The sequence below is a fragment of the Momordica charantia genome (genome assembly GCF_013281855.1).
Source record: "Momordica charantia cultivar OHB3-1 chromosome 7 unlocalized genomic scaffold, Mcharantia_2.0 BLBB01000007.1, whole genome shotgun sequence".
Classification (NCBI taxonomy): Eukaryota; Viridiplantae; Streptophyta; class Magnoliopsida; order Cucurbitales; family Cucurbitaceae; genus Momordica; species Momordica charantia.
In genome coordinates this window covers 7,378,849-7,437,660 of record NW_028275165.1, presented here as the reverse complement: position 1 = coordinate 7,437,660, position 58,812 = coordinate 7,378,849, and the positions used below count along the sequence as shown (strand labels likewise).

The window sequence follows — 58,812 nt, the reverse complement described above, 5'->3', positions numbered from 1 at the left end:
TATATCAAATATATACCCAGTATATATACTGTCCTGATTACATTAAAATAACCTTGGATGTTTAATTCATTGGATTTGGACAATGCAATGCTATGTTTCAACAACAAATTTATTGAATAAAACTTTATTGAATATACATTTGTGTTTACATAATACAAACTACGAGTTTAGGGCAACACACCCAACAAACTCCCACTTGAACTAAACTCGAGTGGGGTGTACATTATCATAAAGCAAAGGGAAAATACAATAAACTAGGGCATACACTATACCCATTACATTTCTCCCACTTGCCCTAGACTAATCGTACAAAGCTCGTAGACCTAGACTTTCTAGATGGCCCTCAAACACTTTAGCCGTGAGTGCCTTCGTAAAAGGATCAACAATGTTGTGCTCTGAAGCGATCTTTGTGACAATCACATCTCCTCGTTGCACTATCTCCCGTATAAGGTGGTACTTCCTTTCGATGTGTTTGCCTTGAAGGGATGAGAATCCCGGAGCGGAAGCGGATCGTTGTTCGTAATATTTGGGAAACAAAATCAATTTGCAAAGAAGGAAAAACACAGGGGAAAAATTACCTTTGAAGAACGTTTCCTCAACTTTTTCCTTACGAACACCACCATTGAATCTTCCTTACTATCCTCTTGGGTTTCGAGATCACGCTTGTGGGAGCGTTTCCTTGGAACGAGAGGTAGAGTTTGAGATGGATCGATTGAGAGAGAAGAATGGGAGTTCTGTTCTCAACCTGTTCTTTAACGATTGCAGAACTTCTGCAGAAAACCAGTGACGTGGAGAATTACCCCACGTCATATAACTCCCTACTATGCAGGGGAGTTAAATATTAATATTAATATTAATAATTACTATATAATTAATTAATTAATTAATCATATTAATTAATAAAAGTTAATTAATTATTAATCTAAATAATAATTAATATATATATATATATATATATATATATCAAATATATAATTAACCCTTAATTATTTATCACATGAATAGAATCATATTATAAAAAATTTCTCTCGTATAACCTATAGTTCTAATGTACATCTTATGCACATTATTTTTAACCTATAGTTTTAATATGAATCTTATTCATATTAATTTTATTTGAATCTCATTTAAATAATTTCTCTCATAATATATAGTTTTAATTTATAATTAACTATATATTATAATGTATCAATATACATATAATCCCTTAAGTAATTTGAACAATTCAAATTCTTCCAAAACTTGATCCTCGTTTTACCCGTTATGAGCTAGCAAGGGGACCTAATAGACCTACAGATCCGAAGCTCCAACGATACGAGATTAATCAGTCAAACTCATTTACCGAGTTAATCAACATTCGTTAACTACGGGTCATTCCACTAAACACCCGCAGTTGCACTCTTCTCACTGCAGAATGTTTTCGTGTCCACGGATATACGACCATTAAGGACAAGTCAATCCTTCACGAGTGCTCGTAACTCAAGTTTGATCAAATTACCGTTTTATCCCTGAGTTACATCTTTCTCCTTAAATACCATTGCTCCTCTAATGAACAACCCGGTTATGGACTGACCAATAACCGGAAGTCCAGCTCAAGTCCATATACTATCCACTCTGATCTGATCCAAGTGTTTTAATGGTTTTACCTATTTGATTTTCAACTTCAGTCTTGTACTCCTTGAACTTTTCAAGGGCTTCAGACTTATGTTGCATTAGGTATAAATAACCATACCTTGAATAACCATCTATAAAAGAGATGAAGTATTCATACCCTCCTCGAGCTTTAACATTCATCGAACCACAAAGGTCTGAATGTATAAGTTCTAAGGGCTCTTTGGCTCGATAACCTTTTCCAGTAAAAGGTCTTTTAGTCATCTTGCCTTCAAGACAAGACTCACATGGTGGTAAAGAATCGTCTTCTAACTCACTTAGAATGTCATTCTTAACCAACCTCCAAATTCTATTGAGATCAATGTGACCTAATCTTAAGTGCCAAAGATAGGTATTTTCTTTTTGAGAAGTTTTTTGCCTTTTATTTTGAGTTCTAGCATTTTTAAACAACTCGGTATTTAAAACTGCTTTAGTTATAGTTGGTCTTAGCACATACAAGTTGTTTTCAAGCAAAGCAGAACAAATATTAACACCATTTCTCGAAATGAATGCTTCATTCAAATTAAATGAAATGGAATACAAATGTTCTAACAAACAAGAAATTGAAATTATGTTCCTTTTAATTTTAGGAACCACGTACACATTATCTAATAATATATACATATTCTTATTTGTAAACAACTTGAGCTCCCCACCGCCACAGCTGAGACGACCTCTCCCGTTCCGACCTTGAGAGTCATCTCTCCAGCGTCAAGCTGCCTCCAGGAACTAATTCCCTGAAATGAAGAACAAACGTGATTAGTGGCTCCTGAATCCAATATCCAGGCGGAGTCATCGTTCTCCACTAAACATGTTTCCAAAACAAGTAAATCATATTTACCTTCGTTGGCTTTCTTCTTTTCGGCCAAGTACTTTGGGCAGTTGCACTTCCAATGCTCGTCCATATTGCAGTGGAAACACTTTCCTTTCTCTGCAACCTTGGCCTTGTCTTTCTTGGCAGCGGCAGTAACGGATTCAGGTTTAGACCCCTTACCAGCAGCCTTCTTCTTCTTAAAAGTCTTACTTTTAGAAGAAGAGGGCGCAGACTTGGTTCCAGAGGACGAACCTCGGTTGAACCTTTTTGAGGTGGCAACATTTGCCTCCCGTTCTTGTCCCTTACTCTTCATAAGAGACTGGTAGGTCTGCAACTCGTTTAAGATCGTGGTAAGAGTGTACTCCAGCTTATTCATAACCGCATTGCTGCGGAATGGAAGGAAACTCTTCGGAAGAGATTCCAGAATAAAGCTGACCTGACTCTGCTCGTCTATGAGAGCCCCCTTCGACTCAGCCACGTTGAAGTGGACCATCAGGTTGAGAACGTGTTTAGCACTGAGGAGTCCTCCTTCATGCGGGAGTTGTAAACCAACTTAAGGGCTTCATGTCGAGCCTGTGAGGACGGTTGTCCAAACATGCTTTGCAGCGAGTCCATGATCTCCTTCGCGGTGACTGCATCCTCGTGCTTCTTGGCAAGCACATCAGATATGCTCACCAGGCTGTAGACCTTGGCCTTGTCATTGGCCTTGATCAGCCTGTCATAGGCGTTGCGCACCGCCACAGTGGCGTTAGGCGCAGGAGCTTGAGGACAATCCTTTTGCAAGATGAACCTAAGATCATCTATCACGAGAATAGTGTTTAGATTCGATTTCCATTGTTTGTAATTCTCGCTATTAAGTTTTTGAGCGGCTAGGAATGCAATAATGGAAGCAGACATGTTGAAAGTAAAAACAACCTATATCAGTTTCATGCATTAGCCTTTAAACCCAATCAAATTTTAGCAAAAGTAATTAAGCACCCTAATTAATTTGTTTTGGAACGACGCTTCAGTGATTTAGAAAAACAGCTACCGTAGGGCAGACAGGTACTCCTTCACTGAATTGAGACTTTCTCAACTAAATTTTACACTATAATAACTCTTATTCCAATAAACTTTAGTCATCGTTCATTTGGTCAGGAAATTGCTAACTAACTTCACAACTCCCCGTAAGTGTGACCCGTCATTTTCGGACGTCAGAGATCCACCCCAATAATCCCGCCGTAGGGAAGAAAAATATTGGAACAAAACCTAAGAGGCCCTTATCCATTTCTGGAGTTTGCCTTGGTTTTGATTCCATACAATGAACCCTCCGTAGGGATGGTCGCTCCAAGACGACACGCATGTCATGTATGAAACCTCACGGTGCAAACCAATGGCGGAAACCGTAGGATGTGTTGTCACACGTCCTTCTCCCACTTACTATGAATACTATCTCCATTCACCTCGATATTGAAACATGCAAACACCTTCCGTAGGGAGGCCGCGCCCAGGGCGACACGAGGCCGAGCATGGAACTCACACTGTGAATATAAAGGAGAACGTGGTAGAGAGAGAAAAGTATGTTATATATACTATGTATATCAAATATATACGTTGTATATTACATATCCTCTTTAGCTCCCACTTAGTATTCTAAGACTAGGGTATATTACTTAGATAAATCCCGGCTAAGTGAAAATAACTAAGTGATTTTTTAGACGGCCCAATATAACTATTATATTGGTAGTTGTACAATAATGTTTTAGTTCATTAAACAATTTAATAAACCAACGACATTATTGCATGTATATAAAATATTGACTAATTCAACCCCCAGGTCGGTTCCCAGGTAGAGGTGTTCCCTTACGCAGCTTAAATACCTCAACCTAGACAGAACCTTCCTTAGACAGGGTACCCTTATAAGCAATATTTTATATTTAGTCTTTTATCAGTTCATTTTAAACCTAGTTAAAATAAAATAAAAGACTATCCCCTAATCATATTAGAAGATATAACCTAAGGTCTAATTAATTTTAAACCGCTTTAAAATTAATTCACTTAGACTCTACGTTTGCATGCAATTATTTATTATAGATTTTAATTTCTTTCTACCACATTTTATAACTCTTATAAAATTTAAGAAATTAAAACTATAATTATGCATTGTTAGCATACATTAATATAACAATTATATTAACCAAAGTAATGTCATGCTCAATGCAACTTTATTTTCATCTAATTAATACAACACTTATATTAATTATGAAAATAAAACATGCATTCGTACATTATAACATTTATTACTGTAAAATAATTAAAGAGCAAAGTTGGAACGGTTTTTGGCACCCTAAGAAATTAAAATAATACAAAAATGAGAAAACGACTGCAATCGCCCTCGAACAGCGAATCAGAACCAAGGAAACGCGCCGAAAAACACCCGGGACAGAGCCTTGGCGCCTAAGGGCAGTGACGCGGCGCCCAGGCATGGCGCCATGGTGCTACAGAGCGCCACAACGCTACATTAAGTGCTGTGTGCTTTCCCCACAGTGCCATGGCGCTGCTACATAGCGCCACGGTGCTGTCGTCGCAGTCTGCTTCGTCTTCTTCGCTGTTTTCAGCAATTTTCGCCAAATCTGATGCCACGAACGACTTTCGAGTGACCCGGACTTACAAAAACATTACAAAAACACAATGCCCAAAACATCGGACCCTTACATGATCAAATCAAGACTTAAATCGTAATCTACATGCCAAAAACCAAAAATTTTCCAACCCGCAAACCCATTTTTCGAAAATATGAAAACACCCATCAAAAACACCGATTTTGCTCCCAAAAAATCAGAACAACAACCTGTCTCTGATACCAATTCAATTTATGAGAATCCCGGAGCGGAAGCGGACCGTTGTTCGTGATATTTGGGAAACAAAATCAATTTGCAAAGAAGGAAAAACACAGGGGAAAAATTACCTTTGAACAACGTTTCTTCAACTTTTTCCTAACGAACACAACCACTGAATCTTCCTAACTATCCTCTTGGGTTTCGAGATCACGCTTGTGGGACCATTTCCTTGGAACGAGAGGGAGAGTTTGAGAGGGATCGATTGAGAGAGAAGAATGAGAGTTCTCTTCTCATCTTGTTCTGTAACCATTGCAGAACTTCTGCAGAAAACCAGTGACGTGGGGAGTTACCCCACGTCACATAACTCCCCACTCCCCTGCAATAATGCAGGGGAGTTAAATATTAATATTAATAATTAATATATATAATATATATATAATAATTAATATATAATTAATTAATTAATTAATTTAATCATATTAATTATTAATCTAATTAATAATTAATATATATATATATATATCAAATAAATAATTAACCCCTAATTATTTATCACATGAATAGAATCATATTCTAAAACATTTCTCTCGTATAACCTATAGTTCTAATGTACATCTTATGCACATTATTTTTAACCTAGAGTTTTAATATGAATCTTACTCATATTAATTTTATTTGAATCTCATTCAAATAATTTCTCTCATAGTATATAGTTTTAATTTAGAATCAAATATATATTATAATGTATCAATATACATTTATTCCGTTGAGCAATTTGAACAGTTCAAATTCTTCCAAAACCTAGATCCTCGTTTTACCCGTTATGAGCTAGCAAGGGGACCTAATGGACCTACAAATCCGAAGCTCCAACGATACGAGATTAATCGGTCAAACTCATTTACCGAGTTAATAAACATTCGTTAACTACAGGTCATTCCACTAAAGACCCGCAGTTGCACTCTTCTCACTGTAGAATGTTTTCGTGCCCACGGATATACGACCATTAATGACAAGTCAATCCTTCACGAGTGCTCGTAACTCAAGTTGGGTCAAATTACCGTTTTACCCCTGAGTTACATCTTACTCCTTAAATACCACAGCTCCTCTAATGAACAACCCAGTTATGGTCCGACCAATAACCGGAAGTCCCTCTCAGGCCAATGAGAGGGTGGGGCCCCTTGTTCAAGTCCCGGAGTCAGCATTTAAAAGAACACTCATCTACTCCCCTAAAGTCGGGGAGGAGTGAATTCCATCTTGTGAAGTTATGTTTCCACCTCCCCACACGGTCTCGTCCCCAAAATGTTAGGAATATTAAGTCGGCAACTCGGGCCACTCTCACCCATACAGATCAAAGGTCGAGCCCTCACGGGCAGGAGTCCATAATTCACTTAAGATTGAGAATGAGTTGTATGGTCATCCTAAGAAACAACAATTTATTAGTTAACGGTGTTACATATAAAGATTGACTATTTCATGGTCCGGTCTTATACAAACTCATTGTATAGGATACCCCCACTCGCATGTCTCCACATGAACGACCTGGATCGAGTCGTCTATAACCTTTACATAGTGGACCGTATCCATAGTGTTGCCAGGATAAGGTACCCAGCCTTATCCATATACTATAGACCCTTTAGGTTATTCACGGGACATTATCCACTTGTATATCAGGGTATATCAAATATATACCTCGTATATAAGAGGTATATCAAATATATATCTAGTATATCAAATATATACCCAGTACATATACTCTCCCGCTTACACTAAAATAACCTCGGATATTTAGTTTATTGGATTCTGGACAATGCAATGCTATGAATTCAATAACAAATTTATTGAATATACATTTGTTTTTACAAAATACAAACTACGAGTTTAGGGCAACACACCCAACATGCCTCTCTTGTGGCTTCGAGGTTATTTAGAATTTGCCTCAGCACCACTGTTATCACAATAAAGTGTGATGGGCAAGTTCATGTTTGGAACGACTTCCAAATCTGTCAAGAACTTTCTAAGTCAAACCGCCTATTTTGCTGCTTCACAAGCTGCAACATACTCAGCCTCCATGGTGGAGTTTGCGATGCATCCTTGTTTGATGCTTCTCCAAACTACCGCTCCTCCGTTAAGAGTGAATACTGACCCCGACGTGGATTTCCTTGAATCCTTGTCTGTTTAGAAGTCAGAGTTAGTGTATCCTGTAAGGATACTTGGATTTCCTTGAATCCTTAGCGCCATACATGAGCTTGTAGTCCCTCGTTCTCCTAAGATACATGAGGGTTCCCTTAACAACAGTCAAGTGATCATATCCTAGGTTGGATTGGTACCTACTGAACATCCCTACTGCATAGCAAATGTCAGGCCTAGTGCATAGCATAGCGTACATTAGGCTGCCTACTGCTGAAGCATAGGGTATACGTCTCATATCCTCAACCTCTTGAGGTGTCTCAGGACATTGTTCCTTAGACAGATGAATTTCATGCCTGAAAGGTAATAAGCCTTTCTTGGAATTCTGCATCAAATATCGAACAAGCATCTTGTTTATATAAGTTGCTTGAGATAGGGCTAACGTTTTGTTCTTGCGATCCCTTATAATTTGGATGTCAAGAACATACTGAGCTTCTCCCAAATCCTTCATTTGGAACTCAGTCGCTAGCCAATTCTTTATGTCAGTGAGGTATCCTACATCATTCCCAATGAGTAGGATATCATCCATGTACAACACTAAAAAGACTACAGTGTTGTTGACGACCTTCTTGTATACACAAGGCTCATCAACGTTTTGGTCAAAACCATAACATTTGATCGCAGTAATGTTCCAAGATCGAGATGCTTGTTTCAGTCCATATATGGACAATTTAAGCTTGCAAACATTTTGCTCTTGACCTTGAGTTATGAACCCTTCGGGTTGAGACATATAAATACTTTCTTTAAGATTGCCATTCAGAAAAGAAGTCTTGACGTCCATTTGTCATATCTCATAGTCATAATATGTGGCAATGGACAAAAGTATTCTAATGGACTTAAGCGTAGCTACAAGGGAAAAGGTTTCTTCATAGTCCACCCCTTCCTTTTGTGTGTAGCCTTTTGCCACAAGTCTCGCCTTATAGGTCTGTACCTTTTCTTCGGCGTCTCGTTTTCGCTTATAGATCCATTTGCACCCTATGGGTTTTATCCCGTCAGGTTGATCTATAAGTTCCCAAACGGAATTGAAGTACATCGACTCGATTTCTAGGTCCATTACTTTGACCTATTTGTCCTTCTCAGTATCTTCCATTGCCTTTTCGTAGGTCAATGGATCCTCGACGCCGTCATCAGGTATGACAACTTAGGTTTCAGTTAAACCCACGTAGCGGTCAGGTTGTGACACAATCCTCCCACTACGTCGAGGCACCCTCAATACTTGAGGTGGATATGACTGACGTAATGTAATGGCTTCATCAACAACTCTTGTTGTAGTGCCAGTTTGATCAACAACTCTAGTTTCGTGTTTGTAGCCTCTTTGAAAATCTCGTTAATCACTATCTTACTTCATGGTTTATGATCTCGAACGTGGTTTTCTTCCAAGAAAGTGGCATTTGTCAAAACAAACACTCTGTTTTCTTGAGGATCGAAGAAGATACCACCTCTCGTCTCTTTAGGGTAACCTACGAATAGACATATTTTTGAACGAGGTTCCAGTTTCTTTGGGTTAGTCATGAGCACGTGTGCCGGGCATCCCCAAATGCGGAAGTGACGTAAAGTAGCTTTACTACCCTTCCATAGCTCAAAGGGTGTTTCCGAAACACTCTTTGATGGAACTACGTTCAAAATATAAACCGCAGTCTCCACTGCATAACCCCAGAACGAGTTAGGCAACTGAGCATAACTCATCATTGATCGAACCATGTCCAACATGGTTCTGTTTCTCCTTTCTTATACACCGTTTTATTGATGTGTACCAGGGGCTGAGATTTGGGACGGGATTCCATAATCTATCATATAGTCCTGGAATCTCAAGTTCATATACTCTCCACCCTAATATGATCGAAGTGTTTTAATGGTTTTACCTAATTGATTTTCAACTTCAGTCTTGTACTCTTTGAACTTTTCAAGGGCTTTAGACTTATGTTGCATTAGGTATAAATAAGCATACCTTGAATAATCATCTATAAAAGAGATGAAGTATTCAAACCCTCATCGAGCTTTAATATTCAATGGACCACAAAGGTCTGAATGTATAAGTTCTAAGGGTTCTTTGGCTCGATAACCTTTTCCAGTAAAAGGTCTTTTAGTCATCTTGGCTTCAAGACAAGACTCACATGGTGGTAAAGAATCGTCTTCTAACTCACTTATAATGTCATTCTTAACCAACCTCCCAATCCTATTGAGATTAATGTGACCTAATCTTAAGTGCCAAAGATAGGTAGTTTCTTTTTTAAAAACTTTTTGCCTTTTATTTTGAGTTCTAGCATTTTTAAACAACTCGGTATTTAAAACTGCTTTAGTTATTGTTGGTCTTAGCACATACAAGTTGTTTTCAAGCAAAGCAGAACAAATATTAACACCATTTCTTGAAATGAACGCTTCATTCAAATTAAATGAAACGGAATACAACTGTTCTAACAAACAAGAAACTGAAATTAAGTTCCTTTTAATTTTAGGAACCACGTACACATTATCTAATAATATATACATATTCTTGTTTGTAAACAACTAGAGTTCCGCTACCACCACAGTTGAGACGACCTCTCCCGTTCCGACCTTGAGAGTCATCTCTCTGGCGTCAAGCTGCCTCCAGGAACTAATTCCCTGAAATGAAGAACAAACGTGATTAGTGGCTCCTGAATCCAGTATCCAGACGACGTCATCATTCTCCACTAAACATGTTTCCAAAACAAGTAAATCATATTTACCTTCGTTTGCTTTCTTCTTTTCGGCCAAGTAATTTGGCCAGTTGCGCTTCCAATGCCCGTAAATATTGCAGTGGAAACACTTTCATTTCTCTACAACCTTGGCCTTGCCTTTCTTGGCAGCGGCAGCAGCGGAGTGAAGTTTAGACCCTTTACTAGAAACCATCTTCTTAAAAGTCTTACTTTTAGAAGAAGAGGGCGCAGACTTGGTTCCAGAGGACAAACCTTGATTGAACCTCTTTGAGGTGGCAACATTTGCCTCCACTTATTGTCCCTTACTCTTCATAAGAGACTGAAAAGTCTGCATCTCGTTTAAGAGCGTGGTAAGAGTGTACTCCAGCTTATTCATAACCGCATTGCTACGGAATGGAAGGAAACTCTTCGGAAGAGATTCCAGAATGAAGCTGACCTGACTCTGCTCGTCTATGACAGCCCCGTCGACTCTGCCACGTTGAAGTGGACCATCAGGTTGAGAACGTGTTCTCGCACTGAGGAGCCCTCCTTCATGCAAGAGTTGTAGATGAACTTAAGGGCTTCATGTCGAGCCTGTGAGGACAGTTGACCAAACATGCTCTGCAGTGAGTCCATAATCTCCTTAGCGGTGACCGTGTCCTCGTGCTTCTTAGCAAGCACATCAGATATGCATGCCAAGATGTAGACCTTGGCCTTGTCATTGACCTTGATCCACCAGTCATAGACGTTGCGCACCGCCACAGTGGCGTTAGGCGCAGGAGCTTGAGGACAATCCTCTAGCAAGACGAACTTAAGATGATCTATCACGAGAATAGTGTTTAGATTCGATTTCCATTGTTTGTCATTCTTGCCGTTAAGTTTTTAAGCGGCTAGGAGTGCAATAATGGAAGTAGACATGCGGAAAGTAAAAACAAACCTATATTAGTTTCATGCATTAGCCTTTAAACCCAATCAAATTTTAACAAAAGTAATCAAGCACCCTAACAAAATTGTTTTGCAACGACGCTTCAGTGATTTAGAGCAACAGCCACCGTAAGGCAGACAGGTACTCCTTCACTAAATTGAGACGTTCTCAACTAAATTATATACCAGAATAACTCTTATTCCTATAAACTTTAGTCATCGTTTATTTGGTTAGGAAATTGCTAAGTAACTTAACAACTCCCCGTAAGTGTGACCCATCATTTTCGGACCTCAGAGGTCCACCCCAATAATCCTGCCGTAGGGAAGGAAAATATTGGAGCAAAACCTAAGAGACCCCTATCCATTTCTGGAGTTTGCCTTGGTTTTGATTCCATACAATGAACCCTCTTTAGGGATGGTCGCTCCAGGACGACACGCAGGTCATGTATGAAACCTCACGGTGCAAACCAATGTCGTAGATCGCAGGATGTGTTGTCACACATCCTTCTCCCACTTACTATAAATATTATCTCCATTCACCACGATATTGAACCATGCAAACACCTTCCGTAGGGAGGCCGCGCCCAGGGCGACACGAGGCCGAGCATGGAACTCACAGTTTGAATATAAAGGAGAATGTGAGAGAGAGAGAAAAGTATGTTATATATATTTTGTATATCAAATATATACGTTGTATATTACATATTCTTTTTTGCTCCCACTTAGTATTCTAAGACTAGGATATATTACTTAGATAAATCCCGGCTAAGTGAAATTAACTAAGTGAATTTTTAGTCGGCCCAATATAACTATTATATTGGTATTTGTACATTAATGTTTTAGTTTATTAAAAATTTTAATAAACCAATGACATTATTGCATGTATATAAAATATTGACTAATTCCACCCCCAGGTCGGTTCCCAGGTAGAGGTGTTCACTTACGGTCAGCTTAAATACCTCAACCTAGATAGAACCTTCCTTAGAAATGGTTCCCTTATAGGCAATATTTTATATTTAGTCTTTTATCATTTCAATTTAAACCTGGTTAAAATAAAATAGAAGACAACACCCTAATCATATTAGAAGATATAACCTAAGGTCTAATTAATTTTAACTCCTTTAAAATTAATTAACTTAGACCCTATGTTTGCATGCAATTCTTTATTATAGATTTTAATTTCATACATACATTATAAAACATGAAAATAAAAATGCATACATACATTATAACATTTATAACTATATGATGCATGACCATACATACATACTATATATCAAACATACATATTATGCATGTAACCTATGGTGGGATTTTAAAACTATATGGCATACAATATGCATTATGATTTTAATTAAAATATACATTCATAATGCATAGAATAATTAAATAGCAAAGTTGGAACGGTTTTTGGCACCCTAAGAAAATGAAATAATACAAAGTAAGAAAACCGACAGCATCCGCCCTCGAACCGCGAACCGGAGCCTCGGAACCGCTTCGAAAGACACTAGGGACAGTGCTTCAGCGCCTAAGGGCAGCGCGGAGGCGTCCTGGCGCTACAGTGCATTGCCGTGGAGCTATGTGCTGTCCCCGCAGCGCCATGGCGCTGTCTGCGCAGTTTGCTTCGTCTTTTTCGCTGTTTTCTGCAACTTTTGTCCAATCCGAGTTACTCAAAAGCTCCAATGATACGAGATTAATCGGTCAAACTCATTTACCGAGTTAATCAACATCTGTTAACTACGGGTTACTCCACTAAAGACTCGCAGTTGCACTCTTCTCACTGCATAATGTTTTCGTGTCCATGGATATACGACCATTGATGACAAGTCAATCATTCACGAGTGCTCGTAACTCGAGTTGGGTCAAATTACCGTTTTACCCCTGAGTTATATCTTTCTCCTTAAATAGCACTGCTCCTCTAATGAACAACCCGGTTATGGTCCGACCAATAACCAGAAGTTCCTCTCGAGCCAATGAGAGGGTGGGGCCCCTTGTTCAAGTCCCGGAGTCAGCATTTAAGAGAACACTCATCTACTCCCCTATAGTCGGGAAGCAGTGAATTCCATCTTGTAAAGTTATGTTCCCAGCTCCCCACTCGGTCTCGTCTCAAAATGGTAGGAATATTGAGTCGGCAACTTGGGCCACTCTCACCCATACAGATCAAAGGACGAGCGCTCACGGGCACGAGTCCATAGCTCACTCAGGATTGGGAATGAGTTGTTTGGTCATCCTATGAAATAACAATCTGTTAGTTAACAGTGTTACATCTAAAGATTGTCTATTTCGCAGTCTGGTCTTATACAAACTCATTGTACAGGATACCCCCACTCGCATGTCTCCACACGAACGACCTGGATCGAGTAGTCTATAACATTTACAAAGTGGGCCGTATCCATAGTGTTGCCAGGATAAGGTACCTAGCCTTATCCATATACTATAGACCATTTTGGTTATTCACGAGAAATTATCCAATTGTTTATCAGGGGTATATCAAATATATACCCAATATATCAAATATATACCCAGTACACATACTGTCCCGATTACATGAAACAACCTTTGATGTTTAGTTTATTGGATTTTGGACAATGCAATGCTATGAATTCAACAACAAATTTATTGAATAAAACTTTATTGAATCTACATTTGTTTTTACACAAAATACAAACTTCGAGTTTAGGGCAACACACCCAACAGTTTTGGCGTGAGATAGTACGTAACTAGTCTCATAAAATTAGTTTTGATTCGATTAAGGTGTTTCTGAGTTAGTTTCTAACCCAAGTTTGTTTATTTTTTGATTTAGGAACCCTTCGACGAACTTCGTAGCGCGTTAGGATTTTGTTGGTAAGTAGTGTTTTACTTGAGGGGATTGGTTGTTGTGTGTTGATATGAAATGGTTGTTTGGTTGTGTGTCTATGTGTGATATTTACATGATTGCTTGTGGTTGTTATCATTTAGTAAACGTCATTGCTGATATAATTGTTAATATATCTTATAAATACACTTGGTTGTGTGAATAAATTGTAAACTCATAATCTTTGATGGCTATGTTGGATTTGTTGTTACTTTCTTATTGGGTTTTGTGATGAAAATTGTGTTAGTTGTTCTCGTACTATAATTTGTTATTTCGAAAGCATATTGAATATTTGTGTGAAACCTGTTGTGTTGAAGTATGCTGCAGTTAAATATATATTGATTAAGTTGTTGGTTGTGCCTCTTTTGTGAACTATACACGTTGTAGTTGTTGGATCATGCTGGGCTATCTTATGTTGATTGGTACTTACGTATGGTGTCTGTATATCACATATTGGACTGTTATGAGATGATTGATGCATGAGTCATAGCTTAGTAGCATGTTGGACTCTACTGAGAGCGTAACTTCTGTTATGAAGTGAATGAGTGAGTATCAGGTCCAGGGGGCTAAAACATCACTAGTTGGGTATCGAGGCTCTGGGTACAAAGGTCGGGGGTCGATATGCCAGTTTTGGATAAAGATGAGTGTCGATTCCTTAGCTATGCATGGTTAGGGGTTGGCGCAATGAGTCTTAGTGGAAGGCAAGTATTGAGGCTTTGAGAGGAAAGGACAAGGGCCAATATGTTGCCAAGTCATCGATGCTTTAACTATGCATGGTTAGGGGTGGGTGCAACAGTTCGAGGCCTTGGCTATGCGTGGTCAAGGGTCAAACACCAAGCGCTATAGAGAAGTGTCAATGCCTTGGCTATGCGTTGTCAGGGGTCGGTACGACTCGAAGGACTAAGTCTTGGAGGTAAAGGAAAGAGAGCTACTGAGTTTAGAAAAGTGTCGATGCTTGGGCTATGTGTGGTTAGGGGTCGGTATGACTCAAAGGAGTAGGTATCAGAACAAGAAAGAGAACTAGTGAGTTTAGAGAAGTGTCGATGCCTTGGCTATGCATGGTCAGGGGTCGGTACGAGTCGAAGGAGTAAACATTTGAGAAACAGGAAAGCAAACTAGTGAGTTGAGGTGCGATGATGGGTTTGTCTTGTAAGTTGCATGTTTAAATATGTTTATATTTTTATTATGTAAAGCACGATGATTTGTTATGCATGTCGTTTGAACATTCTACGATAAGCATGTTGTTTGGGCTTGACCCTTCAAGTAAGGGCTGCTTACTGGGTACCGTGGTTGTACTCATCCCTCTTTTTCCCTCCAGATTTTGTAGGTAGCAAGCTAACTTCTTGGAATGGTGATGGCGAGGATGAGACTTGGCCAGAAAGACCATTTACTACGGCGTTGTTAATTTACAGTTTGAGTAGGATAGTTAGAGTTGTTTCTTTGTGGTTTGAGTCTGCTATTTGATTAATAATTTGATTGTCAAGTTTCATGATCAAAGGATGTTTTAAGGTTGTCAATTCATTATTCTTTTTAGAATATTAATTTTGTTAACTACTTGAACTGTGGGACTGTAACCTACTTAGGATACTTATGAATACATTTGTTTAAGTTGAACTTGAGTTAGTTTCTGCTTCGTTGCCTTTCGAGATGTTAATATTCGTTTAGTGGATGGTTTATGGTTAGTAAAAGTTTCTTTGAGAAGTTTGGATAAGGTGAAGTTGATATTAAATGGATTATCTGTAAAGGATTGGAGTTTTGGTTAAATCTTTAGTGTTGTTTTGTTTGTTCAAGCTCTCGTGAATGTTGAAATCAGAGTAGTGTAGATCCTGGAGATTGAAATATTTGATGTGTGGGGTATAGATTTTATGGGTCCATTTCCATCTTCTAATGGTAAGCTTTATATATTGTTAGCAGTAGATTATGTTTCGAAATGGATAGAAGCCATTGCAACTGCTACCAATGATTCCAAAGTTGTCATTCGTTTTCTGCAAAAGCACATTTTTACGCGTTATGGAACCCCGCGTTGTCTGATAAGCGATGGGGGGGCTCATTTTGTGAATAGGTCTATGCAAAAGTTGCTGACTAAATACAATGTGCGTCATAGGGTTGCAACAGCATATAATCCCCAGTCGAATGGGTTAGCCGAAATATCTAATAGGGAGATAAAAAACATTTTAGAAAAAACTGTAAATCTTAACCGTAGGGATTGGTCTTTTAAGCTTGATGATTCACTTTGGGCATATAGGACAGCATTTAAGACTCCCCTCGGCATGTCCCCCTATAGGCTAGTTTTTGGAAAAGCATGTCATTTGCCTCTTGAGCTAGAATATAAAGCATTTTGGGCTACTAAGAAATTAAATTTTGATTTGTTAGCTGCAGGTGAAGCGAGAAAGTTACAATTGTTGGAATTAGAAGAACACAGGCACTTTTCTTATGAGAATGCTAAGTTGTTTAAGGAAAAAACTAAACAGTGGCATGATAGGCGTCTTCGGCCGAACAATCTTCAAGAAGGTGATCTGGTTCTGTTATTCAACTCTAGGTTGAAACTTTTCCCTGGAAAACTTAAGTCTAGATGGTCTGGTCCCTTTCAAATTTTTAAAGTCTACCCATATGGGGCAGTGGATCTAGTTGACTCTAAGGGAAATGTTTTTAAAGTAAATGGGCAGAGACTTAAGCCGTATTTTGGAGAACCAGTGGATAGAGGAAAAACCTCTATTCAACTTTCAGGTCAATAAATTTTTGCGAAAAATGTTTTTTCCTTCTTATCCGTTTTTGAAAGAACAAAAGTAAAGGAAGGAAGTCTTTGTATCTTGTATTTTCTCTTTGTTTCATTATAAAGTTTTTCTTATTAAGAGAATGTTTTTGAAAACGTTGAAAAAAAAAAGAAAGAAAAAAAAATGTTGAAAAAAAAAAAAGAATTACGCAGGCGCCTGGCGCCTGCCCTTTGCGAAAATAAATCACGCAGGCGCCTGGCGCCTGCCCTGTTTTTCCAGCATTTCGAAAACTCTCAGGTTCGAGAAGTCATGCAACATATCTACAACTTAAGGGCTTCATTGGATTTTGCGGTTTTACCTTCATGGCCTCCAGCGCTAGCTGCTATCCTTGGTCATCCATCTTCCAGTACCGACACTGATCCTAGTCCACAACCTCCGACTTCATGAAGGGGAGGTTCCTTCTTTGCTATTTTTTGTGTTTTATTCTTTTGGTTAATGACGTAGTTTGCATATTCTAGCATTACTACGCATGTTTTTTTTGTATTGATTATGTTTCGAGCTCAGTTGAAGCATGAATAAATTAGTATCGTTTATCTTCTGATCACTTAAAGTATGCCTTCACTTAACCTTAGTTTAGCTTTTCACATGCCTATTTTGAAGCATCTGTGCTGTTCATGTGATTTCATGTCGATGATGATTATAAGAGATTGTTGAGTTTTCTGTTCTATGCCTGACTAAGCTTTGAGCTATTTCCTTTGTTTATGTGATAAACTCATTTTCTTTTATGTCTTTTTGATCTTTACAGACTTTAAGCTTTTTCTTTGCCCCTATATAGGAAGTCCTTGTCCTTTTTACTGTTAAGCCTTTTTCATCCGATGCAAAAGTCTTTTCCCAGTGAGGACACTGTCTCTCTTAAGTTTGGGGGGGACAGTCGTTGTGTCAGTCGTTGTTTCAGAAAGATAAGGTGTTATTTATATTTAAAATATCATGCTATTTTCTTTTGAAAAAGAGTCAGTTGGAAAGAAAGAAAATGTTGAAAAAGCACTTTGCTTAAAAAAAAAAAAAAAAAACGAAAGAAAGAAAGAAAGAAAAAAAAAGTTGCAAAAGAGTAAAAAGAGTCTTGTTGAGAGAAAATAAGAGTGGGGAAAAGACTTGTGTTAGAAAGAAAAGAGCGGTAAAAACAATAAGAGTTAAAGAAAATGTATTTATGATTCCCGAGTCCTACTGTAGACACCCATTTAGTTTTAGGTTGGGTGTTGACTTTGAAAATAGCAGTAAAGATGGTGATAAGTGACTTCGTGTTTCTCATTGTCGTCGTTTTATGACCTAGCTGTTAGTTCAGAGTCTTTCTACGAGTAGCTGTGGTTGAAACCGATGTTAGTGTGTGAAAACCTCAGGGGCTAGTAGCCGGTCTTTCAGATGTAAAAGTCTTAGTGTAAAAAGGGAGTGTGCAGATTCCTTAGGGGTATTTGAAAACGTTTTTTGTTTTTGAAAGGAAAAAGGATTTTGAAAGAGAAAGTTTTTATCATTTCAAACTTGGTTTATAGTGACTAAGTTTACAAAGGCAATAGAATGGTAGGCTTTGACATCTTTTCCCTGAGACAATTTATGATTGAACATCTCGGTTGCTTTTGCTTTTCCTTGTCCATGTGTTAGAAAGCTGATTAAAGTTGCTAAGTTTTGCTTGAGGACAAGCAAAAAGTTAAGTTTGGGGGTGTGATTACGCTTGTTTACATGCGTAAAAAGAAGGTTTTAGATGCTGTTTTTACAATGTTTCAGCTTTGTTTCGGATTTTTCTCGATCGTTTGAGTTCCAATTCATGCAAAATTCATATATTATGGTTTGTGGTTGGCTTATATTGTATTTATGACATTTTAGGACCATTTGGGAGTGCAAATTAATCAAAAGAAGCAAAAAGACGAAAAAAGCATCATGGGAGGCGCCAGGCGCCTGGGAAGCCTGCAGAAAAACTGGTTTTCTTCCAACTTTGCCCTTAATGAAACGCGTCTTCCAATGCGTTTTGGTGGTTCCAACCGATGCATACGTGTAGAAGAAGTGTTCCACTATCAGTTTGAGCACGATTTGGTCAGTCAAAAGAGTTGGAAATGGGTGATTCACCATCGTTTTAGGACCTACCTAACCAATTCTGCACAGCTATAAATTCCAGCAACTTCTCCACCAAATTCATCAAGCCTTGCTTCCTTCTCTTGATCATTTTTAGTGTTTCTTTGTTGCTTTCTAAGTACTTTTGAGTTGCTTTCATTAGTTGCTTTTGGTTTTTAAATCCCGAGTACTTTACATTCCTTTATTGAGCTTTGTTTTGTTTCCATTTGTACTTAGTTATTTTCTACTTATTCAAATATATAAAAATCCAGCACTTTGCTTATCTTCCCTTTGCCTTTACTTTATTTTTAGTTAAGAGAGTTGTGTTTTTGGAGGAAAGAGCACGTGACACTCCCCCTTGCTTGAAAGAGAAGGGCGAAGCTCTCAATCCCGATAAAAACTCTCCGTTAGTAACTTTTGTTTTTCACACATGCATTCCACATTCAACCGTTTTACTTGCTGTATTTTCTTCAATATGTCTTTCTAAATTCCCGTCTCTAGCCCGGTTATGGATAGTTAGCCTTTTATGTCTAAAAAGGGTTGCTAAGAAGTAGTGTTTTTGCTTTCCATTCATTGCTCAACATGTTTTCCCAAAAAGTTAGGATTTAGAGAAGGCCACTGTAAGTCTTAACAAGTCAATACTGAAAAGGTTGCTTATTTGCATTGTTGAGTGGTTAAACCGAGGAGAGGAGCGCCTTAGACATAAGGGTTCCGCTTAAGTAGCCTAGACATAGGACCTTAACCCGAGGTTGCGACTATTTCCATCCTAAAACTAAGATATATCTCATAATAGACATATTAGGGAATGTCTTAGGACTTTGAACTTGCTTAGACATAAGTCAAGTGAGAAGCGTAGTCGTTGGTTTCTAAAGTAAAAAGCATATTGTCCTTAGCATGTCCTTGATTCTTTGTTGGCTAACTTGAAGTAGTTCGGGCTAGGTTTTATCATTCTAAGTCCAAATCCCAAATCCAAACCATTATTTGTGACCACTTCCCATTTTACAAGAATCACTCATTCCAACATTCACTATTCTTTAAAACTTTAGAGTTTGGAAATTGTTTAGAAGTCCTTAAGGATCGATACTTGGATACTCCATCCATTTTATATTACTCTGACAGGTGTGCGCTTGCATCTATATAATTGTTACCACGCTTAGCGCGTGCGTTCAGCATAAACGCCCAGTCACATACTTCCAAGCCCATACGGTGGTGGTGCTCACTAACTTGCCCCTAAAAAGCATCTTCCATAAGCCAGAAGCTTCTGGTCGCCTAATGAAGTGGGCAATGGAGTTAAGTGAGTACGACATCCAGTTTGAACCCAGAACTGCGTTGAAAGGACAAGCCGCGGCAGATTTCATAGCCGAGCTCACACCACCCTCCGAGCTGCGGGAGTCTGACCTACCTTGGATAGTCTATGTCGACGGATCCTCCAATGAGAAGGGGTGCGGAGCCGGGGTCCTCTTGCTCGGACCAGGAGGTGAGCGATTTGAGTATGCCTTGCGGTTTAGCTTCCGGACTTCTAACAACGAGGCAGAGTATGAAGCATTTATTGCCGGCCTGCGACTCGCTCGAGCATTGGGGGCCTCTTGTGTTAAGGTCTTCAGTGACTCCCAGCTGGTTGTGAGCCAGATCAAGGACGAATACCAAGCCAAAGACACCCGAATGGAGAAGTATTTGGGCAAGGTCAGATCATGCCTCGCCCAGTTTCGAACTTACGAGGTAAGCCGGATTCCGCGAGCAGAAAATTCTAATGCTGACGCCTTAGCCAGGTTAGCATCGGCGTACGAGACCGACCTCGCCAGGTCGGTCCCCGTCGAGATCTTAGATAATCCTTCGATCTCGGAGCTAGATCAGATGGAGATCGGCGCTCCAGAATCCTCGTGGATGGACCCGATCGCGGACTTCATTAAGGGCAACTCACCACAAGACCCCAAGGAGCGCAGAAAGTTGGCAAGGCGGGCAGCTCGGTTCGTGGTTCGAGATGGGGCATTGTACCGACGTGGCTTTTCCCTGCCTCTATTGAGATGCCTAACCCCTGAAGAGGGCCTGTACGTCCTCAGAGAGATCCACGAGGGGGTGTGCGGCAATCACTCGGGCGCCCGGTCACTGTCAGCCAAAGTGATCCGACAAGGATATTATTGGCCGACCCTCAGCCAGGACGCCAAGAAGTTCGTTAGAACTTGCGACAATTGCCAACGCTACGGAACCATAATCCGCCAACCTCCCGAGCTGCTCACCCCCATCTCGGCCCCGTGGCCATTCGCGCAGTGGGGGGTAGATATCATTGGTCCTTTCCCTTTGGGCAAGGGCCAGACCAAGTTCGCTGTGGTTGCGGTGGATTACTTCACCAAGTGGGCCGAGGCCGAGGCGCTCTCCCACATAACGGAATCCAGGGTCACGTCCTTCGTATGGACGAATATCATATGTCGCTTTGGTATACCGCAGGCCATAGTGACAGATAATGGGAAGCAGTTTGACAACGCCAAGTTCAAAGACTTTTGCAGCAAACTTGGCATAAGTCATCTCAGCTCGTCCCCCTCACATCCGCAAGCAAATGGGCAGGTGGAGGCGGTCAACAAGATCATTAAGCGAGGCATCAAACTTAGACTGGACTCCAAGAAAGGCAGGTGGGCCGAGGAGCTACCAGAGGTTCTATGGTCGTACCGGACCACCCAACGAGAGTCGACGGGTGAGACCCCGTTTTCCCTAGCCTTCGGCTCCGAAGCTGTAGTCCCGGTTGAGATCGGCATGCCATCTGACAGAGTAGAATATTATGAGCCTACGACGAATGAGGATGGGCTGCTCCTCAACCTCGACTTGTTGGAAGAAAGAAGAGCAATGGCCCAGCTACGCCTGACGGAATATCAGGGCAGAATGGCCAGACATTACAATGCCCGCGTCCGACCTCGAGCCTTTCAGGTCGGACATCTGGTCTTAAGGAGGGTCCAAACGCATGTGGGTGCCCTTGACCCGGCCTGGGAGGGCCCGTTTGAGATCAAGGGCATAGTCCGACCTGGGACGTACATATTGGCCGATCTGAAAGGAGACGTCCTCGCGCACCCGTGGAACGCGGAGCACCTGAAGCGTTATTATCCTTGAAATGACAAAAGGATTTTCAATGCACCTGTAAAGACTGTTCCAAAGGAATTATGATCGGAATAAGTGTGATGATTTAATTTCATGCTTCCGAGTTCGACAAGAAATTAAATGGGGGACACGGACTCCCACGCGATCGCATTCCAGCAGTTGGTTCAAATTCAATCCTTCGCAGCCTAAGGGTACGAGGTGCGATGTCAGAACCGCTGACGAACTTAAAATTCAAACCTTCAAGGCAAAGGGGGCGATGCGGAAAGTTCAAAATGATTGAGCCTCCGAACTTTGGGGTACGAGGAGCGATATGAAGAATAGCTACGGACTTAGGATTTTAGCCTTTTTACCTTTTTTCAATTAAGGGTGAAATGTAAAAAATCCAGAGTTGGTGCAATGTATTGAACATTAAGAGATTCAAACTCAAACTTTCAAGTTATGTTAATTAAAGGCGCGACTTCAAAAGTAGGAGGTGCGAGGTGACGTTAGCTGCAGTTCAAAGGAGAAGCAAAGAAAAGCGGTTGCCAACAACAAAGTGGAAGCCAATGGGAGTCTCTTTATTGAATGAAGAGCAGAGCCAAGGCTTATAGACCTTGCAGCTCTGCCCTGACACTTACAAAAAAAAGGAAGAAGAAAAGGGGGGTTGCCTAAGAGTCTGCTGGGGGAGCGCCCTCCTGAGGAGAGCCGACCTGGTCCTCTTCGGGATCGGAGTAGTCAGAGTCCAGATCCCTGACATACTGATCCACCAATGTTTGGGGGCCAGGGGTGCCGCCAGGACCAGACGCCCACTTCTCGGCATACCTCCTTTTCAGACCGCTGAGATCGATCTGAAGGTCGGGCATGTCGGAAGCAATGCCCTTCATGAGGAACTTGAAGCCCGCGTCGGAAAAATCTTTGGCAAATCCATCGAAGTCAGGATGTTGCCTAAACGCTTCCTCTAGTAGGACTCCATTGTTGAGGCGCTCCTTCGCCGTCTCCAGCTCGGTTGTCGCATGCTCCAGCTCCTTATCTTTCGCTTCGAGCGCCTGGAGCATGTCGTCCTTTTCCTTCAGGAGCTGGAACTTCTCCCTCTCCAGGCCCCTGGTAATAGCGTGGGCAGCTAGGAGTTGGGCCTTGCGCCTGTCCTCTTCCTTCCTCAGCAGCTCGACCTGAGACTCCACCTCGGCTTTCAAAGTCTCCACCTCAGAGTGAGCCTTCAGCAGCTCATCCTTCATGGTGGAGGAAGCAGCCTCCAAGGCAGCGGAGAACTCCTCTTTCTCCCTCGCTACCAGAACTTCCCTCCCATCCAGCTCGGCCTTGACAGCCAGAGCTGATTGAATGGAAGCAACGAACGCCTGCGAAATGGTACAAGGGAAAAGTTAGATCGAACTACCTGTTGGGCGAAATCAAGCAAAAATGGGGCACTAGTCTGACCTCGGCGGCGTAGTCGATGTTCCTCTGCAGAACGGACCCAGGGGCGCTCACAAATTTGGACGTCCTCCTCAGGCAGCGGTCCAAACTTGCAGCTGAGATGCGGGACACCTGGTCCCTCACCCCGGAACTTGACGGCTCAATTCTGAACCGTGCCGTCACGTCGGACGTCCCGCCCATCCTGGCCGCAGGATCGTCCACCCGATCTGCAAAACCTGCAGGCAAGACCCTGCAAGCTCCGACCTCCGAGGAGGAGATCGCCTTCTTCTCCTTCCTGCGCTTCGGAGGGGCTTCCTCCCTCGCCTCCTCGCCCAAAGGCGGGGCGTCCGCCGCCTCGGTCTGGGCGTCCACCGCCTCGGTCTGATCCCTGGGGCGCTTCTCCCTCGAGGGACCCCCAGAAGACTCCAGCTCGATCACCAGGGCTGGATCTTCCGAGGCAGGCCCTACCACGACAGGGGTGGCAGTTTTCGAACTCTGGGCAGCCTCAAGAGCATGGGCTCGACCCTTAGACTTGCGCTTCACGCCGCTTGCAAATCCGCAAACCATGGCTGCGAAATAAAAACAAGGGTCAACACAAGGTTAGAGGAAAAAGGGGGAGGCAAGCTCGGCATACTGAGTTCAGAGTTCAGTCTTGAGGATTCAATGGGACGAACTGCAGGGTTGTAATCTAGCAGCCCGGACTCAAGCAGCAGTTCGTCGGTCACCAGGGTTCCGACCTTCCTACCCCTCGGAAAGCGCTCCTTGTAGTATTTCAGCGTATCGAAGGAGGCTTGCGTAAGCTCGGGGACTGGTCGGATTGAAACTGCACGAAGACAAAATCCGAGTTAGACCTGAATGACAGAAGAAAATTACGAAAAGTAAGAACTATTTCGTACCTAGGTTCCCAAACCTAGTGGGGACGTCAAAGAAGGAACGACCTGACTCGTCCTTCGTGAGCCATTCCCCGGAAGCATAGAACCACTTCCTCACCCATCCCTTGATGGAGGTCGGCCCCTTAACTATGCCGTCTGCGCCTTTCCTTGCGCACATATAGAACCGACCAGGCTTCTTAGCTATCCTCTTCGCCTCGAAGCACGCGAGGAGCTGGTCTACGTCCAACAGCTCGGCCTCCTCACTATCCCGAGCTCGTAGCCAAAAGAGGATGACCAGAGCGAAAATGACACCCCACCCATTGGGGGCCACTTGAGCCGGAGCCAACCCAGTCCGGAAGAGAAATTCTTGGACAAAAGGGTGAAGGGGAAGTCTGAGGCCATACTCAAACATTTTGAAGTAGAGAGTGACCCATCCCTCTGGAGGATTGTCAGCCCTCTCCCCCTCCTCCGGAAGCCTGAGGAGGATGTTCTCAGGGATAGCGAACCCCCTACGAAGGGATCCGAGGTAGTGCTCAGGTATCCTAGAAGGGTATTCCAAGCCCTGACCTGAAGTGGAGGCGTCACTATCCTCCCCGTCATCGGAGATTCTAAAGTTTTCTATCTTCTCGAGCTCGGACTCTAACCTACGAGCTAACTCGGATCCTAGGTTGCTACTAATAGAGGACGACATGGCAATTACGTTCGAAAGAAAGAGGGAAGAGACCGACCTACCAAGGGTTCGAGCTGCCTTCAGATCGAACTCCAAGAATTCAAGGAACGTAAGGTATGAACTGAAGGATTGGGGGCATTTATAGCCCGCCGGAGGAATTTCCCCACCGTACACGTGTAATCAACGAGCGGCTAGGATTCTCTCCGAGATCCGAAGCGTCGGAATATTTGAATATTCCGACGATAAATCTTCCGCGACGATTGTATTTTCCCACGAATAGGAAGTCGCCACGTGTCCAAAGCAAGTCGAATGAACTTCTCTGCCAGGTCGGGATCGGACCAGACAGAGAGGGGGCCAGTGTTTGGGGATGAAAATACCCTGGACACGTGGAAGACCCCTATTGGTACTCCAAGATGGTCCATGAGTCATGCCCAGCTCGGATAGCCGAGATGGCTGCCACCAACGCCGATGAAAGCTTAAGTATGAGGGCCGAGGTGAACCTGGCCCAGGTCTGACCTACCGGGGAGCTCGGTAGAGGCCGATGTGAGCAACTGTCCGCGGCGTGATTATCGGGCGTAACCGTCGGTCCCGAGATCACCGGGTGTAACCGATGGTCCCGAGATTACCGAGTGTAACCGTCGCAAGATTAGCGGGACCATCACCCATAAGTAGAGGACCTCACTCCCCGATCAGGTACGATAATCTGGCTTGGAACTGAACTTGGAATCCGACCTATACTGACTTGATCGTCGGAGTGCTCACCTTTTTGTGCAGGTCCGCCCAAAGGTTCAGGTCGGTACGGAGGCCGAGTTCGAGCTACAATCAGGAACACACTGTTGTGCACATCTTTGCATAAACATGCTTAATTTTTTTAATTTAAAAATTCATCACCTTCAACCATCCCGGGCAAGAATAATTCCCTGTTTACCTTTATCCTTGGATGACATTTGCTGTCACTAAGAGTGTTGCTGACTTCCCTCGGAATTCATGTCGATTGTCTTGGCCTTTAGATCTTAGTCGTCCCCACATACGACGCCAACTATTGATGTAGAAATTGAGCATCTTGAGATTATGTCAAATTCGCACCAATCTTCTAGAATAAAAGGGATCGATGAAAACTACAAAACCAAATAACACTAAATATTAGAGTGCTCTTGCCACACAGGTTACGATGCTTAAGTTTGAATCGGAGTAGTCGAATATGAAGAGTAGGGTGTTTTTGCATACCTATAGGGTTTAACTTAATGTTATATTTATAGAGGGAAAAACCTAGAGTCACTTGGATATGTTATCTAAATCTAGGAAAAATCTTGAGGCCATCAAGATATTTCTCCTCTTGAATATAAAATATCTTCTCTTTTGAATTCTAAGGGAATTCGACTGGTAGAAAAGAGGGATTTCCTCATCCATAACAATAATATCAATTAATTTATTAACATTTTTATTATAAATTTTGTATAATTATTAATTTACAATGTTATAAATCTATAATATATTATATTTTAAATATTTTGATTTTATCAGAGATAAAATAAGTTTATAACATGAAATAATATATTTACCAAAGTTTTTATTTTTTTAATTTAATTCTACATTTTAAAGTTTCAAATTTAAAATCGGAAAACACTAAAAACATAAAACTATTGTCTTCAGAATTTCAATCCTTGGACTACAGTATTTGGAAGCAGTTTTAAAAAACAAATCTGCCAAAACGAATAAATAAATAGAATTGGAATTGCCAACCAAACAACCACTTATAATTTTGTCAATAGTTGGACTTGTTAATGAAGAAGCCTATTTTTAAATTACTAAATTACCCATGTAATATACTTTTTTTATAAACAGAAAAAAAAAATATACAAGATAGCATCTAAAAATATGGCAGAAATCTTGATTTACATCCATAAAAAATCATCCACTTTCTTTAATAAAATATTCTTTGAAAATTCAGACCAAGCTAACAATTTTTTGCCTGCCCCAAAAGAAACACAAAGAAGAAAGAGCCTTTGTCAAGCAAAAGCTCTAGTTTTTAGCGATTTTTTACGCGATTATTCATCGCTGCTGACGAGAATCTCCTGTTTTTAATATGTTTTCCGGTGACTATTTACCGCAGCCGACGAAAAGCTCCAATTTTTAGTGATTTTTCGGCGATTATTCATCACAACCAAAGGAAATCTCCTATTTTAGAGTGTTTTCTGAGGAATATTCACTGCGGCCAATAAGAAGCCCTGGGTTTTAGCTATTTTCTGGCGATTATTCACCACCGCGGACGATAATCTCCTTTTTCAGCTTGTGTTTTCAGCGATTATTTACTACTTCGACAAGAAGCTCCATCTTTAACTTTTCTTATGTTTTATTTTGATTTTTCTTTCGAACAATTATTCACCGCTGCACCGATGAAAAACTAAGCAATCTTTCTAATATTTTTGACTGTTCACCTGCGTTACTTCACCAGCAACGAGAAGGAACTCGCTTGATATATGGTCCGATTTCATCGCCGTTTTATTCGATTTCAACGGCCATTCAGTGGGAGATTTTGAATTCTAACGTATATACCAATAAGAAGTATATATTATATAACCTTTTCGACGAATACATGTTTATCATACTTTAATTAAATTCGAAAGTATATAACCTAATAGTCTAGTATATACCAATTTAATATATATGTTATATAACACAATGTGGACAAAAAAATCATATTATATAACTCAATACTTAGTACAATCACTAAAAGATATATATTATATAACATAATATTATTATCCTACTATAGCTGGTATATATATTTATAAAAAAAAATTAGTATATACCAACCAGAGGTATATATTATATAACATTTGAGACGAGTATATATTTATCATATTATTATATAATATAATATCTCTGGAATTTTAAAACATCGAAAAATTGATGGATGGCTCGAAAAAATTGGATTCACGAAAAATACGTTAAGTTGTTGTCATAGGTTTGAGAAACATAATAATGGCATTAAGTAAAAAAAAAAAAAAAAAAAAGTGAACCAATGTAAAGTCGTTAGATGTTTGAACAAAAAATATATAAAGCCGTCGAGAGTAGAGCAAGAAAAATAAGAACTTAAAAAATATGATGAAAATTTGAGCAATCTGTGGTGATTATATACACGGAAATGGAAAGAAATGGAAATGGAAAAGAAATTATTTACAAAATATAATAAAAACATATGGAATATTCCATGGCCATAAATTAAATAGGAAAACATGTCATAATTGTAATATATACCCATTTCAAAATAAATAGCTCGGAAAGTTATAAAGTAAACGTTAAAATATGATATTAATTAAGGGCAATATTGGATAGAAAATGGAAATTAAAATCTCGAAGTCTAGATTTACAAAATTTAGAAAAAAAAAATTGACATGTGAAATAACATCGCTAAATTGAGCCATTTGAGATCATTTCCATTTTCTAGAGTTTAGGGATATAAAATTGAAAGTTTAGGCTCCTTTGGTAAGGTTACTATTTTATTTCTTGTTTATTGTTTCCAACCGTTGATAAACATAAGTATTTGGTAAATGTTTTTTAATCTCATCTCTAATTTTTAAAAAATGTTTTTCAAATTGTGTCGGAATGGTAGAAATAACAAAATAGTGTTTCTTATTTCTGCTTCCAATTTTCAAAATTTTTCAAAATATAAATTAAAATATTGATTTATAAATGAATAAAAATATAACATAAAAATTTGAACGTTTAATTTAAAAAGTTAATTTACATATAAAATCTTTCTTCTTTTTTATTTAAAATTTTAGAGGACAACAAACAAAAAGCGTTACCAAATATATTTCAATTTCTTTTTTCAATAAAAAATAAACAACAATAAATAGTTAGTAAATATAGTTTTGTTTTTATTTATTAAAAAAGGAAACAATAAAACAAAACGAGAAACAAGAAATAGAACTATTACCAACCGTCATTTAGAAACTTATTTAGATTGTTCTTAAAGTTTAGGAACCTATTAGACATGATCCTATGGTTTACGACAAAAATTCGCAATGTTCTTGGTAACCTATGTTATAAGGTCATGCGGTTTTCTCATAAAATTAATCAAAATATGTATAAGTTTATTCATACACTCACGAATATTGAGGAAACGGTATCATTCCACCAAGGGATATGGATTTTACCCATTTGCCTTAATTGGGTTTGAAGTATTACATTATTTTCATCTTAGCAAATGTGGTCATCAAAATTTCTAAACCAAGTTGGCCTAATTAACTCTGGCCTCCTCCCATCAATTTTCTATTTATTTCAAATATGACAACAATATTTAGTAAAATAAGTGAAATAGCAACCACATTTAGTTTTTTCAAATATATTTTTTTCCCAACAAATTACAACTTTACCCTGTAATATATCTGATATACATTTGTAATATATCTGCAATATATCTGAGTATATTTGACTACTGATATATGTCTATGATATACTATTGATATAATAATAATATACAATTGATTTACTTATGATATAACTATGAATTTACTGAACTTCTAATATGACTTACCACTGATATATACTTATGATAACCATTTATTTACCAATATATACTTATGATAACCATTTATTTACCATGCTCATACAACATTTATATATTTGTGATATATACTTGATATGTCTTTAATTTACCATTGATATACAAATAATAAGCACTGATATAACTTCTTATATATGATTATAATTCACCACTAATACAACACTGATATATATTTGATGCATACTTAATATGCTTCTAATTTACCACTGGTATAACCATGATATCTACTAATATCAATCAGAGGTACATAAGATGTATATCACATATAGATTGGATGTATATTAGATACACATATATTTTTTATTTATATCAGATACAGATATACATTGAATGTATATCAAATATCATAAGGGTAAAATCGGAATAATAAAAATTTCGAAAATAAAAATTCAAATATCTTGCTATATTTGAAATTTTGAAAAGCAAGTGACATTTTTTGAAATATATGAATTATTTTTGCTACCCAATACAATTACCTTTAATATTATATAAAACATACATTTTTATGTTAAAATTTAAAGAATTTCAATATACCTAGCTTTTTTAAATAAAAAAAATCAATATACCTAGATTATCATTTATCATTTTTTATCATTAATTTTATACAAGTACTTAGTAATTTTTATTAATATGGAAATACAAAACCCAATGATTATAGTAAACAAAAGTACTTTAAAAACCAAGGGGTTGAAACACAATATAATAGATAAGATAAAGTAGAATAAAAAAAAAGTAAAATATTTTGTTTATTAGATTAAGCTATGTGATAAGTACGGAAGAAGACTTTTGTTACGCTCTTCAATTTTCAATATTTATATTTGTTGAGGGTAAAATCGAGCAGGACACATGTCCACCATAAAGAGCTGCAGGACCGCAGGCGGTTATATGTCGTACACTGCGATGGCAGGGGAGAACGCGCCTCCACTCCATGGTACAGGAGCACGCCAAGCCTCACGACCTGGCAGTGGTAGGTGGCAGGTTCCTAACCTAAAGGTGGAAGCACCATCCACCAACTATCGGGAGCGTACGCTATCGTTAGGCGATGACAGTGTGACGTGTCCCTGCCATCCCAACCATCGTCCTTCTTGGTCGGCCACCCAAGTCTATAAAAGGGAAGGACTCTGGCCTTCACCAAATAAGTGAAAAACCTGTCACTTATACCTAATGTGTCTTTTCCTATTCTCTATTATGATCACTAACTTGAAAGTCGAAGTGTATTAGGCAGGGCACCGTATCAGCGTCGAGTTTTCTAGTTGCAGGCTCATTTGCTCCCTGGGCAATGCTACTCATCCGATGGACATGTGGACCTCTCCAAAATTCACCGTCAACAATTGGCGCCTTCTGTGGGAACGACATTTCCAAGCCAAACAAAAACTAGTTCTCCGCATTAAGACACTATTAAAATGACTTTCGACAAAGAGTCATCCTACGAATAGTCCGTTGACGAGGAGTGTCGGAGTTACAAACCAATTGACAACGCCGCCCCGAATCTTCTCGCCCGTCAAAAGGCCAAAGGAGTCTGGGATGTTGTCAACCCCTTTCGCCCTCTAAACCACCTCGGTAAGAGAAAGGTGGGATACCTCTACCGCAAAAGCTCTGGGTTCTAAAACGAAATACGGGCTACCAACGCCCACATGACCTCTTAAATCGGGAGGTTAACCGATGTCATCCTGACTGACCGAACGTATGGAACTCTCCATCCTTCGAATGGGAGCGCGGTTGAAGGAGAGGTAGCCGAGGGACTCACAAATGATGACCCCCTTGCGGCACTTGGACTCCCCAAGGACTCCAAAGACTTACAGGACAAGCTCAACAAGAGCTGATCCTAATGCATAGTGACTGGCTCCAACGTGGAGTCCTAGCTGACTAGAACAGAGACGTTCAGTCACTTCAGCAGGTCCCACGTCGGACTCGCCCTGAAAGAGCTGAGCCGCATGAAGGAAGAAATCTTCAACTGGGTAAAAATCGAACTCGGGGATGGAGGACAAAGACCCACAAATCAATACAAACTATCAAAGATCATCCACGAGTAATTCATGTTTAGCGTGCTGGCTATGGAACTTCAAAAATAGTTCAAGAGCCCCCGAATCGACAAATATGACGGATCCACTGACCCAATGGATCATGCCATGTCTTACCATGATGCAATGAGGCAAGCTGAGTACAATGATGTCGTGCAATGCCGGGGCTTCTCAGGAACGCTCGTAGGCCCTGCACTGCAATGGTTCCAAAATATGCCTCTGTATTTCGTCGCAAGTTATTAAGACCTTGCTCGCAAGTTTGTCGACCAGTTCCATTACTCATCCGTCAATTAGAGGACGGAAACCCATCTCATGTCTGTGAGGCATAAACCTGAACAAAGACCTATATTCGTACGTGACTCGCTTAACTATAGATCGACTAAAGGTGCCTAACTGCAATGAAAGTATGGCCCTGTGGGCACGCTCCAACGAAATCAGAGACAGAAGGCTCGTCCGTTCCTAGGGGAGTTTCCGGCTCAAACCATGACCGATCTTACGACCCAGATCCAGCGACATATAGTAGGAGAATAGTTGCTCGAACTCAATTCCTAAGCAAAAAGTGTGTCAAGTTGTCTCGTAGGCACAAGGGCAAGTCATCTGAACGATCCATGACTGGGATGTTTATGCTGAACGCACGCACTAAGCGTGGTAACAATTATATAGATGCAAGCGCACACCTGTCAGAGTAATATAAAATGGATGGAGTATCCAAGTATCGATCCTCAAGGACTTCTAAACAATTTCCAAACTCTGAAGTTTTAAAGAATAGTGAATGTTGAAATGAGTGATTCTTGTAAAATGGGAAGTGGTCACAAATAATGGTTTTGGATTTGGGATTTGGACTTATAATAATAAAACCTAGCCCGATTTACTTCAAGTTAGCCAACAAAGAATCAAGGACATGCTAAGGATAATATGCAATTTACTTTAGAAACTAACGACTACGCTTCTCACTTTACTTATGTCTAAGCAAGTTCAAAGTCCTAAGACATTCCCTAATATGTCTATTATGAGATATATCTTAGTTTTAGGATGGAAATAGTCGCAACCTCGGGTTAAGGTCCTATGTCTAGGCTACTTAAGCGGAACCCTTATGTCTAAGGCGCTCCTCTCCTCGGTTTAACCACTCAACAATGCAAATAAGCAACCTTTTCAGTATTGACTTGTTAAGACTTACAGTGGCCTTCTCTAAATCCTAACTTTTTGCGAAAACATGTTGAGCAATGAATGGAAAGCAAAAACACTACTTCTTAGCAACCCTTTTTAGACATAAAAGGCTAACTATCCATAACCGGGCTAGAGACGGGAATTTAGAAAGACATATTGAAGAAAATACAGCAAGTAAAATGGTTGAATGTGGAATGCATGTGTGAAAAACAAAAGTTAACTAATGGAGAGTTTTTATCGGGATTGAGAGCTTCGCCCTTCTCTTTCAAGCAAGGGAGAGTGTCACGTGCTCTTTCCTCCAAAACACAACTCTCTTAACTAAAAATAAAGCAAAGGCAAAGAGAAGATAAGCAAAGTGCTAGATTTTTATATATTTGAATAAGTAGAAAATGACTAAGTACAAATGGAAACAAAACAAGCTCAATAAAGGAATGTAAAGTGCTCGGGATTTAAAAACCAAAAGTAACTAATGAAAGCAACTCAAAAGTACTTAGAAAGCAACAAAGAAACACTAAAAATGATCAAGAGAAGGAAGCAAGGCTTGATCATTTTGGTGGAGAAGTTGCTGGAATTTATAGCTGTGCAGAATTGGTTAGGTAGGTCTTAAAACGATGGTGAATCACCCATTTCCAACTCTTTTGACTGACCAAATCGTGCTCAAACTGATAGTGGAACACTTCTTCTACACGTATGCATCGGTTGGAACCACCAAAACGCATTGGAAGACGCGTTTCATTAAGGGCAAAGTTGGAAGAAAAACAGTTTTTCTGCAGGCTTCCCAGGCGCCTGGCGCCTCCCATGATGGTTTTTCCGTCTTTTTGCTTCTTTTGATTAATTTGCACTCCCAAATGGTCCTAAAATGTCATAAATACAATATAAGCCAACCACAAACCATAATATATGAATTTTGCATGAATTGGAACTCAAACGATCGAGAAAAATCCGAAACAAAGCTGAAACATTGTAAAAACAGCATCTAAAACCTTCTTTTTACGCATGTAAACAAGCGTAATCAATCCACGCCCACCAAGAAGGAATTCGACCCGACCCGATCCTACTCCAAACCGCATCGACTGCCCAAATTTGAAAAGGGCACTCCTACGCATATCCAGTGCACCACATACTCACGTGAATCGACAAAACACTTGTCGACAGCCTGCTTCAGTGGTTGGAGAACGAATAGAGAATGATTCCGTCAATAAAGACAAAATCAAATATTCCAAGTTCCACCGGTACTATTGATACGACACGGTCGACTGTCACGATCTCAAGGATCAAGTCGAGTCCCTGGCTAAAGCCTAAGAAATATAATGGTAGTCAAAACTGTCTAAAGCCTAAGTCCCCTAAAAAGGTCAAACAACCCCAAGCCATCTTAACTGCAATAGCAACCAAGCCCGGACTCCTCATAACGTTCGAAGATGGAGAAGCCAGCATTCAGCTTCAGTCATACAATGACCCGCTCGTGATAGCCATGGAAATTGACCAAGTTCCAACGCACCGAGTACTGGTGGATGGTGGATGGTCAGCCAATATTCTCCCGATGGAGGTGCTGTGAACCATCGGATGGGATTCCACCAAACTAAAAAGTTGCCCTTATACGCTGGTTGGTTTATTGGGTGAGAAAGTCTACCCCAAGGGGAGCATCGAACTATCGTTAACTCTAGAGGAGGGTAAGGGAGCCGTTACTATAGTCAAGGAGTTCGTGGTAATCGACAGTCCCTCTACATACAATGCCATCCTGGGGCAACCGACTATACACAACTTCTGAGTCGTCCCTTCCACTTACCTTTTGTGTAGTTTGCATATAATAAAGTTGTACATAGCACCACTCATTGTTCACCATTTGAGGTGGTTTATGGCTTTAATCCTCTAACTCCTTTAGATTTAATAGCTTTGCCACCTAATATGTTTACAAGTGATGCAGCTTTGTCTAAAGCCGAATACATCAAAACATTACACAAAGAGATCAAGGAACGGATTGAGAACAAAAATCGAAAGCTAGTAGGTCGCAAGAACCAAGGGAGAAAGAAAGTTATTTTTAACCTAGGTGATTCGGTTTGGGTTCATTTACGAAAGGAACGGTTTCCATATCAGAGGAAGTCAAAACTTCAACCGAGAGGAGATGGTCCCTTTCAAGTGTTTGAACGAATCAGTGACAATGCGTACAAACTGGATCTTCGAGGTGTGTATAATGTAAGTTCTACTTTTAATGTGTTTGATTTGACTCCTTTTGATGTAAGAAATGAAGACCTTGATTTGGGGACAAATCCTTTTAAAGAAATGGGGATGATGCAAATCCAACTACAGATCTATTGAATGTACCCGAGGGAGCAATTACAAGAACCAAAGCAAAGAAGAATCAAGAGGCTTTCATATTACATCATAAAAGGCTAGCTAATCCACACGAGGAGACGAAGATTTATGAGGCCAAAATTCTTTACAATGTTACTTTAATGAGTCAAGAAGAGAATGGAGCAAAGATGGCACGGAAAAGTTCTCTATCTTAAGAGATGGCACGGAGGACAAAAAAAGTGTGCAGATTTGTGAACAGGTGCCTTTGCAGATTGCACCTCTTGGGAGTTTGTGATGTCAAAGCTTGTCAAATCTCATCCAAACGTAAAGCGCCTCCTAAATGTGATTTCCAAGACAATTTAAAGCAATTCTACGTTTTTGGATTCGCATTTAGTTGTCTAGTTTGATGTGCAATGAAGTTTTAATTTGCATGTCTTATTTTCTTCAATTTGCATTAAATAGGATTTTGGAAGACTTGTGTTATTCCTTTGTTGAACGACCCTTTGGCCCATTTAAAGGCTTGTAATCACCTTGTTTTGGCAGATTTAACATATTGAAATTCAAGAACTTTTGTTCATTAACACATTTGGTGTTACTTCTTTCAAATCTTGCTTTAGGTTTGATGTTAAACCGATTCATTGGATTAGTCTCGATCAAGCTAATTCTGGAGTGAGTCGTCTTAGGATCTAGGAGTGACCATCGTAGATTGTAAGTCCGATCTTTGAGTGATTCATCTTCTAACCTTACTCTTGGTTGGAATCATTCGGTAAGTTAGTTGTTTTTGTGAGAGTTTGCAAGGATCCTAGAATTACCTCTAACTTTGTAAACCCGAGAAACATTGGCGCTTATCATACTCTGAGTTCCATGCTCGGCCTCGTGTCGCGGTGCAGCCTCGCTACGGAAGGTGTTTGCATGGTTCAATATCGAGGTGAATGGAGATAGTATTCATAGTAAGTGGGAGAAGAACTTGTGACAACACATCCTACGGTTTCCAGCATTGGTTTGCACCGTGAGATTTCATATATGACTTGCGTGTCGTCCTGGTGCGATCGTCCCTACGGAGGGTCCATTGTATGGAATCAAAATCAAGGCAAACTTTATAAATGGATGAGAGTTTCTTAGTTTTGCTCAAATATTTTCTTTCCCTACGGCGGGATTATTGGGGCGGACCTGTAAGGACCGAAAATGGTGGGTCACACTTACAGGGAGTTGTTAAGTTAGTTAGCAATTCCCTGACTAGATAAATGATGACTAAAGGTTATAGGAATAAGAGTTATTCTGGTGTAAGATTTATTTGAGAACGTCTCAATTCAGTAAAGGGGTAGTTGTCTACCCTACGGTAGCTGTTGCTTTAAATCACTGAAGCATCTTTGCAAAACAATTTTTTAGGGTACCTAATTACTTTTGCTAAAATTTTATTGGGTTTAAAGGATAATGCATGAAATTAATATAGGTTTGTTTTATTTGTAGCATGTCTACTTCTATAATTGCTTTGTTAGCCGCTGAAAAACTTAACGACGAGAATTACAAACAATGGAAATCGAACCTAAACACTATACTAGTGATAAATGATCTTAGGTTCGTCTTGCAAGAGGATTGTCCTCAAGTTCTTGTGCTTAACGCCACTATGGCGGTGCACAACGTCTATGATCGATGGATCAAGGCCAATGACAAGGCTAAGGTCTACATCTTGGCGAGCATATCTGATGTGCTTGCTAAGAAGCATGAGGACACGGTCACCGCTAAGAAGACCATGGACTCGCTGCAGAGCATGTTTGGACAATCGTCCTCACAGGCTCGACATGAAGCCCTTAAGTTCATTTACAACTCCCGCGTGAAGGAGGGTTCCTCAGTGCGAGAACATGTTCTCAACCTGATGGTCCACTTCAACGTGGCAGAGTTGAATGGGGCTGTCATAGACGAGCAATGTCAGGTCAGCGTCATTTTGGAATCTCTTTCGAAGAGTTTCCTGCCATTCCACAGTAATGTGGTTATGAATAAGCTAGAGTATACTCTCACCACGCTCTTAAACAAGCTGCAGACCTACCAGTCTCTTCTGAAAAATAAGAGACAAGAAGGGGAGGCAAACGTTGCCATCTCAAAGAGGTTCCACCGAGTTTCATCCTCTGGAACCAAGACTGCACCCTCTTCTTCTGGAAGTAAGACTTTCAAGAAGAAGAAGGCTGCTGTTAAGGAGTCCAAACCTGACTCGCTGATGTCGCTGCAAAGAAAGGCAGTGTCAAGGCTGCAGATAAAGGAAAATGTTTCCACTGCAACGTAAACAGGCATTGGAAGTGCAATTGCCCAAAATACGTGGCCAAGAAGAAGAAAGCCAATGATGGTAAATATGATTTACTTGTTTTGGAAACATGTTTAGTGGAGAATGATGACTCTGCCTAGATATTAGATTCAGGAGCCATTAATCACGTTTGTTCTTCTTTTCAGGGAATTAGTTCCTAGAGGCAACTTAGAGCTGGAGAGATGACTCTCAATGTCGGAATGGGAGAGTCGTCTCAGCTATGGCGGTAGGGGAGCTCAAGTTGTTTACGAACAAGAATTTGTATATATTATTAGATAATGTGTACGTAGTTCCAAAAATCAAAAGGAACTTAATTTCAATTTCTTGTTTGTTAGAACATTTGTATTCCATTTCTTTTCAACTAAATGAAGCGTTCATTTATAAAAATGGTGTAAATATTTGTTCTTGTAAGCTTGAGAACAACTTGTATGTACTAAGACCAACTATAACTGTAACACCCCAAGTCCCTCAGGTTAGTTAGTCTCGAATCAGGAGATTTTTTATTTAATATTAAATTCATTGTTAATTAAATTTATCTTTATTTATCAGGCTCTAAAAATCCAATTAAATTAATATTTACCGAACTCTATATGTTGGGTCTTGTTTTAAGGGGAATGGACTCATTCTTCTTGGGCTTTGATGGTTGGGCCTCCATTGAGGAAAAAAAATTGGTTTTAAAACAAAACAAAAGAAAAAAAATAATAAAAAAAACCCTATCCTTTCTTCTTCTTTATTCAACCAGCCATCCCCCACCCCCCGATTTCTTCTTCTCCATCTTCCCAACCCAGCAGCCCCTTGTTCTCGTTTTCCGGCAACTCCTAACGGCGGCGCGACATCGACGTGAGCGACCCGACGGCGACCCAACCTCCCTCCTCCGACGTTGTGCGACGTCACGGCGGTTCTGCGCACGGGTTCCACGAGCAGCGGTGGTGCAACTCTTGCGGCGTTCGAGCAGCGGCGGCCGGGCGCGACCTTGCGACGTTCGAGCAGCGACGGCCGGGCGCGACTCCCTTGGCGGCGTTTGAGCAACGGTGGCCGGCGACTCCCGGTGCTCCAACGGTGGCGCTTCGTAACGGGTACAGCGGCGGAGCGACCCCCCTCCTCACAGCGGCGCACGGCGAACGATGGTCCAGCAGCAGAATTTGTACGTTACAGCGGTGTTTAGGACGTTTGGCGATGGCCCACATCCGTTCGAAGCTCAATTAAGGCTACCCACACCTTGGCGAGTTAGATCTAGGTGACCCACATATATACGAAGTCGGTTTTGGTGGTAATGCGTCATTCGAACCCTTTTAGAGTTAATTTCGAAGGATAAATAAAATGCGTAACGTGCTGTATTTTCTGTTTTGGTGTGCTTAGGGTGAGGTCGACGCAAAACTTAAGAGCACGGTTGTGGGTAAGTAGACAAGGGGCGTGTGCGTGTGTTAATGTATGCTCGATGGTCTCTAACGTGCTGATTTTTGTGATATTTAATGCTAATTTTGTGATGTCATTGTGCTAAATAATCTTCGTTGTGGTAGTCGATATACTTGGAATGGTGTTGGGTATTTGTCGATGAAAAGTGGTGAGTCTTCTGCCTTGCTAAATTGTGAGTATTGTTGTGGTAATGTTTGTTGCCTGGATATGTATGTTTTGTTAGGTGTGTTTAGTAAGCTATTATCCTTAATAATACTTATTAAATACTGATGTTGGATATTAAGCATGATTGGATTGTCATTTCGTTATTAGAAAGTTGATAAAGTTGTGAAAGTATGTTGAACTGTACTTATGAGTTGAAAGATGCAGGGTTAGTGGTAAAAGAAAATATATAGTAAGACTCTGGTGAAAGATAGAATTTTTGGAAGGAGTGAAGGGGTGAGTGTCAGTGCCTCGGGTATAAATGGTCGGGGGCTGATACGTCACTAACGGAGTATCGAGGCCTCGGGTATAAATGGTCGAGGGTCGATACGAGGAGTCCTTTGGAGGAAAGACTATTGGGGCCTTGGGTACAAATGGTCAAGGGCCAATAGATGGTGAAGTCATTGAGGCCTCGGGTATAAATGGTCAAGGGCCGATGCAGTAGGGTCGGGGCTCTGGGTATAAATGGTCAGGGGCCGACTCTACTCGGAAGGATAACAGTGGAAGGTTAGGATAGCTGTGATGAACGTAAAGGTATTTGAGATGTTAGGGGGTCTAAAGGTTGCTTGTTAACATGTTTTCATAGTTGTGGTTGTCACTAAATTTTATGGAATGTGTTATGTTTGAATGCATAATGTGTTGAGAAGCATAACTATGAATTTTTCATGATATGGTTGAGCATGATGTGTGCGTGTGTTGACGAGGGCTACTTACGGAGTATATTATATATACTCACCCCCCCCCCCCTAAATTGTTTGTTTCAGGTGAAGGACTTGGTGATAGGACGAAGGAGACATGACGAGCAGGGACCATAGGTTGTTTAGTCAGTCTTGCTTAGTTTAAGTGATTGGATAAGACCTTATGTTATGGTCAATAAACTTTTGTCGTTTCTGAATAATTGGGAGGTTCCCCCTTTGTTGTTAATTTCATTTCGAGAACAGGTAACTATCTTAGTTCTATTCCATTCATTGAGTTTTGCCTAGTTTGATTAATAAACTTGTCTTGTGGGGTGGTCCACGAATGTTGTTGAATGCTACTCTGTGAGGTTGATTTATTGTTGAATTGATGAGAATTGGGACTTCATATATATATACTTGTTTGCATAAGGGGTTGGCATGTCGTATTTGGGAGTTAAGTTAAGTAGTTGGGTAGTTAACGTGACCTAGAAGCGTGTCGGAAATTCTGGGTCGTTACAATTGGTATCAGAGCGGAGTTTTTCCTGTAGGCTGTCCTAGAATCTAGGTCGTTAGTGTATGGTCCTTGTCAGTCTCCTCGTCATCACCAGGTACGCTTACTAGTGCTGTTGCTCGATCATGAATGTTTTACATTGCTTATGGTTGAGATATTATTCTTGACTGATATTAGATAGGTCGGCGTGTTTTCCTTGGTCCATTATATAGACTTTGCTTGAATTTTGCACTTGTGTTGTGCCTCGGTTAATGAGTAATGACCTCGGTGCTCTGTTCTCTGTTCCTTTAGACAATGGCTTTTCGACGGAACACGAGAGCTCACAAGTACGAGGATCTGAATCCTAGGGGTGAGGAAGCGGCGGATCCAAATGTTCCCCCAGCAGTTCCTGAAGGGGTAGCACCCCAGTCTCTCAGGCAGCACCTCAGGGAGTTCCCCAGGTGAATCCCCAGGTGGCGTTACTAGCTGAGGCATTGCAAGTATTGCTGGATAATGCGAATGGAGCCGGTGGAGCTCAGGTGTAGCAGCCTCGCCGGGCACAGATTCAACAAGAGGAGGTTCAGTTTATCAGGGCTTTCAAACGCTTTGGACCACCCGTTTTCAACGGGGTGAGTGAGAAGCCTACTGCGGCCGAAGAATGGGTCAGGGAGTTGGAAGCCCTTTATGTGTATCTGGGGTGCTCCGACGATTTCAAGGTCCGGGGAGCAGTGTTTATGCTTCGGGGAGAAGCAGTAAATTGGTGGGAGTCGGTGGCAGCAGCGGAGGATCACGCCAACGTACCCATCACATGGGCGAGGTTTAAGGACCTACTCTATGAGTACTATTTCCCCGTGACTGTCAGGAATGAAAAACGGGCAGAGTTTCTCCGTCTCACTCAAGGGAGCCTAACTGTGGCCCAATACGAGAGGAAATTCACTGAGCTGTCCCGTTTTGGAATGCAATATATTCCTACTGAACAATTAAAGATTGACAAGTTCATTGACGGTTTGCGTAGGGAGATCAAGGGGCTACTTGTTCTCAAGGAACCAACTACTTATGCAGCGGCGGTCAGGTGTGCGTTGGTTATGGACAAATGTCTCGAGGAGCCCCAGTCTCAGCAGGTGATGGGCTCCAACTCGGGGGTCAAGAGGAAATTTGCATCGTTCTCCTCTAGTCAACCCACAAAAGGACACCAGCATCTTATGCAAAGGCAGACTGCTTCTTCGGTGTGCCCCTCTTGTAAGAAGAGCCATGCTGGACCATGTTGGGCGGGAAAAAGAATTTGTTACAGGTGCCAGAAGGAAGGACATTTCGCAAGGGAGTGTCCGATGACCGGCTCGAATACCCAAGCTTTAGGCCAGAGGATCCCTGCGACAGCGGCAACTCAATGTGGGACCCACAGGGCGCGCGACTTCGCTCTCACTAGGGGAGATGTTGAGCATGCCGAGGCGGTGGTCACAGGTACCTTCTCTTTGCGAGTTTTAAGCTGTGTGTATATGCTTGTGTTTTATTGCATGCGTGTTATTTTGCAGGGACTGTTTTAGTGCTTAGTATGCCTGCTTACGCATTATTTGACTCTGGATCTAGTCATTCTTTCATTGCATCTACCTTTGTTCGACATGCGGACCTAGAGCTAGAATCGTTAGGCTTTTTGTTGTCGGTATCCACACCGTCAAGATCTGTGTTGGTCACTAGTCAAATGGTGAAAGGAGGCCAACTCTTTTTCGATGGTCAGACCTTGAAGGTGAAATTAATCCAACTGGACATGCAGGATTTCGATGTGATACTAGGCATGGATTGGTTAGCTACCAACCGGGCTAAAATTGATTGCTCGAAGAAGGAAGTTAGCTTTCGCCTGCCCTCCGGACAAAACTTTACCTTTAAAGGGTGGTGCCGGTACTGAAAGCCAGCCATCTTCTCCAGCGTGGTGCCTGGGCCTATTTGGCTAGCGTTGTGGATGCTAGGAAGGTTGTGCCGAGCATCGAGGCGGTTCGTGTGGTTAATGAGTTCACTGACGTGTTCCCTGAGAACCTCCCCGGCTTGCCTCCGTCTCGCGAAGTGGACTTTTGTATAGAGTTGCTGCCAGGGACGACTCCCATCTCGAAAGCACCTTATCGCATGGCTCCGGCAGAGTTGAAAGAGCTGATGCTACAGTTGGAAGAATTACTCGACAAGGGTTTCATCCGCCCAAGCGTGTCCCATTCGGGTGCACCCGTGCTCTTTGTTAAGAAGAAAGACGGTTCTATGCAGCTTTGTATAGATTAAAAAGAACTAAACAAAGTTACAGTTAAGAATAAGTATCCCCTACCACGGATCGATGACCTTTTTGATCAGCTTCAGGGAGCGAAAGTGTTCTCGAAGATAGACTTGCGTTCGGGGTACCACCAGTTAAGGATAGAGGAGGCCGACATTCCAAAGACAGCGTTCAGAACCAGGTATGGGCACTATGAGTTTATCGTGATGTCATTTGGACTCACAAATGCTCCGGCAGCCTTTATGGAGCTAATGAATTGGGTCTTTAAGGATTATTTAGATTCATTCGTCATTGTGTTTATCGATGACATCCTGATATACTCCAAGACTGAGCAGTGTCACAAGGAGCACCTCAGATAGGTTTTGACCACATTACGAGAAAACAAGTTGTATGCAAAGTTTTCAAAGTGTGAGTACTGGCTAAACAAAGTGGCTTTCCTAGGTCACATAGTCACCAGGGAGGGTATTGCAGTAGACCCCGCCAAGGTAGAGGCAGTTAGCAATTGGCCAAGACCTAGTTCAGTTACAGAGGTTCGTAGTTTCCTCGGCTTGGCTGGCTACTACAGGAAGTTCATCCAGAATTTCTCTCGGATAGCGGCACCGTTGACGCAGTTGACTCGTAAGAATGCTACCTTCACTTGGAGTAGCGAGTGTGAGGAGACCTTCCAAGAACTAAAGAAGCGTTTGGTGTCTGCACTGGTGTTAACTGTCCCGATGGGACGGGAGGCTTGGTGGTTTATAGCGACGCCTCGTGAAAGGGCTTGGGATGTGTGCTGATGCAACATGGGAAAGTTATAGCTTATGCCTCTCGACAACTGAAGGTGCATGAGCTTAACTACCCCACGCACAACATAGAACTAGTAGCAGTTGTCTTCGCCTTAAAGTTGTGGAGACACTACCTTTACGGAGAAAGAATTCAGGTCTCCACGGATCATCAGAGTTTGAAGTACCTTTTCACTCAGAAGAAGCTTAATTTAAGACAGAGACGGTGGCTAGAGTTGGTGAAGGATTATGATTGTGAGATTAGTTACCATCCAGATAAAGAAAATGTGGTGGCCGATGCTCTTAGTAGAAGGGCGGCAAGTGTGGCATCTCTTGTAACGGTCTGCAGTCCAATACACAGCGAGTTGGAACGCTTGGAGGTGGAGCTGACGGTGGATGATGTCTCCGCGTTGTTGGCTCGACTCTCAGTGGAACCTAGCCTGAGACAGAGGATCATTGTTGCCCAAAAGGAAGACCCTAGCTTGGCCAAAGGCTTTAGTATGGTGGGCCATGGGGATTTCACTCTCTCGGGTGAGGCAGCTTTGCTTTTTCGCGGAAGGTTATGTGTGCCAAAAGATTATTCTTTGAGGAAGGACTTACTGGGAGAGGCACACAATACTCCCTACTCGGTCCATCCAGGAAGTACCAAAATGTACCAAGACTCAAGAAACGTTACTGGTAGCATAACATGAAGAGGGAAATAGCTCAGTTTGTTAGCAAGTGTTTGACTTACCAACAGGTAAAGGCTTCAAGACAGAGACCTGCTGGATTGCTGCAACCTTTGAGCATACCAGTTTGGAAGTGGGACGATGTGGCTATGGACTTCATTACAGGACTACCAAGGACGGTTAAGGGATTCACTGTGATTTGGGTAGTTGTAGATCGTTTAACCAAGTCTGCTCACTTTATTCCCGACAAGGCCACGTATACAGTAGAAAAATGGGCGAAACTGTATTTACAGGAAATTGTCAGGCTACATGTTATACCGGTATCCATAGTGTCCGATCGAGACCCGCGTTTCACCTCGACTTTTTGGCGGAGTCTACACAAGTCCATGGGCACTAAGTTGGACTTTAGCACGGCGTTTCACCCCCAAACCGATGGTCAAACGGAGCGTGTGAACCATATTTTAGAGGACATGCTCAGAGCTTGCATGTTAGACTTTGGTGGTAGTTGGGACAGGTACCTCTACCTAATAGAGTTCGCTTATAATAACAGTTTTCAGGCCACGATTGGGATGGCCCCATACGAGGCACTGTATGGGAAGGAGTGTCGGTCTCCGGTTAATTGGGACGAAGTCGGAGAAAGAGTTCTCTTAGGACCGGATTTGGTGCAGGCGACTAACAGTGCCATTCAAAAGATAAGGGGAAGGATGCAAGTCGCACAGAGCCGACAAAAGAGTTATGCAGACGTCAGGCGTAGGGAGCTCGAGTTTGTGGTAGGTGAACGGGTGTTTCTTCGTGTGGCACCCGTAAAGGGGATTTTACGATTTGGGAAGAAGGGCAAGCTCAGCGCGAGGTTCATTGGGCCTTTTGAAATTTTGGAACGTATCGGCCCAGTCGCGTATAGGTTGGCCTTGCCACCATCTTTGGCAGCGGTTCACAATGTGTTTCACGTGTCTATGCTGAGGAAGTACATTCATGACCCTTCGCACGTCTTGGACCCCGAACCATTGCAACTGGATGAGTCCTTGTGCTACGAAGAGGTACCCGTCAAAATTTTGGCAAGAGAAACCAAGTTGTTGAGGAACCGGACGATTCGCTTGGTTAAGGTTTTATGGAGAAACCACCAAGTGGAAGAAGTTACTTGGGAGCGGGAGAACGATATCAAGGCGAGATACCCTGAACTGTTAGAACAGTCAACTTTGGGGGACGAAAGTTTTTTAAGGAGGGAAGTCTGTAACGCCCCGAGTCCCTCAGGTTAGTTAGTCTCGAATCAGGAGATTTTTCATTTAATATTAAATTGATTGTTAATTAAATTTATCTTTATTTATCGGGCTCTAAAAATCCAATTAAATTAATATTTACTGAACTCTGTATGTTGGGTCTTGTTTTAAAAGGAATGGACTCATTCTTCTTGGACTTTGATGGTTGGGCCTCCATTGAGGAAAAAAATTGGTTTTAAAACAAAACAAAAGAAAAAAAAAAACCTATCTTTTCTTCTTCTTTCTTCAACCAGCCCCCCCCCCCCCCCCCCGATTTCTTCTTCTCCATCTTCCCAACCCAGCCGCCCCTTGTTCTCGTTTTCCGGCAACTCCGAACGGCGGCGCGGCAACTCCGAACGGCGGCGCGGCAACTCCGAACGGCGGCGCGACATCGACGTGAGCGACCCGACAGCGACCTAGCCTCCCTCCTCCGGCGTTGGGCGATGTCGCGGCGGTTCTGCGCACGGGTTCCACGAGCAGCGGCGGTGCAACCCTTGCGGTGTTCGAGCAGCCGCGGCCGGACGCGACTCCCTTGGCGGCGTTTAAGCAACAGCGGCCGGCGACTCCCGGTGCTTCAGCGGCGGCGCTTCGTAACGGGTACAGCGGCGGCGCGGCCCCCCTCCTCACAGCGGCGCACGACGAACGGCGGTACAGCAGTGGGACGGCAGCAGAATTTGTACGTTACAGCGGTGTTTAGGACGTTTGGCGGTGGCGCACATCCGTTCGAAGCTCGATTAAGGCTACCCACATCTTGGCGAGTTAGATCTAGGTGACCCACATATATACGAAGTCGGTTTTGGTGGTAATGCGACATTCAAACACTTTTAGAGTTAATTTCGAAGGATAAATAATGTGCGTAACGTGCTGTATTTTCTGTTTTGGTGTGCTTAGGGTGAGGTCGACGCAAAACTTAAGAGCACGGTTGTGGGTAAGTAGACAAGGGGCGTGTGCGTGTGTTAATGTATGCTCGATGGTCTCTAACGTGCTGATTTTTGTGATATTTAATGCTAATTTTGTGATGTCATTGTGCTAAATAATCTTCGTTGTGGTAGTCGATATACTTGGAATGGTGTTGGGTATTTGTCGATGAAAAGTGGTGAGTCTTCTGCCTTGCTAAACTGTGAGTATTGCTGTGGTAATGTTTGTTGCCTGGATATGTATGTTTTGTTCGGTGTGTTTAGTGAGCTATTATCCTTAAAGTTGGATAATACTGATGTTGGATATTGAGCATGATTGGATTGTCATTTAGTTATTAGAAAGTTGATAAAGTTGTGAAAGCATGCTGAACTGTACTTGTGAGTTGAAAGATGCAGGGTTAGTGGTAAAAGAAAATATATAGTAAGACTCTGGTGAAAGATGGAATTTTTGGAAGGAGTGAAGGGGTGAGTGTCAGTGCCTCGGGTATAAATGGTCGGGGGCTGATACGTCACTAACGGAGTATCGAGGCCTCGGGTATAAATGGTCGAGGGTCGATACGACGAGTCCTTTGGAGGAAAGACTATTGGGGCCTTGGGTACAAATGGTCAAGGGCCAATAGATGGTGAAGTCATCGGGGCCTCGGGTATAAATGGTCGAGGGCCGATGCAGCAGGGTCGAAGCTCTGGGTATAAATGGTCAGGGGCCGACTCTACTCGAAAGGATAACCGTGGAAGTTTAGGATAGCTGTGATGAACGTAAAGGTATTTGAGATGTTAGGGGGTCTAAAGGTTGCTTGTTAACATGTTTTCCTAGTTGTGGTTGTCACTAAATTTTATGGAATGTGTTATGTTTGAATGCATAATGTGTTGAGAAGCATGACTATGATGTTTCATGATATGGTTGAGCATGATGTGTGCATGTGTTGGCGAGGGCTACTTACAGAGTATATTATATATACTCACCCCCCCTCTAAATTGTTTGTTTCAGGTGAAGGACTCGTGGGCGACCATGGTGATAGGACGGAGGAGACATGACGAGCAGGGACCATAGGCTGTTTAGTCACTCTTGCTTAGTTTAAGTGATTGGATAAGACCTTATGTTATGGTCAATAAACTTTTGTCGTTTCTGAATAATTGGGAGGTTCCCCCTTTGTTGTTAATTTCATTTCGAGAACAGGTGACTATCTTAGTTCTATTCCATTCATTGAGTTTTGCCTAGTTTGATTAATAAACTTGTCTTGTGGGGTGGTCCACGAATGTTGTTGAATGCTACTCTGTGAGGTTGATTTATTGTTGAATTGATGAGAATTGGAACTTCATATATATATACTTGTTTGCATAAGGGTTTGGCATGCCGTATTTGGGGGTTAAGTTAAGTAGTTGGGTAGTTAACGTGACCTAGAAGCGTGTGGGAAATTCTGGGTCGTTACAATAACTAAAGCAGTTTTAAATACCGAGTTGTTTAAAAATGCTAAAACTCAAAATAAAAGGCAAAAAGTTTATCCGAAAGAAAATACCTATCTTTGGCACTTAAGATTAGGTCACATTAATCTCAATAAGATTGAGAGGTTGGTTAAGAATGGTCTTTTAAGCGAGTTAGAAGACAACTCTTTTCCACCTTGTGAGTCTTGTCTTGAAGGCAAGATGACTAAAATACCTTTTACTGGAAAAGGTTATAGAGCCAAAGAACCCTTAGAACTTATACATTCACAACTTTGTGGTCTGATGAATGTTAAAGCTCGAGGAGGGTATGAATACTTCATCTCTTTTATAGATGATTATTCAAGGTATGGTTATCTATACCTGTAACAACACAAGTCTGAAGCCCTTGAAAAGTTCAAGGAGTACAAGACCGAAGTTGAAAATCAATTAGGTAAAACCATTAAAACACTTCGATCTGATTGGGGTGGAGAGTATATAGACTTGAGATTCCAAGAATATATGATAGAACATGGAATCACGTCCCAACTCTCAGCCCTTGGTACAGCACAACAGAACGGTGTATCAGAAAGGCAAAATCGAACCCTGTTAGACATCGTTCGCTCAATGATGAGCTATGCTCAGTTGCCTAACTCCTTTTGGGGTTACACAGTGAAGACCGCGGTTTATATTTTGAACATAGTTCTATCGAAGAGTATTTCTGAAACACCCTTTGAACTATGAAATGGTCGTAAAGCTAGTTTACGTCACTTCCTTATTTGGGGATGTCCGACACACGTGCTCATGACTAACCCAAAGAAATTGTAACCTCGTTCAAAAGTATGCATATTCGTAGGTTACCCTAAAGAGACGAGAGGTGGTCTCTTCTTTGATCCTCAAGATAACATAGTGTTTGTATCGACAAACGCCACCTTCTTGGAAGAAGACCACATTCGAGATCATAAACCACAAAGTAAGGTAGTGATAAACGAGATTTCCGAATAGGCTACAAATACGTCAATAAGAGTTGTTGATCAAGCTGGCACTTTGACAAGAGTTGTTGATGAAGCCAGCACATCACGTCAGTCATATCCACCTCAAGAATCGATGGTGCCTCAATGTAATGGAGGGTTGTGTAACAACCTGACCGCTATGTGGGTTTAACTGAAACCCAAGTTGTCATACCTGATGACGACATCGAGGATCCATTGACCTACAAACAAGCAATGGAAGATGTGGACAATGACAAATGGGTCAAAGCCGTGGAGACTACCACATATTATGACTATGAGATTTGGCAAATGGACGTCAAGACTACCTTTCTGAATGGCAATCTTGAAGAAAGCATTTATATGTCTCAACCCGAGGGGTTCATAGCTCAAGGTCAAGAGCAAAAGGTTTGGAAGCTTAAACAGTCCATTTACGGATTAAAACAAGCATCTCAATCGTGGAATATAAGGTTTGATACTGCGATCAAATCTTATGGTTTTGACCAAAATGTTGATGAGCCATGTGTATACAAGAAGGTCATCAACAACACAATAGCCTTCTGAGTATTGTTTGTGGATGATATCCTACTCATTGGGAATGATGTAGGATACCTCACTGACATAAACAATGAGCTAGCTACTGAATTCCAAATGAAATATTTGGGGGAAGCTCAGTATGTGGTAAAATGTGGTTGTTTTGGGTGTTAACTATCAAGCAATTTAATAAAACTCAACATCTGTCTTTTCTACCTTAGCTTTGATGCAAAACATGGAAAAAACACACTGTTGGGAAAATACACTAGGGGCAATTATGACTTTTCTTGGGAAACTGAGTTCTACTCTTTCACTACCGCTTTTGGTTGTTGCAGAGGCTAAGGTAACCTACATATGTCTATGTGTGATTACAATTCTAGAGAATATTTATCAACTCATTTGCTTTATGGGTCAGAGGGCCTATGTCTAGGACCATATTTTATGCGCTTATGTCTAAGTCACATCCCATATTGGTTTCCTATTATTTTACCTAACTCACCCTTCTCAGGGTTGGGATTTAGTGTATAAATCAAGTTCCCACTGGCAAAATGGAAAAAAGACGTAAAGAGAAGTTTTTAGAAACCAACCCAAAAAAGTGCCATGCACAATTCTAAGCAAATCCCGAGCGTGTTGAAAATCAAAAAATATATTTCCATTTATGATTTTCAAGAACTATAATAAACACATAATAGAATTAATTAGCATAAATCTTCCCAAATAATAGCTATAATAACTTTCTTTAAGAGAGTTTTCAAGGAGTCGGCCAAGGTTCCCACTTGAACAGCCCCAAGCTATGCAAGAACAATCTGAGTTTCAAGAAGCCCTCCAAAGCCAAGGCACCTGCGAAACACTCCCTTGGCATTGTTCAGACCCCTGAAACTCACTGTGCATCTTCACTCCCCCAAACATTTTAGACTTTGAATAATGCTCTACAGGCAACCTAAATCTTTCCTGAAATTTTTAAAAACCTCAAAGAAAAGTAGTAGTGACTTCGTCGCGGCAAATGCAACGGGCAAACCACTAAGTGGATCGAAAAGGAAGGAAACAGAAACAAATAAGGGGTGTGGCAACAAAAATTTATCATTAAAATCATCTTTGATTACAAAATGAAGAAGTGCAGAAAACATAGGGCCCAAACAAATAAGTAATTAAGTTTAAGGGGGAGGTGGAGTGGAGCAAAATGAGAAGTCGTCTCATCCAATGCATCATGATAAGAGTAGCCCTCAAAGATGAGATGTTGAAGATGTTCCTCGGAGTCACGGCTACTCTGAGTGAACCAGAAGTGCTCGAAGGCGTTGAGGGCACATTGAAGGTCTTCAAGCTCGCTGATGCGAGTCTCGGCTGCAGTTGCCTGGTGCTAGATGCGTTCAGCTCAATGAGTAGAAGAGCATCCCTTTCCTCCGCCTGCATCTTTTCGAGCACTTTTCCTCCCAGACTGGAGGTGATCGACCTCAACATACGTCACATTTGACTAACCAACCTCGCTCAACAAACTACAGAGGCGCTGGAGCTCAGCATGCCTGTCCTTCTCCCACACCCTTCTCGACGCTAGCTCGTCGTGAAACACCAAGGATAGCACGTGGAAGCAACCAACTATAGGAGTCATATTCGAAAAACGGGGAGGAGCACGATATAATAAGCAGAAGGAGAAGAAAGCAAAACTCACTGTCACCGGCTCGAAAGACCCGTAGCGATATTCCCTTGAACGTTGAAGGTGCAAATTACTTGCTCATGGATGAAAAGCCTCCGAGTCATCTGCCCCATGTGACGATAAGGGGTGAGGGGTAAATGCTCGGAAGGAAGGTTGAAGTAGGATTGTAATGCCTCGGCGTCGGGCCCCCTAAGCCACGGTGAACATGCATGGGAATGCGAGTGCTCCTCGACGTGAACTACAGACTGGTCGGCAAGACAATCAAAAGCGTCAACCTTAATAGGGATAGTCTTTCTTGCCTCCCCATCTGCTCCGGATGGGCTGGGTATAGCGCCTAAAGCGAGCACTGCACCATCGTCCACACATTAAACTATGGAAGAAGGTCCAAAGAGACAGAGTTGCTCGAAGAAGGCTCGATGACATGCACAATCTGGAAGGTGAGCTCATCAAAAGGTATCCTCGTCGAGGGACCGACCGCGCCCAACTTCACCAAGCGACGGCACTTAAGAGGAGGCACCACTTCCTCTAGGTCGGTAAATAGTTCAACGAGGAACTCCCCCTGTCCACCACAGAGGCGCAGGATCGCAGGCAGTTATACGTCGTACACTACGATGACAGGGGGAAACGCGCCTCCCCTCCTACGGTACAGGGAGCACTCCGAACCCCATGACTTGCTAGTGGCAGGTGGCAGGCTTTTCGCCTGTAGGTGGAGGCACCATCCACCCACAGTTGGGAGCGTATCCTCTCGTCAGGTGACGTACAATGCAAGGTGTCCCTGCCATCTCAACTGTCGTTCTTTCTGGTCAGCCACTCAAGCCTATAAAATGGAAGGACACTCGCCTTCACCAAGTGAAAAACGAGTCACTTATACCTAAGGTGTCTTTTTCGATTCTCTATTCTGATCACTAACTTGAGCGTCGAAGTGTATTAGGTGGGGCATCGTATAAGAGTCGAGTTTTCTAGTTGGTTGCTCCCTTAGCAAAGCTACTCGTCCAAGGGACACGTGGACCTCTCCAAAATTCGTCATCAACAATATTAATATGATTGCTATTTTTTTTAGTACAATATGGTGGTGGAAATTCAAACCCACCACCTTTTAGTTAGAGAAATGTGTTTTATCCAACTGAGCTATGATTAGATTATTATTAATATGATTACCTTAAGTGGTGGATTTATAGTTAAATAAATCTAAATCTACTTAAAGAATTAGGCTGGGTCAAAAATTACCCTAACTCTGATCTTCGAAATTAAATTGGGCTTGTGACCAAAATAAAGCCCAAATTCATGAATTAGGTTAAAATCACCAAAGTCCAGACCTTTTGAATTAAAATGGGCCCATGATCCAAATAAGAACCCAAATCCATGAGTTTGATCCAAAATCACCCAAGTCGAAACGTACTAAGCCATGTGACAAACTCTATAAATAGAAGGGTCTCTCATTTTCAAGGGTTTAGATTTTCAAAATTGAGAGAATTCATACATCAAATTGAAGACTTTATTTGAGACTTGAAGATTCGAAAACCAACATAGAGACTTTCGAAGTGTATAGAACTTCGATCAATGTTCAATAACAAGTATCTCAATCTTCACATCAAGTTCGAGAGGAAGAATCAGAGTATAAAAATTAGAGATTAAATTCACTACACAAATATACAACAACCTAAAAAATCAACTTCATGAATCAAATTTCTCTAGAAATGTCGTGTGAACACTAGGACGATCCTTTCATTTACGAAATAAATGTGTCATATATGGGGAATATCAAAGAAATCCTTTCATTTATGAAGTAATATTCTTGATTTTAAAAAAAAGAACGATTAATCATAAATTTGTGTCAGAGACAAGATATTAAATTTCTATCGACATGTTGTCGATAACATTTCCATCAACATTCTCCTATGTCTATGGGTTCAACGTGAACATCGGGAGTTAATCACATTTTTATAAAATCGACAAAATATTATTAATATGGACATAATACTAATATTAAAACACTTTTAACTTATTTAGAAAGAGTAGAATATTTTATCATCTATTTTTTTATATATAATTTTGTAAAACATATCCATTGACATCCATATTTTATCGATATTTCTATCCCTGTTTTCATAAAATTGAAACCTCAATATTTTTGTGGACATTGATTTTAAAACCTTGGTTAGAAGATCATTTGAAGATAGACACCATCAAAGTCAATATTGGTAGATGTGTCAACTTGAGCATTAGTTCAACTGGTTAAGATGCTTATCTTCGACGAAGAGTTCTAATCTCCACCCCACATATTGTACTTAAAACTAACTGAGTTTTGTTATTTTCTTGGGATTAATAGTAGAAAATCAGCATTAATGATTTCCAATCAATGAAATGACAACATTACCCCTTGGTCCTCTTAGTACACCTCCGGTTTTTAAGGTTATTTTTTACCCCCATGTGGCAGATTTTGGACTTCTATTGTTCCATCTCTTAATATTGACAATGGGCAAAATTGATGTCTTGTCAATGAAATTAGAAGCACTGAACTTTGTCTAATTCCATAATGCACAATAATGTTAGAAAAAACTACATTCAATAATTATTTTACTTTCGTATTTTTTGAAATCATTTTTGTTATTTTCTAATTTTATTCTAGTTTGAGGTACTTATAATAATTTGGAAATATGGGGATCGAACATCTAACCTGGGGAGAAGTACATGTCAATTACCACTGAGCTATACTCATATTAAAACATATGTTATATTTTGATTAGTGCATCTCACCCGAAATAGTTTTCCATAATATCTTACCAATATAGCTAAAATAATTTTTTTAAAAAAACATAGGAATGATCTTTCAACAAGCACCATGTCTCAGACCTCAAAATTCAATTCTTTCTTTTAACATCCGCTTAACTTTTATATAGACTTTGGGTTGTCTCCATTTTTTGTGTGATTTAACTAATGACCTCATTTATCTTATGTGAAAGGGAAGATAAGAGTCAGTGGTGGATCCATGAATTTTGTTGAATGGGACTTCGTGCTAATTTACTAAGTATGTAATTTCAAAAATTCATAAAAATAATTTTGAGGTAAGTAATTTCAAGAAATTTTTTTCCTTTTTTTAAATATGTCATACAAACTTGGTTTCGAACATTACAATTGTAATCCACAATTCTAGTTCTCTGTAATTTTTCTAAATTTATTTATGTAAAATTTCTATCAAAACTACTATTATTTTTCAAGATGATGACTTCATTGATTTTCTTTTATAGTATCTCTCCATTTAGATTCCAAATTAAATGTACAAGAATATTAATAAAATGTTAAAACATAAAATAAAATAGGAATGATAATAATTATATGTATAAAGCAGTTGAAACATGACAATTTTGTATTATAGTACAAACTTTTATAATTAGTTTAAACATGACAATTTTATATTCTAGTCTAAACTTTCTAACTATTATATTAAAAAAATATATCAAATAGTCAAATTGATAGTATATAAGAGGTAAAATGAATAGGAAGGTACCTTAAACAATCCATCTCCAAATATTCGACGATGGTACAAAATTGAAATTAAAATTTATATGAAATAAGACTATTGGATATGGAAAATAATGATTTAAAGAGGAAAAGAAGCAGTACAAAATTTATAAAAGATTATGTGTATATATATTAACTATACGTAACGCATAAATTGAAAACAAAAGTAAGTCTTGGAATTTAATGCAACAATTAGACGATAAAGGTTCCACAAACATATATATTTTCTTTATTTTCCTTTTTATTTTTATAAATCTACATATTTGATTGTAAAAAAAAACAGTGCATATTTATATAGAACAGTGCAGTCCCTGTACGAACGCCGTCATCTAGCATGCACGCATCCACGATGTCCATCACCCACCAGCTGCATGCCCTGCATTGAACGCCCATGCCCGCCCCCAGCATGTCGTTAACCTCACAAGGCACCTGCGCCCACACCCTATACACGCCCCACCAGATGCCCATGCGCTCGCCCGCCAGCCATCTATGCATGCGCCTTGCATCGCCCAACGCCCTCACCATACCGCCTTACCGATGCGCCCACGCCACAACCCCTCGCGCCTACCATGTCGCCCCCCCCCATTTTGGGGCCAATGGTTTGCTTACCACTCACCCCATAACAAATAAGGACTAGATATTTTCCTTATTTTTGTCTTACAACACTTTTGGTTTTATTTTATTTGCTTTAGATTTAATTTGAGTATTTTAATTATTAATGTCTTAGTCTATAAATAGGCGTGTTTCCCTTTGTTTCAAGATAGACTTTAGACATTGATTAAATAAAATTGAGAGGTTTCTATACCCTTGCCTCGCAATAGTCTTTTCCTTTGTGTGGTTGAACTTAAGATCTCATTGTTTTATCCTTTGAGCATGCTTGTTGTGTTGGTTACCAAACTCGTGGAGTATTTCCAGCCTCGAGCAAAGGCAATTCATCTAACCTTTTCTTTTTGAGTTGAACCATCTATATGATTGGATTGAAGTGGCTAGAGGCTCGAGTAGACCATACGCCTGGGTTGTCGCATATCATTTTGTATCAAAGATGAGGCACTAGATCGAATATATGTTATTTTCTGTCTTGTCTTTACTTTTTCTTATAAAAAAAACACTAAAAATTTTCATTTAATTGTTCTTGTCTTACCCATGCTTATCTTTCTATCATTCTTGCATAGAAGTTATTGATTTAAAAAATTACTTTAAAGTATCTAAATCTTGTTTATGTATGTTCAGCATTCAAATAGCTTTCCAACAAACAAAGTTTTCGGTTTAAACTGAGCCCTATAGCAAAAGTTATTCTTTTTTTTGAAACCCCACAATTTGAGAGAAATCTACAAAGAGCCAAAATCGGGAGTCAACTTTGAAATATCATATCTTTTTGCTCAGATGTTCAAATCGAGTGAAACTAGTGTGAAAGATAATTGAGATAGCTTTCTATAGAGATCAAAATTGATAATTTTGGATTAGTGATCTAAAAGTTATTGCTATTTTAGTATGTACTATAAATGACCATGAGTAGTTACACGGTTATGATTTAACTAAATTTGAGGTGTATCATAACTAATTGGAGGTGTTAGTTGTGATCTAGTCAGACTGATGTGTATGTCTATTTATACTACGGTGTAAAGATTGTTTCAAATCAATCATAATTAAATACTGACTTGTCTAGTCAGTTCTCTCTCTCTTCAACCATAACTTCTTATGTACTGCTCTTCCGAAAATTCCTGCAGCCGCCTAGAAATTCCTAAGTCAAATTCGATTAATTGTATCTCACTTATCTTTATCTTGTTTATTGTCAAATCTTATATCAGATTGAAAGTCTTTCGAAGAGATTTCTAGAAACACCAAGATTGCAGCCATCCAAGGTGTGGAGCAAAAGTTATTACAGTTTGAAGAAGTGTACCAGTAGAAAATTTTTCTTATTTGAAGCTAGACATATTTGAAAAATACTTTTGGCCTATCAAATCTGTTCCAAATCAAGTTATTTTTGGCAAGTAATATTATATTTTGCTTATTTACATTCTAAAATTATATTTGGATAATTTTGCCAAAGTGGAAGACCCTTAACAAGGTGGACAAGCCGCCACACTCTATTTCTTACCCGAGACTTTTGTGCAGCCACATAATCTCTTTGAGAGTGCAGTCATTCCAAACAACTACTTAACCTCAATATTACACCTGTTGTGCTCTGAGTTGTCTTTGGTTTGAACCACATCCAAGCCTTGTGCATCACACACCATTCTCCCAAACTTACCCTTTTACTGCAAGCTACTGATTTTGTTGGTAAAACCTTTTTTTTTTTTTTTTGTTTTGAACCACGAATTAGATTATGTAAATCCTTCAAAGCAATGGTGGAGGAGAATTTACATCTAGAGCAAAGTGGAATTGTGCATCAACTATCGTGTCCTCACACTCCTCGATAGAATGGAGTTGTACAAACGAAGCATCATCATCTCATCCAAACCAATTAATTCCAATCAAATGTTTCTTTAAAATATTGGGTGGATAGTTTTCTTACGGCTACATTTCTTATAAGCTGGATGTCTATCCCACTCAACAATGAAACTCCATATCAAAGACTATTTCAAAGAACACCTAAGTATGATGGAATAAAAATATTTGGATGTAGATACTTCACATACCTAAAGAATTATTCTAGAAACAAAATTTCAAAACAAACATATCCTTGTGTTTTCATAGGTTACAGTTCTATGCATAAAAGATATAGGTGTTTAGATACCAACAATAAAAGAGCCTACATCATTTAATTTTTTTTTTATGAAAATTGCTTCCCTTTTATACAAAAGACTTTACACACTAGCCACCAAAATCCTTTGGAAGTTACTGATTTTTCAGAACTAGAAGAGTATACCAATCCAATAAAGATGGAATATCAACTACATAAAAGCAATAGAAACACCTCAGACATAAGGCATCCAAGACAATACATTTTTTACATGGAGCAGACTCAACAAATAGAAGCTCATAATGGCACATACTCTATTTCTAGACCACCACTTTATCCAAATAATCAACCTCCCTACAGTAAGGCAATTAAGACACAAAATCAGTCTTAAAGCATGAATAGAAGCATTAGTACAGTAAGATCGGATGAAAGAATCGGGCAGCCACGTACTGAGGAAAGCCCTAATGCTCAAATTGAGGAAAGATATGAAAGTACAAGTACTAATTTGAAATCAAATGACATTCATATAGACACATCAAAACACCTAACTACTAATACAGTCAACACAAAAGCACAATCAGCCATCAACACACACATGAAATTTTACAACAAAAGAAGGAACATGAATGCACGGTCTCAGTGTCTTGTTCTAGGTCAAATCTACGGTCTCCACATTCATTTCGTCCCACAGCTTGACATGACACAGTTTGCATGATCCAACCCAAAAGAATTTAGTTGATTTCGAAGCTACCTTTGTACTAGGCCATTTATCCTTTTTAAGACATATTTGCTATCGTTCTGTAAGTTAACTCAAATGTAATTTAACTCAAATGGCAAGTTTGATTCTTATAGTTTTTAATTTGTCTAGTCCAAGTCCTAGTTTCTAGGAAGTTGTTAGGGTTATTTTTTGTTATAGTCAAGTCAACTAGGTAGGTTTCTATTCTTCTGGCTAGTGGAGTAGTTGCATTTTATGTGGAATTAGTTGAGTCCGTTTTTAGACTTAGACTTTGTATAAATATGTAGTAGCATCATTGAATGAAACATACATTTCCCCACTTTCTCATTTCTCTCTCAATAATAAGAACTACAGTGGTATCAAAGCCTTAAATTCTTAAGGGATCTGTGAGTGAGGATTAGTGAAATATTCCCGAGAGAAACTAAGTGATACACCTGTGAGAGTTTTGTCCAATGGAGTTAGGATCAAACAATCTTTCTTCACTGGCTCCACCTGTATTGATGGTTAAAACTATCAAGCATGGGCAATAAGAATACAAGCCTACATGGACGGTTGTGATTATTGGGAAGCAATTGAGCAAGATTATGAAATTTCTCCACTTTCTAATAATCCAACAATGCATCAGATCAAGACTCACAAGGAGAGGGTCACCAGGAAGGCAAAGGCTCGAGCTTGCCTATATGCCGCTGTGTCTCCCATCATATTCAATAGAATTATGGCTTTGAAGTCAGCAAAGGAGATCTAGGAGTTCCTCAAAAGTGAGTATGAAGGCGATGAAAGGATTAAAGGCATGAAGGTGTTGAACTTGGTGAGGGAGTTCGAGAGAATGCAGATGAAGGATTCTGAGTCCATCAAAGAGTATTCAGACAAGTTGATCGAGATTGCTAACAAGGCAAGAACATTAGGAACTGATCTATCTGACAATAGATTGGTTCAGAAGATTCTGGTTTCATTACCTGAGAGATATGAAGCAACCATTGCCTCTTTAGAGAATACTAAAGACCTTTCCAAAATCAAAGTGATAGAAGTTGTTAGTGCTTTGCAAGCACATGAGCAGAGAAGGTTGATGAGGCAAGAAGGAAGCATTGAGGGGCACTGAAAGCTAGAATGCAGCAAGGAGAAGGTGGAAGAGAGAAGAAGTGGAAAGGGAAAAAGGCGAGTGGCAGCAGTAGCTCAGAATTTGCTGCAAAGGATGTTAGTAGTGCATGCAAGCACTGCGGGAAGCACAACCATCCACACTTCAGATGTTGGAGAAGGCCAGATGTGAAGTGTAGAGGGTGTAATTTATTATGACACATTGAATGGTTTTGTAAAGGTACCAAAACTCAACAACAAGGAGGAACACATGCTGCAGTACAGCAAGAAGAAGATCAACTCTTTGTGGCTACATGTTTCCCATCAGCCACTCAATGTGATGGTTGGTTGGCTGATAGTGGGTGTACCAATCATATGACAAGTGACAAAGAGTTGTTCAAGGACCTTGACAAGTCATTCAAGGGTGAAGATAAGAAATGGTGAGTATCTATAAGTGAAAGGGGAAGGCACA

General features: G+C 40.5%; 3 protein-coding genes across 3 annotated transcripts; all 3 read left to right on the top strand.

The window, feature by feature from the left end:
* The first annotated feature begins 40,191 nt into the window (after positions 1-40,191).
* Positions 40,192-42,906, top strand: LOC111023858 (uncharacterized). Its single transcript, XM_088126247.1, has 6 exons — positions 40,192-40,293; positions 40,422-41,337; positions 41,409-41,676; positions 41,763-42,115; positions 42,211-42,311; positions 42,529-42,906. The coding sequence occupies exons 1-6, from the start codon at positions 40,192-40,194 to the stop codon at positions 42,904-42,906; spliced, it is 2,118 nt and encodes a 705-aa protein (XP_087982373.1).
* Positions 42,907-44,248: 1,342 nt separating this feature from the next.
* LOC148210240 (uncharacterized) lies at positions 44,249-45,512 on the top strand. Its single transcript, XM_088126246.1, has 3 exons — positions 44,249-44,810; positions 45,118-45,211; positions 45,296-45,512. The coding sequence occupies exons 1-3, from the start codon at positions 44,264-44,266 to the stop codon at positions 45,510-45,512; spliced, it is 858 nt and encodes a 285-aa protein (XP_087982372.1). The 5' UTR covers positions 44,249-44,263.
* A 12,544-nt stretch (positions 45,513-58,056) lies between these two features.
* Positions 58,057-58,365, top strand: LOC111023859 (uncharacterized). The gene has a single exon (XM_022301339.1). It carries the CDS (start codon positions 58,057-58,059, stop codon positions 58,363-58,365), a length of 309 nt encoding a protein of 102 aa, XP_022157031.1.
* The last annotated feature ends 447 nt before the right edge of the window (positions 58,366-58,812 follow it).

Excerpts from the sequence above, each read along its gene's own strand:
- LOC111023858 (XM_088126247.1), top strand. The coding sequence starts at position 40,192 with ATGGCTTTTCGACGGAACACGAGAGCTCACAAGTACGAGGATCTGAAT. Across the intron at positions 40,294-40,421 it reads CCCCAGCAGTTCCTGAAGGG|CAGCCTCGCCGGGCACAGAT; the intron begins GTAGCACCCCAG and ends GCTCAGGTGTAG. Across the intron at positions 42,116-42,210 it reads CTTTGTTAAGAAGAAAGACG|CTTCAGGGAGCGAAAGTGTT; the intron begins GTTCTATGCAGC and ends CTTTTTGATCAG.
- LOC111023859 (XM_022301339.1), top strand. The coding sequence starts at position 58,057 with ATGAAGGTGTTGAACTTGGTGAGGGAGTTCGAGAGAATGCAGATGAAG.
- LOC148210240 (XM_088126246.1), top strand. The coding sequence starts at position 44,264 with ATGCAAGTCGCACAGAGCCGACAAAAGAGTTATGCAGACGTCAGGCGT. Across the intron at positions 44,811-45,117 it reads TAACGCCCCGAGTCCCTCAG|CCGCCCCTTGTTCTCGTTTT; the intron begins GTTAGTTAGTCT and ends TTCCCAACCCAG. Across the intron at positions 45,212-45,295 it reads AACGGCGGCGCGACATCGAC|CGGCGGTGCAACCCTTGCGG; the intron begins GTGAGCGACCCG and ends TTCCACGAGCAG.